A 72089-nucleotide genomic window follows, 5' to 3' on the forward strand; every position below is an offset into this window, starting at 1 on the left:
CCTGTAAGATTCTAACATCCTGTAAGATATTAACACCCTGTAAAATACTAACACCCTGTAAAATACTAACACCTTGTAAGGTACTAACACCCTGTACGATACTAACACCCTGTAAGATACTAACACCCTGTAAGATACTAACACCCTGTAAGATACTAACATCCTGTAACATACTAACACTCTGTAAGATATTAACACCCTGTAAAATACTAACACCCTGTAAAATACTAACACGCTGTAAAATACTAACACCCTGTAAAATACTAACACCCTGTAAGATATTAACACCATGTAAGATACCAACACACAGTAAGATACTAACAACTTCAAATATCACACGACCGACACGACATGGTCTGAAGTGTACGGATTTGTCATAAAATCTAATATCTAAATTCAACTATCACACACAAACACAATTGGTAAGATAAAAATTATGTGATGATATAGATGTCTATTTATTGTTATTTTCCTTTTGTTACTATTTCATTAAAAGCTAGCAAAAAGTTAACATCGATGTCCTACACATCTGCTGGCTCAGAGATCAACACAATATTAGTGTAGACATTACTCTACGATATACAAAAAAAGACAGTATATTATGTAACATATAATACATATACTTTCATAGAGAATGCATTGTTAAACATTGTAACATGATGTATAATACATCGCACAACAGAGGATAAATGTACACACACAACTCTAATTCTTAGCACAACAGATTCTCAATTCACTCAAAATCACAACGTAGATGGGAGATGTACACATCAGTAGACAGAGGAGCTACAAAATCACAACGTAGATGGGAGATGTACACATCAGTGGACAGTGGAGCTACAAAATCACAACGTAGATGGCAGATGTACACATCAGTGGACAGAGGAGCTACAAAATCACAACGTAGATGGTAGATGTACACATCAGTGGACAGTGGAGCTACAAAATCACAACGTAGATGGTAGATGTACACATCAGTGGACAGTGGAGCTACAAAATCACAACGTAGATGGCAGATGTACACATCAGTGGACAGAGGAGCTACAAAATCACAACGTAGATGGTAGATGTACACATCAATGGACAGTGGAGCTACAAAATCACAATGTAGATGGTAGATGTATACATCAATGGACAGTGGAGCTACAAAATCACAATGTAGATGGTAGATGTACACATCAATGGACAGTGGAGCTACAAAATCACATCGTAGATGGTAGATGTACACATCAATGGACAGAGGAGCTACAAAATCACAACGTAGATGGTAGATGTACACATCAGTAGACAGTGGAGCTACAAAATCACAACGTAGATGGTAGATGTACACATCAATGGACAGTGGAGCTACAAAATCACAACGTAGATGGTAGATGTACACATCAATGGACAGAGGAGCTACAAAATCACAACGTAGATGGTAGATGTACACATCAATGGACAGTGGAGCTACAAAATCACAACGTAGATGGCAGATGTACACATCAATGGACAGTGGAGCTACAAAATCACAACGTAGATGGTAGATGTACACATCAGTGGACAGTGGAGCTACAAAATCACAACGTAGATGGCAGATGTACACATCAATGGACAGTGGAGCTACAAAATCACAACGTAGATGGTAGATGTACACATCAGTAGACAGAGGAGCTACAAAATCACAACGTAGATGGTAGATGTACACATCAGTAGACAGTGGAGCTACAAAATCACAACATAGATGGTAGGTGTACACATCAGTAGACAGTGGAGCTACAAAATCACAACGTAGATGGTAGATGTACACATCAGTGGACAGAGGAGCTACAAAATCACACAACAATGAGTTTTTCTGCTTTTAGGATTACGTTTCTTCTCTTCCTCTTCGACAAAATGGCAGAAGGCGGCCAAGAACTGTCCCCATATTTGTACTCTCTCATCAACATTTGTAGTCTTCAGGGATACAGCGATAAAATCAACAAAACTAGTTTCCAATTTCTGGAATAGAACGAGATCAAAAGGAGAATAAAAAGTAAAAGTGAAGTTACCCCCCTTTCAGACCTTGTGATCTATAGGGCAGATGATGTAAAGGTCATCTGTTTCAGTGGCCCACGGTTAACGAGGGTGTCATCATGTGACCAGGACAACGATTAACCGCCCTTAATTTTCCCGAACTAACGTCAGATACCCATTAAAGCTGGGTGAGCTCAGAGGTGCCCAAAATATAAAATTCCTGAAATTAACAAGGTTACAAAGACAGTTTGTGTGAAACACAAACTCAAAATCGGCCCCCGAAGTGGTCCACCTAGAGTCTTCACCATATATTAATTTAGCGTACACTTATATTTAAAAAAATATTAACTTTATCCATAAATTCAAATTAATAACATGTTACATGTAATAAAGAGAAACTAAAAAAGATTTATCCTTCTAACAAAATTAGATAAATTGGCTACACGAAAAAAAATTCTTGACCTACTTTAAGCTACAATTGTGTACAACAAGACTTTCCCCTCGCAAATAAAAATTAATATCTCTATTGTCATTTGTCATACAAACTAGACATATATCTAGTTAGATCTAGACCTAATTTTGTAACTAAATCTAGATTCAAGACTTAAGTCTAGATCTAGAACTAGATCTAAGCCTAGATCTAGAAATAGATATCTGTCTCTAAGTCTAGATTTAGAGTTAGATCTAAGTCTATATCTAGATCTAAGTCTATATCTAAGTATAGATAAATAAATAAAAATAAAATAAATAAATAAAATAAAAATAAAATTTGAATCAGTATTCTATTCAATGAGTTAGTTAATAAATGGAAAATATATTTTATAATGATCCATTGACACTTTTACCATTGTGACCTTAGATGCAAATGTTTTGTACCAATGCGCGAATCTATGAATGAAGCTTGATTTATTAATGGAGACATCCATGACCTTTTAAAAATAAAATACCTCCCTGAAGTTTTTCATTAAAAAGTGGTGTAATTTTTTGAAAAAACTGCTTGCATATATAATTTTAAAAATTAGATGGTTCACTTTCGGAAAAGAAAAAAGTGTCAGTTGCATCAGAACTTTGAATGATCGAAAATATCATGATGTCCGATTTTCATTTTCTCTTATAGTTTCTGAGATCTAAACTGGACGGACGGACGGACAGACAGGCCACACAAAACTAATAGCGTCTTATCCCTTTTCGGGGGTCGCTAAAAATCACAGTTTTCACCGGGATTCAAGCCCAGGACCCCCGGTTCGGAAGCAAAGCTCTTTACCGCCCAGACACAGCACCTCCAATAAGGAGAATAAGGAATTGTTTTGGAGTACGATGATAAATGAAGCTTGCAGTATTTTAAGTGACTTTGCCGATCCAGCTATGACCTTCATATTGTGCCACATTGAACACATACAAAGTCGTTGTCTATCGCAGTCAATTTAACTTCTCTTTTCGCCATCAGCACCTGCCTTTATAAGGCTTCAGTATAAATACGTAGATGTAGATATTTATAGACCATTGATCTAATCGCTGTCTATATAGATACCTAGATCTAAGTATTTATAGACAATGAACCTTATCGTTGTGTGTATAGATACCTAGATCTAGGTATTTATAGTCTAGTAGCATTACACATACACATTATGACGTAAGGCGAATTAAAAATAAGTTGAATTAGCGAAAAAGAAAGAAAATATGATTTCAAAATGAGGAAGTCCAGTGGCGTAGCTAGGGGTTTGCAGGCCAGGGGGCTTGACGTCTTTAGGGGCCCCAGCATTTTGACATTCGACATAATGACATGAGATAATGGCATAATATTTAATGGAAAAAAAATTCAGAAACTCATTTGAGGAACCCACTTAAGTGGTGGCCCGGGAAATTTTCAAATCTGGACCCCCCACTCTAGCTACGCCATTGCGGACGTCTTATTTTTTGTGTATTCATATTTATGCTTTATGTATAAATGCGGCCTTTTGGAGAAATACCGAAAAAGAACAACAAAAGGTCAAAAGAAAGCTCGTGGGCAGTAGTTTGGGTATCCCTGTTTCAAGATTTATAAAACATTTAAGTTTGATTTTGGTAAGATCCTAAGAACCTATCAAATAGATATCAAATAATTCTACTTATGGAGGTTTAGTGAGATTAGTGCTCATTTAAAAAAAAAATCATGACAGGTATTTATCAAGACTTGCTGGCCTTGACCCTTACAGGAGTCTCATACGATCTTAAATACTCATTTAAAAGCCCATTTAGTTAGCTTGAGAATCGAACACACGAAAACCACTCTCGATGCACTCAGACAGAGCGCCGCAAAGACTCACACTGAAATACTCCATGCCGACGCTCGGGACAAGATTGACATGCATCTTGGCGATGGATCGCATTTTTTGTTCCAGTTTGACCGGGTCGTCAGATAACGAGACGAAGCTGTCCAGGGAATCAAACAGAGCCTTGGAGTGAAGGATAAACATCTCGTTGGCCAGTAACTCGGGAAACGGAAGGGTCTTGGGAACTTTGGCCGCCAGCCTCGTTCTCATGTTTGGGATATTTTCCAACAGCCTGAAAACGAAGCGCAACTCACATTTACATTTAACCCTTAAAGTGCTGAGCTGTTTTACAATGAGTGCATACAAAATGGAATTACAATTCTAATGTTTGGAGACTAAACTACTACACGTACCTTAAGGGTTAAAAGGCAATAAAGATCCGCCATTTTCATTATGAAAAGACAACAAGAACATAAACATACGTAAAAAAAAAAGCTTATAAGAAGTGTAATTGTATCAATTAGTTTGGACCAGTCATGCAAATAAATGTGAAATAGATATATAAATACCTACATCTTGTGATATGACCATTTGTATGTTGGACATTGTGATATTAAATAATTGCTTATTTGTTTTTATTCATTCTTGTTTTGTCAGGTATAAGAAATTTTAAAAAATTTCAACTTGATCCGAGATTGGTCGCAGGGGCGGCCTTAACAGAGCGCGGGGCTCTGGGCGAACGTCATGTGCGGGGCCCTTAGCCGAGTGCAAAAGAAACGAAGCTGCATCAGTCAAGAGAAAGAAGAAGAAAGCTGCCCTGTCAACTAGCCCTAAGTCAGATACATATACATGCACGAACTGTGGCAAACTCTGCTGCTCCAGAATCGGCTTGATCAGTCACCACGGGTTTAAAAAAAAAGATTTAAAAAAAAAGTTCTCCCGCGTTTTTTTTTGTTGTTTTTTTTTTAACATGATGACACGGGTTTTCCCAAGGCTGCACGATATCCATTGACATTATCCTATTGGAAAAAAACAACAGCTGAATAAGGCATTGCCAAACTTTCTGGAAGCTGATTGGCCGAAATAGCTATACAAGTAGGCCTACATCAACTGGTTCAATACAGGCTAGGTTACAGTACCAAATAAGGAATCCTTCTCATACACCCTCAACCCTTTTTTTTCCACTGCAGACTAAATTAACAGTATATTTAATGTTTCGATACCAATTCTTTTTATAATGTAATGCGACATAACAGTGCTGTATATGACACCTTTAAAAATGAGTGAACATTTCATGAGTTTTTTAAAAGGAACAGCATGTAAAAGTTATTAATGGAATGGGAAATGGTTATCTAGAGGTTTTAAGTGTTTGGGGATGTCACGTGATACTGTTCGGATCCGAAAATAGTCTATCCTAGGTATATGAGTCTAAATCTGACCATCGCGAGCGTCTTAGAACGTGTCATCAGCAAAAGTCAAGAAAACACTGGGTAGATTTGTTTATTAATTTTCATTAAAAAAAAAGCTGCACTGATGTTACTACAAACCTCGTAAAGGATTCTTTCATATACAGTTTTATTCATAATAGAAGAAGTAGTTCAAACTTTAGCACTATGCATTTTCCCAATAAAATCCGATTGAAGGTCGATGTTTACATGCGAAATATACGATTTGGATTGGTTGCTTTCACCTACGTGTTTTTATTGTGAACTGTTAACTCTTTCTCTCCGTATTTATTTACCACATTCTTGTGGAATCAACGTTGGTATCGTCATTTAGGAGAGAAAGAGTTAAACGATGATAGCCTCTTAGAATTGACAGGTCATTAGATGCTGTCTTTGCCGAAACTGAACGGTATTTTGAAATAAAAAAAAATGTAGGCGTATGTTAAGAACTTAAATGGTAATTGGTATCATAAAGATACTGAGTAGCAAGTCCTAGTTTATGAGAACTGACATGGTTTTTGAAGTTGGTGACAATAAGATCTCCGATCGCAGGGCCTCAGGCGCGGGGGCCTGGGCGGTTGCTTCACTTGCTACCCCCTAATGCCGCTACTGGATTGGGTGTGGGAGAAATAACGTTTACAAACTTTTAACTAGGCAGACAGAAGGACTTGATATAAGCTTCGTGATCATATCTATATTAAAAACATTACATTTAAAAATCATTTTAAAAAATATCTTAATTTAGTTACTATTTGATAAATACATTTTGTAACAATTAATATTATGAATATTATGAATAATTATGACGTGTTTTATTGAATTCTAGCAAGTAGTTTTGTAAAAATATTGTTTATTAAAAATATACAACAATGTGTAATTTAATTATGACTTTTTTGTCCCTTTAATTTTTTTATTTATTATATACTTAACCGTTTACTTTTCAACTTTCCAAAACATAAGATAGCTATGTTTCAAAAAAGCATTTTAACTATAATTCACACACCCCCACCCCACCTTTCCCTTACATTTTCACTGTACACCGTATTGATACTTCCTACCAATAGCTACAAAGAGCTAGCACAACTAAAGCGCTGTAAGTATATTTTTAATGTAGGACTCAAATATACGTGAACTTAATTCTTGTTTCACCCTACGACACAAGGTAAGTAATAACAGGTTTAAATTTTCGTGGGTTTTTTTTTTTCGTCCTCAGTCCACCGGAAGTGGGAGAATTAGTGATGAGTTTAATGTTCCAAATAGTTTATTTTGTAAGTGGTGCTGGACTAATAATGTTTGTTTGTAAAATGTTTTACATATTTTGGATGTTCCTTCAGAGTTGAAGATAGTTTACTTCCTAGTCCAAACCTCCAGCAGGACGACGGGGGATGGGAGTGGGCAGGCTTTGAACCCGGGACCATCGATAAATCCAAGCGACAGTCCAGCGCTCAAACCGCACGACCAGGCAGCCATAAGGAGAGATGTGTAACAAAATCTTAGGTCTCTACTCACCAGAGTAAGAGCCTGACGCTAGTAGTGGTCCTTAATTCTTTGTCGTGGAGTTGAATAAGTTCCCACGATTCCACGAGGAGTTCCCGCTCTCTGGTATAACAATATAAACAAAAGTAGCAACGTTGTTAGTTTTTTTTTTTCGATTAAAAGAACTAGGGTTAGGTTTTTTTTGTTGTTTTTTTTAAAATTAAAAAGAACTTTTTTTTTTAAATATGAGATAGGTTCCTTGTTAGACTTAGCAGTTGATTATGCAGATATTGTTAATTGCACCTGTTTCTAGGCCTATGGTTGGGTTTTATGTTTCCAGAATAGCAACCCTTACACTCTCTTGGCGAGGCCAGCACCTATTCGGAACTGAGTGAACTCTGGTGTTCTAATGCTTCTTACGAATACAAATAGACGAGCCCTTCACAAGGATTTGAGCTCATGACCTTTGGATCGACAATCAAGCGTATGATGGCGAGATTTCCGTCTCTAAATAGCCAAATGTTTTTATTTTCTTTTGTAAGTGTGTCTGGGTATGGGTGTCTGGGTATGTGTGTCTTACAGCATTAGAAAATACGCATTAGAGAAAGCCCCTGTTGGTCACTTAGAATCTTTAAGATCTTTCGTTCATAATAGTACCTGCTATCATCAACTTTAACCAAGATTGTTACATTGTTGATAATAGCTGTTATGATAAATCTAACCAAGATTGTTACATCCCTGACACTAGCTGTCATAATCAACTTTAACCAAGATTGTTACATCCCTGATTCTAGCTGTTGTGATCAACTTTAATCAAGATTGTTACATTCCTCATGCTAGCTGTTATGATCAGCTTTAATCAAGATTGTCACATCCCTGATACTAGCTGTTGTGATCAACTTTAATCAAGATTGTGACATTCCTCCTCTAGCTGTTATGATCAGCTTTAATCAAAATTTTTACATCCCTGATACTAGCTGTTATGATCAACTTTAATCAAGTTTGTTACATCCCTGACTCTAGCTGTTATGATCAACTTTAATCAAGTTTGTTACATCCCTGACTCTAGCTGTTATGATCAACTTTAATCAAGTTTGTTACATCCCTGACTCTAGCTGTTATGATCAACTTTAACCAAGATTGTTACATCCCTGACTCTAGCTGTTATGATCAACTTTAACCAAGATTGTTACATCCCTGACTCTAGCTGTTATGATCAACTTTAATCAAGTTTGTTACATCCCTAATGCTAGCTGTTATGATCAACTTTAATCAAGTTTGTTACATCCCTAATGCTAGCTGTTATGATCAACTTTAATCAAGTTTGTTACATCCCTAATGCTAGCTGTTATGATCAACTTTAACCAAGATTGTTACATCCCTGACTCTAGCTGTTATGATCAACTTTAATCAAGTTTGTTACATCCCTGACTCTAGCTGTTATGATCAACTTTAACCAAGATTGTTACATCCCTGACTCTAGCTGTTATGATCAACTTTAACCAAGATTGTTACATCCCTGACTCTAGCTGTTATGATCAACTTTAACCAAGATTGTTACATCCCTGACTCTAGCTGTTATGATCAACTTTAACCAAGATTGTTACATTCCTGACTCTAGATGTTATGATCAACTTTAATCAAGTTTGTTACATCCCTGACTCTAGCTGTTATGATCAACTTTAATCAAGTTTGTTACATCCCTGACTCTAGCTGTTATGATCAACTTTAATCAAGTTTGTTACATCCCTAATGCTAGCTGTTATGATCAACTTTAACCAAGATTGTTACATCCCTGACTCTAGCTGTTATGATCAACTTTAACCAAGATTGTTACATCCCTGACTCTAGCTGTCATGATCAACTTTAACCAAGATTGTTACATCCCTGACTCTAGCTGTTATGATCAACTTTAACCAAGATTGTTACATCCCTGACTCTAGCTGTCATGATGAAGCGAGAAAAGCGGGTAAATATTTCAAAAGTATTTAACGTAACACAAAGTTTCCTGGGAATGGGCAAATGTCCATAGAGCTCTAACCTTTTGGTCAAGTTGGAGACTGGACATCGAAGTAGATTATCCACAGAAACTGGAGAGGGAAAAAAAACGGAGCAATCCTATTACTAAACAAATTTAATGTCATAATTAAAGGTGTTTGACGATACGCACTATAAAGTAAAAAAAAAATAGGGAAGTTGCGTTTGTTTGTTACACAAACTCGTAGTCAGCCCTCATGGGTTAGTAGCACACGCATTAAAACTACAGCAGACACAAGAGACTACTTTTATTATGAAGAGAATTTGCAGCGGAAACATTAGACCCATTGTCGACCTTGTTTTAATCAGCGAAGCAAAAAAGTGAGAATGCCCTAGCAAGCTTTTTTGTTTTCTATAGTCAAAAGGTGAACTAACATATAGATATTCTAGTCATAGAGATAAGACTACGCGTAATACGATTTGCCTATTTCATAAATGGCTTAAATGTGTGTGTATGAAATCTGCATAATTTAATTTTTTTTTTTTAAATCGGTAGTAGGCTACACTTTCTGGGTATCAAAAGAAATCACTAAACCTATTTAAAGCCCCCCCCCCCTCAAAGGAAAATGAGAGGATAATTACATAAGCTCAGTTAAAACAATGTTAAACTATTTCTAAAACAATAAAAACAAACAAGCTTCTGAAATTTTATACACAGATTTAGAAGAATTCTTGAAATGGAATTCAAATTGGAGGATGTCTCTTCCACCAGAACATTGTCATTATTAAGAGTAATAAAAAAAAACATAAAATAAACAAATTCATAATATAACATACCATAATCTCAAAATGCTAGATTCTAGCATAATCTGGTATGATTTTATCTGGGCTTGTCCCCTACTCCAGCAGACCAATGGTCAACTATTCACACCGCCTTTTTATGGAAATATTTAAAGTTTAAACGTTTGAGAATTTTCCCACCTCATTTTAAAATTAAAGTAAAATAAAATCAGGGGCGTGATGGTCAAGTGGTAGGGCGCTTGGGTTCCGAACCGAGGTGTCATGAGGTCAAGACTGCACTGAATGCTTCTGCGTCCATCCAACACATACGTTGAGGAAGTTGGGGCAGTTGGTCATTTGACTGTCTACAGGATGCCCTAGTTAACCGTCGACCATAGAAAACACGTTTTTCATTATCTGCCTCTATAAATCGAAAATTCGGAGACGTGTTGTTTTTTTTAAACTTTTTTTTAAAAAAGTAAACAACAGGTGATCTACAGCGGTTGGTCAGATCGAGACCAACGTTATAGAACGCTTCTGCACTGTCCTGCGACGCCACGACATCTTACGTCACAGGTTAGTGTTCAGGCCTTCTATGACGATTGGTCTCGGTCAGATTGGCTCAATTCTCAGCAGGGGACAGTTACCTTCTTTTTCCTTAATCTCCATTTTACGCCAGTGGAACGTTAGCAGTGCTTGGTGTCGTCGTGGGAACAATCAGGGACAGCCTCATGTCTCAGATGGCGCATGGTTTTGACGAGACCCAGTTCTTCATTGTCAGGGACACCTCACAGTCTTGTACAGCACTTCATTTTTCAGACCAAATTTAATTTCTTTAGATTCCATAATAAAACAAAATAAAAAGAAAATCAGTCAACTAACAAATCTTACAAACAATGTTATAAAACAGCCGCTATGTTACCAGTCTATTTGAGATATCCGGCAATTGTGCCCGCCTCACGGATTTTTAAATATAGCCACCAATTAATGTTTTATTGTCCGTATGTTTGTCTTTGTTCTTGTATTTTTAAGGACAAATAGATGTATTCGAATCCACGTGCCTCAGCGTGCCAATAGTAAGAGAATAGATGTATTCGACTCCACATGCATGATCATGCTAATAACAACAAATAGATGGATTCGACCCTCACCCATCAACGACATGCACGTTAATCAGTGACTGCTAAGTTGTTAGTATTTCTGGCTGATTGAGTCACTAGGGAAGAAGAAGCTCTAGTCTAGATCTAGCAGGAATCCGTCCTAGCATATGGAAAAATAAATATGCCTTTATCTTTGTGTTTTTCTGAGTATTTTATCAGGCTTTGTTTTTATACATTTTAGAATATAGTAAAAGTTTTTTTTAATGTATTATTGGTATTTTACTTTTTAGTCTTCGGTTACGCTCTTGAACCGCTTTGTACCTACACACTAATAGATCTATAACTGCTTTGAACCGAACATAGATCTATAGCGTTATGAAAGTTATATTATTAGGCTATTATTAAAATTCAACTATTTTTATCAAATACACAATCAGCATTGAAACTATTCTTATCGTCCATTGCCATTACGCAAATTTGGCAAAATTAGCTTTTTTATGCTCTTAGTCTTAATATCACATGTCTATAGATCTAGATTTAGATCTCGATTAAAAGAAAACAATACAGAATACTTCAGGTCAGTAGTAGGCTATAGATCAGTTTAAAAAAACGTAAACAAATAAGGAATAGTTACTGCTAAAAGAAAGTTTAGTTTTTTTTTCGTAGTATACAATCATTTGCTTCTCCTGCACGTTCTAGAAATAATGCACCGGAAATAATACATTTTTTTAGCATTCGGAACTTTCCGTTTTAACATTTCGATTTTCATTTTTATTTAAAGTTTCGAACAAAATACAATGCAATGAAATGAAACAAGATAAACGCATGGGAATAAGCTGAAGTTGGAACTTGGAACGATGTCGCAAACACAATAGTTCCGCCCTCTCTATCCAGTCTATGTGTCCTAAAATACGGCGAACCGGTTTGTGGTGAGTAGCGTCGCAGGTTCTACTAGGATGTAACGCTGTTTGCTGCAAGCTGCCTAAAGGTCACTGGCTCTTGATTTTTCCTCAGAGTTGAATAACGAATCCTTTCCTATCTTTGGCTATAGCCGCAGCGCAGCGGAGCTTGGGATTGTTTTCTTTCTCCCAGGGAGGTAACCAGTCAAGCCATACGAGCATCTCCTGCCTGAAACATACTCGTTTACGGCAAGCTTAGGCATCAGTTACTTCCCTTCGCCTCTACTCCATTTAGTAAGTATAGTTCCACCGAGCTCAGTAGCTGAGCCACACTTGAAGACCAGGAGCTGGATTGGTTGTCAGAAGCTATGCCACACATGAAGGCCAGCACTTGGATTGGTTGTCAGAGGCTATGCCACACATGAAGGTCATCACTTGGACTGGTTGTCAGAGGCTATGCCACACATGAAGGTCATCACTTGGACTGGTTGTCAGAGGCTATGCCACACATGAAGGTCATCACTTGGACTGGTTGTCAGAGGCTATGCCACACATGAAGGTCATCACTTGGATTGGTTGTCAGAGGCTATGCCACACATGAAGGTCATCACTTGGACTGGTTGTCAGAGGCTATGCCACACATGAAGGTCATCACTTGGACTGGTTGTCAAAGGCTATGCCACACATGAAGGTCATCACTTGGACTGGTTGTCAGAGGCTATGCCACACATGAAGGCCAGGAGCTGGATTGGTTGTCAGAGGCTATGCCACACATGAAGGCCAGCACTTGGACTGGTTGTCAGAGGCTATGCCACACATGAAGGCCAGCACTTGGAGTGGTTGTCAGAGGCTATGCCACACATGAAGACCAGGAGCTGGATTGGTTGCCAGAGGCTATGCCACACATAAAGGCCAGCACTTGGACTGGTTGTCAGAGGCTATGCCACACATGAAGACCAGGAGCTGGATTGGTTGCCAGAGGCTATGCCACACATGAAGACCAGGAGCTGGATTGGTTGTCAGAGGCTATGCCACACATGAAGGCCAGCACTTGGATTGGTTGTCAGAGGCTATGCCACACATGAAGACCAGGAGTTGGACTGGTTGTCAGAGGCTATGCCACACATGAAGGCCAGCACTTGGATTGGTTGTCAGAGGCTATGCCACACATGAAGACCAGGAGCTGGATTGGTTGTCAGAGGCTATGCCACACATGAAGACCAGGAGCTGGATTGGTTGTCAGAGGCTATGCCACACATGAAGGCCAGCACTTGGATTGGTTGTCAGAGGCTATGCCACACATGAAGACCAGGATCTGGATTGGTTGTCAGAGGCTATGCCACACATGAAGACCAGGAGCTGAATTGGTTGTCAGAGGCTATGCCACACATGAAGACCAGGAGCTGGATTGGTTGTCAGAGGCTATGCCACACATGAAGACCAGGAGCTGGATTGGTTGTCAGAGGCTATGCCACACATGAAGGCCAGCACTTGGATTGGTTGTCAGAGGCTATGCCACACATGAAGACCAGGAGTTGGACTGGTTGTCAGAGGCTATGCCACACATGAAGGCCAGCACTTGGATTGGTTGTCAGAGGCTATGCCACACATGAAGACCAGGAGCTGGATTGGTTGTCAGAGGCTATGCCACACATGAAGACCAGGAGCTGGATTGGTTGTCAGAGGCTATGCCACACATGAAGGCCAGCACTTGGATTGGTTGTCAGAGGCTATGCCACACATGAAGACCAGGAGCTGGATTGGTTGTCAGAGGCTATGCCACACATGAAGGCCAGCACTTGGATTGGTTGTCAGAGGCTATGCCACACATGAAGGCCAGCACTTGGACTGGTTGTCAGAGGCTATGCCACACATGAAGACCAGTAGCTGGATTGGTTGTCAGAGGCTATGCCACACATGAAGACCAGGAGCTGGATTGGTTGTCAGAGGCTATGCCACACATGAAGACCAGGAGCTGAATTGGTTGTCAGAGGCTATGCCACACATGAAGACCAGGAGCTGGATTGGTTGTCAGAGGCTATGCCACACATGAAGGTCATCACTTGGACTGGTTGTCAGAGGCTATGCCACACATGAAGACCAGGAGCTGGATTGGTTGTCAGAGGCTATGCCACACGTGAAGGCCAGCACTTGGATTGGTTGTCAGAGGCTATGCCACACATGAAGGTCATCACTTGGACTGGTTGTCAGAGGCTATGCCACACATGAAGACCAGGAGCTGGATTGGTTGTCAGAGGCTATGCCACACATGAAGGCCAGCACTTGGATTGGTTGTCAGAGGCTATGCCACACATGAAGGCCAGCACTTGGACTGGTTGTCAGAGGCTATGCCACACATGAAGACCAGTAGCTGGATTGGTTGTCAGAGGCTATGCCACACATGAAGACCAGGAGCTGGATTGGTTGTCAGAGGCTATGCCACACATGAAGGCCAGCACTTGGACTCCACACATGAAGACCAGGAGCTGGATTGGTTGTCAGAGGCTATGCCACACATGAAGACCAGGAGCTGGATTGGTTGCCAGAGGCTATGCCACACATGAAGGCCAGCAGTTGGACTGGTTGTCAGAGGCTATGCCACACATGAAGGCCAGTAGTTGGACTGGTTGTCAGAGGCTATGCCACACATGAAGGCCAGCAGTTGGACTGGTTGTCAGAAGCTATGCCACACATGAAGGCCAGCACTTGGACTGGTTGTCAGAGGCTATGCCACACATGAAGGCCAGCAGTTGGACTGGTTGTCAGAGGCTATGCCACACATGAAGGCCAGCAGTTGGACTGGTTGTCAGAGGCTATGCCACACATGAAGGCCAGCACTTGGACTGGTTGTCAGAGGCTATGCCACACATGAAGGCCAGCAGTTGGACTGGTTGTCAGAAGCTATGCCACACATGAAGGCCAGCAGTTGGACTGGTTGTCAGAGGCTATGCCACACATGAAGGCCAGCACTTGGACTGGTTGTCAGAGGCTATGCCACACATGAAGGCCAGCAGTTGGACTGGTTGTCAGAGGCTATGCCACACATGAAGGCCAGCAGTTGGACTGGTTGTCAGAAGCTATGCCACACATGAAGGCCAGCAGTTGGACTGGTTGTCAGAAGCTATGCCACACATGAAGGCCAGCAGTTGGACTGGTTGTCAGAAGCTATGCCACACATGAAGGCCATCAGTTGGACTGGTTGTCAGAAGCTATGCCACACATGAAGGCCAGCAGTTGGACTGGTTGTCAGAAGCTATGCCACACATGAAGGCCATCACTTGGACTGGTTGTCAGAGGCTATGCCACACATGAAGGTCATCACTTGGACTGGTTGTCAGAAGCTATGTGAGATGCATGCCATTTCTAAACCTATTGCGTTAATATGTCGCTCATTGTTGGTGCATCGCCAACTTCTTTTTACTCTACAGTGATTAGATCTAGTCATGATCTTTCTGTATTTAATTTAGTTTCCGAAATTAAGTCTGTCAGCTTATTGATAATCTTCCCAACCCACGTAACAGACATATTTGGACACCGACATTTTGACCTATTAAATAGCAAAAGTTTTATTTAAAGCAGGGGCGGACTGGCTATATGGGCATTCGGGCAAATGCCCTGTGGGCCGGTACCCAAATGGGCCGGGAAGGCCACCGAAATGGCCGCATGGATGTCATTATGACACGTATTGAATTGTTAAAGGTTTTATAGTATTCTCTTATATCAGTGACCATCTGAGCGATATGTTGAAAATAAAATCAAAAGACTGTACAGTGTAATACTTATTTAATCAACACATTATGCGAATTAATGTAATAGCCCATATCCGTAATCAAGAGGCGCGGTGGCTGAGTGGAAAAGCTTGGCTTACGAACCGAGGGGTCTCTGGAGAAGATCCACCCAGCTATAATGGGTACCCTGACATTAGTTGGGGAAAAGTGAAGGTGGTTGGTTGTTGTGCTTGCCACAAGACACCCTTGCAAACCGTGAGCCACAAAAACAAATAACATCTACAGAAACAGATGATCTGTACAATTTCTGCCCCATAGATCGCAAGGTCTGAAACGGATAATTTATCAAACTTAACATTATGATTTTGAGGAGAAGTAGAATTGGATGATATACAAATTATGGTCCGAATGGTATAGAAATGCCCGGGCCGATTTTGACACCCAGTCCGCCCCTGTTGTAAAGTGATACCTGGCTCTTCTCAGAGGCAGACACAGAACGTTACAGTGAAAGATTTTGACCAGGGGCGGACTGGCTATATGGGCAAACGGGCAAATGCCCGGTGGGCCGGTACCAAATGGGCCGGTTTGGTCGCGAACAAAGAAAAAATCATTTTTTTTTCAATGCAGACAACTTTAAAAAAAATACAGCAGCGAGACACAGATGCCCGAACACGTTTCTTTTTTTTTTTAAATTTATTTATTACTCTTAATTTTGTTTGAAATTCAACAAGAATTTAAAAAAAATGTACACTATACACTGTAGCCTACGTATTATCATTTGCAAAACGTTAGACCGTACTTTTTGCTATGCACAAGCGGCATTAACTTCAACACTTCTTTGATGTCTTCGAGGTTGTGTTTGGCCTAATTATTTTGCTGGTCAGCATATACGTTTGATGACACTCCATTTTGTTTTTGCGCCTTCCCTCCTACGTCTTTTCATCGTTCCATTGACAGTCAACGAAAAAGAGGGATGAGAGAGGTTAAGTTAGAAAACATTGATACAACGCAGAAAAACAATTGGGGCGACAATTAGCTCTTTAACGGATAAAACAGATACCAACACATATAGAACTAGAAGGAAATGAGAAGGCTGACACACTCGCCAAGAGTGGGAGAACAAATTCACAATTAAATTGCACTCGATCCAGAAGAAATGAAGAAACTAATAGTAAATAAAATAAATGAGAAATGGACACGCTCTCATGCGAATCACAAGAAAGATGATGCCTATTATAAAGTCTAATCTTACGACTCAGGACCGGACACAACAGAATGAGACAACATGTCCTGCAAAACTGTTCTCTTTACCATGAGGACCGTACAATACACTGGCCCCAAAACACGCCAATAGAAAGAAAACTATATGGAGAGCTCCCTGATTTGGAAACCACCGCGCAGTTCATCTCATGTATTGGTCTAGTCATCTGAACACTCCAACATAACAATGAGAACGAGGAAAAAGAAGAAGCTCTTTAACACTAGGCCCCTACTTAATGGGAATCAACTTTAACACACACAGAGCCACGAAATTGCAAACCACTCAACTTATTCACAGCTCAATATGAGATTTGTACAGAAAAAGTAAGTTTCCTTTTTGTTTATTTTAATAACATCAATCTAAAAATACGACACTTAAAGCTTACAAAAAAAAATATTATTTAATTTTAAAAAGACAAATCTAGATCTAAATCATTTTTTAATATTATAATTAATGGCAATCTTATGCTTAGTATGAAGTCATTGATAATGTATAGGCTTACAGCGCTGTCCCATCCGATACTCAATGAAAGGATCCACATATTCACATATAGAAGTTAATTCGGTTCGGCTTCTCTACTCACTTAAAAAGTTTGACAACACTTTCTAATCTATCAATAGAGATTTATGCTTAATTTGAAAACTTACATACTGTATTGGTAGACTTTGTTATAATTGTAGGCTACTCATTAATGCAGCACAGAAAGTGACAGATGTATCACCAAAGATCTATCTAGGATGAACATAATGACTCTCTGTACGACAACTTATCCAACATTCATATTCCTGTAGAGAGTACTGTAGACACCAAGCGACTATGTACACGTGAACATTCACCGGTGAAAGTCGACAGTCTCCGATTTCGTTGTACTACGGTTACAGCCTCACGGACAAAAAAGTATTTTGCTTTTACAATAAGAATTTTAAAAACAAACAATAAACTTTTTTTTTTTTTATATCTGCCCTGGCCTATAGTGCGCACTAAATAAATAACAATAGGGTTGGGCAGAAAAAAAATTGAATGTTAATTTGAAGCATTTTTATTTCATGAACGTTTTCTCGGAGGTTCTCGTGAATCTATTTGAGTCCAAACATGAATGTAAAGTGTAGGGGGGGAGGGGGCCACACTGACACTCACCACCCATAGACTACAACGACATGCATCAATTTAGACGTAGCGGTCATAAGACAAAACAGAGTCCAGCTTCAGACAGGCCATACACATGCACGCAAAACATGGCCACAACTTAGGGTTCCACGCATGCGTCAATACCACATCCTAGACCCGTTATTTGAACAGACAGACAGGTAGAAGACAGACAGGAAGAAGACAGACAGGTAGAAGACAGACAGGTAGAAGACAGACAGGAAGAAGACAGACAGGTAGAAGACAGACAGGAAGAAGACAGACAGGTAGAAGACAGACAGGTAGAAGACAGACAGGAAGAAGACAGACAGGTAGAAGACAGACAGGAAGAAGACAGACAGGTAGAAGACAGACAGGAAGAAGACAGACAGGTAGAAGACAGACAGGAAGAAGACAGACAGGAAGAAGACAGACAGGTAGAAGACAGACAGGTAGAAGACAGACAGGTAGAAGACAGACAGGTAGCAGACAGACAGACAGGCAGAAGACAGATAGTTTTAGACACAGACAGACAGACAGGTAGAAGACAGACAGGTAGAAGACAGACAGGTAGAAGACAGATAGTAGAAGACACAGACAGACAGGTAGAAGACAGACAGACAGAAGACAGACAGACAGGTAGAAGACAAACAGAAAGGCAGAAGACAGATTGTTGAAGACACAGCCAGACAGACAGGTAGAAGACACACATGCAGTAGAAGACTCAGACAGATTGGTAGAGGACCAACAGAACGACAGACAGACAGGTAGAAGAAAGACAGTTGGAAAACAGACAGACAGGGGTAGAAGAAAGACGGACGGAACACTAGGCTCACAATCACTAGGTCACTAATACTGAACAATTCTAGCACGCACTCCAGGACACGAGAATACGCAACGGACGTGAATAACTTCTATTTTGAAGGACGGTCTGTGATTCATAAGATTTAGAAGACAGAAGACAAATTATTTAATTTAAAAAAGACAAATCTAGATCTAAATCATATCTTTTTTACTATTATAATTTATGCCAAACTTATGCTTAGTATGAAGTCATTAATGATGGAAATTCTTATAATAATTACAATAATTTATATAGCGCTGTCACATTCGATATTTAATGAAAGGAGATTTATATTTTCAATAAAGGGTCATGATATATTCATATACAATTCGCGTTTTTGAGAATGTACTTGTAAGTGCCTCTCTAACCGTTCTGCATTCTCTTCTTTTAATGGAATGGGTTGCCTGAGTCAGCCAGGAAAAACAATGACTTAGCATATTTTAAGTCACAGATCAACATGCAATGCGTAGGACGTAACTATCTTATTTTTTGAAGAAACGCCTGTAATCTATAAGTAATACCAAAACAGTTTCAAACTCATTAAGGCTGCTATTGTAGTGTTTATAGTTTTCAGACTACATACATGTAAAATAAAATAAAAAAATAAAATATAAAATACATTATTTAATCCTACGCAAGCATACAGTTTTCGATGAGTTATCAAACTATATATATTTTGAAGAGAATTAGGCTTACACCTATGGGCGTAGCCGGGAGGAGGCGGGGGGGGGTTCAAATCATCACTTGCCTCAGATCTCATAGTCTGAAAAGGAAACTTTACTTAATGCCCCAGTGCAGCCAACTTAAGTAAACTACAGTCACCGAATTTCCTAAGCGTAGCCAAAAGGACTTTTGTGGTTATCCCCCCCCTCCAATACAAAAACTAAAGCAAAACTATAGTTACCATTTTCTACCAGTCGCTGGACTCCATTTATTAAGTGCAGTGGATAGCAGATTTGGTTTATGAATTTTTTGCGGAAGAGTAGCAAACTAATTGCACTGTAGATAGGCTACATCAGAATATGCATTTTTTTAAAGCTTAAAATAACGGAAATAATGCTTGGATCTGGGCGAAGCCTCGGACCCAGCTGGGGGAGCGCTGACAGCCTAACTGTTCTTGGTGGTGTGTACTGTCTTTCCACTAATTAAAAGAAGAACCTACTCTAGGCTAAACAAAAACGCCCGAAAGAATGAAAAGTCGGAATGTAATGAAGATTAATTACATACATATACATTGCAGAGGGGGGTAGAAAAAATCCCCTCCACCGAAAAACGACCATGATATGACGCCATTCATGTGTGGGCCGGTTTATATGGTAATGCCCGGGCCGATTCTGATACCCAGTCCGCCCCTGATTTTGACCGCGTTTGGGATTAAATATTTATATTAAATGCAGAAAGAAAAAAGAAATTAGCGTTCTAACCTAATTAGTTTAATAATTTGATTCTTTCCCCTGATTGCTCTTGGAGCGAATGACGGCATGCAAGCAAAGCGATGAAGTATACATTTATAATTTCTTTAAACTGACGCAATAAGTGAATCTCAGTTCTAGAACAGCTTGTGTTGGAATTTCTGTTCAGTCGAATATACTTTCAGCAAGGCAAAGAGTAGCAGCTTAGAGGTTGTAAAAGAAAGAGAGAGAGGAGAGAAAGAGAAGATGCAGAGAGGAGAGATAAAAAAAAAGACTGGAAAGAGAGAAGTGAGAAAGAGAAAAGATTTAAAGAAGAAAAAGAAAGCGAAAAAATGCAGAAGAGAGATAAAAGAGAGTGAGTGAGAGAGAGAGAGAGAGAGAGAGAGAGAGAGAAAGAGAAGATGCAGAGAGGAGAGATAAAAAAAAAGACTGGAAAGAGAAAGAGAGAAGTAAGAAAGAGAAAAGATTTAAAGAAGAAAAAGAAAGCGAAAAAATGTAGAAGAGAGAGAAAAGAGAGTGAGAGAGAGAGAGAGAGAGAAAGAGAAGATGCAGAGAGGAGAGATAAAAAAAAAGACTGGAAAGAGAAAGAGAGAAGTGAGAAAGAGAAAAGATTGAAAGAAGAAAAAGAAAGCGAAAAAATGTAGAAGAGAGAGAAAAGAGAGTGTGAGAGAGAGAGAGAGAAGAGGGAGAAAATAAAAGAGGAGAGAGAGAGATCAAAAGTAAAAAATACCTTAGTTGAACGTTATGGCGTTGAAAGAAAAAAAAAAGATTTAAGATTGACATTATTTTAAACAAATACAACAATGAAAACTATATCATAATAAAGTCTTTGTTTTATTGAAACTCCACCTGGAGTAAAGGCGCACCATCCCGAGGGTCTAAACAACTGATGGAGATGGTGGCGTGATTATAGGGCGCCACGTTTACAAGACATGGCAACATCTTCCTTTCTTTTTCAAGAACTCCTGCTCCTCCATCTCTACCACCCGGCAGTAGACGCTGATCAGTTTCACATACAGCTGGACTCTCTCATCCTTATGGCTTTCCTCACCCAAAGAGAGACAGTTGGCAATGAAAATACCAAAGTTGGCTTCGACATGCTGGAATAATAATAATTATAATAATGTAATAAACCTGGTGGTGACTCAGATGGGAGTAGGGGTATGTGTGTAGTCAACCGACGCAAATCGCCCCAGGCCTGCGCTAGACGAGCGGTCCACCGTGACGAGCCAAGACGACAGTCTTTATATTAAAACTGCGATGACTGGCGAAGTTTGTAGAAAAATCTAGAGTGAATAGAGCTCAGGAGCGTCACGAGGGATGTGGTCATGTGATTAACTCTTTCTCTCCTAACTGACGATACCAACGTTGATTCCACCAGAATGTGGAAGCCAAGGAAGCCAAGCGCTTCACCGCTCAGCAACCGCGCCCTCTTCTGGATAGAAGACTAAAAAGTCAAGTAGCAATAATACATACAATACCATACACAGTAACAGATATAAAGGCTTAATCCTAGAAAGAAAATAAGATAGTCACATTTCCATATGTTAGGATGAAATCATGTAAGTGCACCTTCTTCCTTAGTGTCATTACAATATGGAAAGGGTTGCCTGAATCAGCCAGGAGAAACAAAGAGTTAAGTCTATAATTAACATACACAAGTATAGCTTATATCTCTTATTAACAGGCACGACTAAATTAGCATTTAAATACGCGAAGAACATAATTATCTTCTTTGAAGGAACTTGTATAATTTATAAGATAAGATAAGAAGATAGGTGAGTAGCTTTAAGTCACGAGACCTAGAAGCCATCTTGATTTAATTACAGTTACATGTTTACAGTTTTTCCTTTTCCAAAATCCTGCAGAGGGTTTGAGCTTGAGTCGTAATGCTCTTTTTTTTTCTGGTGGGAAGTCCAAAGATCATAACCAAGAACAAACACAGACAGACAGAAAGACGGACAAGAGAACTAGAGAACTAGAAAGACACGTATAGAGAAAGAATAATGTACACCAAACAAGAAAATAAAAAAAATATATTTGAAAAAAAAAAAAAATAAAAATAAAGCTTCTATTAAACTTAGTTGTATTAATTAGTTTGGATCAGTCATGTGATTAAATTTGCAATAAAAGATATGTGCGATTAAAAATGTTTTTACCACTCTTTTTTTTGTTTGCTTAGCGCGCGCAATTTCATGCTTTTAGCTTTCTCCATGCGCTATGATCCTATCACTTGTCTGGACCAGTTGAGAAAATGGAGGGGGGGGGGGGGGAGGAGAGAAAAAAAGGTATATTTGGGTGGATTTTACCGTAATTAGTTTTTAAAAGTATTTACAAAAAAAAAGAAAAAAAAAAAGGAAACGACTTGAATTCGAACTGGTGGTTAATGTCTCCTCAGGCCGACGTGCTAAACATTATGCTAGTGAGGTATTTATGACTAGGGAAGATTGTATAGTTATATATTGTTAGTTTCAATTTAGAGCGGAGTCCTAAAAAGGGGACTAATTCAGCTTATGCCACCACTTCAGTCAAGAACAATTTCTTTCCCTTGTTTGAGATACCAAACGAAACAATAATTTACCAATAGTTAATTAGCTAATTGGTTTTATTATTTTTATTTTATTTATTTTTAGCGGCCCCCGAAAGGGGAAAAGACGCTATTAGTTTTGTGCGAAATGTCTATCCGTCTGTCCGTCCGTCCCGTTTAGATCTCGTAAACTAGAAAAGATATTGAAAATCCGACTTCACAATATTTTAGACCATTCAAAGTTCTGATGCAACGGCTACTTTTTTTTTCCTGAAAGTGAAAATTCTAATTTTTAAAATCAATTATGCAAGCAGTTTTTTAAAGAGAAAAAGCTAATTAGTATGCATTATATGTTAGACCTAATTAAAAACGAATAGCAATCTTATAAACTTCATTTCCGTAATTTTTTTTTTTAATTTGCAAAAGTCATTCCTACATACTTTTTTTTTTGAGGATTCGAATATGAGATTGAGCCTTTTCAAAACAATTAACTTACTTATTTCGAACCGAGGGTCCCGGGTTCGAATCCTGGTGAAGACTGGGATTTTCAACTTCTGAGTCTACCCAGCTCTAATGGGTACCTGACATTATTTGGGGAAAAGTAATGGCGGTTGGTCGTTGTGCTGGCTACATGCCACCCTCGTTAACCGTAGGCCACAAAAACAGATGAACTTTACATCATCTGCCCTATAGACCACAAACTAGTTAGGCCAGTAACTTTACATTCACTTTCACCTATCTTTAGATCTGCGGGACGGTTGGGGCACTACACAAGATCTGTTAACCTTCTTTCTCCATTCTTATCTCTCATTTGTCTTTGATATAATTTCATTCGGATGTTCTTTCTGAAAATATTGAAGCCTACCTGGGTGGACCACTGGTCGTGCGGTTTGCGCGCTGGACTGTCGTTCGGATTTATCGACGGTCGAAGGTTCAAACCCTGCCTGCTCCCATCCCCCGTCGTCCTGCTGGAGGTTTGGACTAGGAAGTAAACTATCTTCAACTCTGAAGGATTATCCGAATTATGTAAAACATTTTACTTCGGGGGCCGATTTTGAGTTTGTGTTTCCACACAAACTGTCTTTTGTAACCTTGTTTATTTTTGTGTTGTCAGGTAAAAGAAATAATTGTGCAAAATTTCAGCTTGATCCGAGATTGAGTGTCGGAAAAAAAAACAGCGTATTGAGGAAGGAACTGTGGCACTGTCCCCCCTCCCCCCCCCCTCTTTACAGACTCACTTTCCTGCCTGCAAGCTCTGGAGAGTTGCTAAAACAATGGCGTGTGTGGAGCGCCTCGAAAGGTACATATGGTACATATTTGACACTGTGGAATCGGGGAAACGAGAGGGCCGACAGTTTGGCGAATTTAGGAACGCTTCTAGACCCACAAGAGGAGCCGCTAACATACGAGAATGCAAAAGCGAGGATTTGTAAATGGATCAAGTCTAAATGGTACAAAAGCTTGAACCTTTGTAGCTCGGGACGGGAAGTCTGGAAGGTTCGAGGACGAGTGGTGGCAGAAAGGATCAGATAATTTTGGCACGATTCCGAATTGGACACTCTGCTATAGGAGCCTACTTCGCTAGGATCCAAGAGAATCACGATCTCAGATGTCGATACTGTCCGATAGGAGCCTACTTCGCTAGGATCCGAGAGAATCACGATCTCAGATGTCGACACTGTCCGATAGGAGCCTACTTCGCTAGGATCCAAGAGAATCACGATCTCAGATGTCGACACTGTCCGATAGGAGCCTACTTCGCTAGGATCCGAGAGAATCACGATCTCAGATGTCGACACTGTCCGATAGGAGCCTACTTCTCTAGGATCCGAGAGAATCACGATCTCAGATGTCGACACTGTCCGATAGGAGCCTACTTCTCTAGGATCCGAGAGAATCACGATCTCAGATGTCGACACTGTCCGATAGGAGCCTACTTCTCTAGGATCCGAGAGAATCACGATCTCAGATGTCGACACTGTCCGATAGGAGCCTACTTCTCTAGGATCCGAGAGAATCACGATTTCAGATGTCGACACTGTCACGCAGAAGACGCAACAGTTACATACATCCTCTATGACTGCAGGGTGCTCAGAAACACTATCAAAGATACGACTAGTCTAGAAACTAGAACTGGTGCATTCGGTGTGTGTGTGTGTGTGGGGTGTTAGTTCACTCTCGCTCTTTACGGAGACAAGAGGACCCTACAGAGCACTGCCAGATACCTGGGAATAAGTGAATAATTCCAGTAAGGAGCCCTATTGCATGGAGGCTTACAAATGGAGAATAAACGTGTACAAACTTTTTACCAGACAGAGTGAGTTGATGTCAGTTTTGTAAAAAAAAAAAAAAAAGTAAAAAAAAATTAGCCAAAATAGCCAAGATAGAAGTAGACAAGCACAAGGAGTCTCAAATGTTAAGCTTACTTTAAGGAACTCGGTCCCAACACTCGGGGTAGCGAGGATATGTTCCTTCGCTACGTATCTCATTTTCATTTCTAACTCGACTGGAAAATTGAGCAGTTGCACAAATTTCTCGAGGGTCGAAAATACATTCGTTGAATGTGTTTTCATGTAGTCATCCACTAAATTTTTATGAAATGGGTGTGTTTTTGGGTATTTCTCTTCCATTCTTGCCCTGAAATTCGGCACGTGCCCCACAAACCTGCAAAATGTAATAAATAAACAAATTGGCGAATCCTGTTCGTCATTATTTAACATTGAAGAAGGTAATAGCTACCAATGAAAACCTATCCTACACCAACACATTAACTATATGATAATAGTGTGTGCGTATGTTTAGCAGTAGCCACAAAATCTCAAAGTGCTTCCGAATCTTCTTTCAAATTCATACATATTCTTTTAAGATTTCATATAATACCTTAACATTTATCTATATTACATATATATTTATCATCTTACATTTAGACTATCATCTTACAGTTAGTCTATCGCCTTATGGTTAGGCTATCACCTTACATTTAGGCTATCATCTTACACCACTAGCGGATCCAGAATTTTGGAGTGGGGGGAGGGCGATTTTTTTCCAAACCCAACCCAAACGAATTTTTTAAAAAGCAGTGTTTCTCAACCTTTGTAAAAAAAAAAAAAAAACAAACAGCCACGGTGAGGCCTTTGTCTTGACAGCTAAGGGGTCTATGGGAGCGCTGTAAGCTTCCCCAGTGGAGGTCGGGGCGAAGCCAAAACCGTTTTCTTGAACTCCTCACAGCAGAAACGCTTTCTCCTGACCTAAAGCTCATTATTCATTTTATTCAAAAAGGACCTTTTGAAAATGTTTTACTTGAAAAATATTCTAATATGAATTTACAGGCCCTTACTACATTGCAAATACAACCGATTTGTTCCTTGAAAAGATAAGATACCCTACATATTTAGATTAGGGCTTTGAGGATTGCCGCCGAAAAAAAATATTTGAAAAACATTTTTTTTAAAAAAAAGCTCATTTGTAGGTGCAGTGGCGTAGCTAGGGTATTTGATGTGCGGCAGTTTTTCATGATGCCCCCCCTCCAAACGTTTTAAGACAGCGAAAAGTTTCTAATTTCGAAATAAAGTGTATTCATTATTTAAGCATTACTATTTCGCAAAAAAATCGATTTTTACAAAAAGATAATACAAGTGAATCTCTAGTTTTGGAAGTTCGGAGACTTCTGGAGAAATTGCGACAATTACCTGAAGCCCCCAGACAAAATTCGTTTTTGTCTATGTCTATGCCGCTGGGAGAACCATCGAGATTGATTTCCATCTGAGAATTCAATAAAAACGACTAAAATTCATATGTATCATTAAGTTGTTCTGATGGGGTTATTATTTCATAAACACTACGATCCAAGGAAAGTTTTTCCATCAATAGCTCTTTCTTGTGTGGTGATAGAAAAACTTTCTTCTCCTTTTTTTTTGGCCTGGCAATTTTTTCTTTGTGCCCAATACGTCTGTGAGGCTCTGCACGGCCGGGTACGCTGTTCTGCCTCAACGTGGCACTCGGGTGGAAACGACCATTAGAGGAAGTTGTTAGGCTAAGTGAATAGCAAAACAAAACTCGAGTGGGAGTGTTCAAGGGAACACGACAGTGGTCCCATTGCACGGAGCGGAGTTGTAAGAGAGCTCCTACGGCCCTGTCGATGCGCAGTTCCTTGAGGGACCGTTATATTAATGGCGAGTTCTTTCACGGTTAGCTTGGTACAACATAGGAAAATGGTTGAGGTTCCCGGTGTACTCGGCCTTCGGCCATGCATTCTAGTCCATGCGCCCGGAGTGCCAGATAAATCGGAAATAGCAATGCTTTACATAGGCATTGACTTGGATCTCTTTCAGACAGAACGGTTGTTCAAACAGGTGTGTTTTTTTTCCTGTTCAATCAGGTTTTATTTTTTTCAAACCTAGAGCTCGAAGAGCCTTCGGCTCAGCTCTTAGACAATCAAACGGTTCTGCACGACAATGTACTAGAAGGTGGGTGGGTCGGCCGAGTGGGGGGGGGGGTATCGCCCCTACCAGCCCACCCCCGGATACGCCAGTGTCTTACACTGAAGCTATCATTTTACATTTTGACTATCTTTAAGTTACATTTATCAACTTGCATTTAAGCTATCATTTTATACTTACATTACATCTTACATTTAGACTATCATCTTACGTTTAGGCTTAGAATATCATCTTACATGTAGGATACTCTCTTACATTTAGGATAGCATCTTAGATTTAAGATATCCTCTTACATTAAGTCTATCAGACTCTTTTCTCAAATCCACTCCAGCCTAAATGTTTTTTTTTTTTTTTTTGCTTAGACCTTTACATCTGTATGTGAACATTTCTGATGATGTATTTCTGACACTATGTACCTATCCAAGCATCATCAACTGAACGTCTGCTAACGTTCCTAAAGCGAGCGCAGCTCACCAAGATAGAATGCTACACTTGTCGTCATGTAAGAGCGCACGATGTTTGATCAAGGCCCAACTCCCCTTCAGAATCTTGATTTCCCTGTGAAAATATCAAGTGTAAGTTATGTCTTCAAGTCTTTGACAAGAAAATATTTTTAAAATACTGAAATAAAAAAACAAACCACCAGAGAGATTATGTTCAGCGTACTTTCATCCATTGGTTTGGATCAGTCTTGTAATTAAATTTGTAACAGGTATGGACTAACATTAAAAAAAGCATTTATACAAATAAAAAAAAAACATTAAAAAAAGGGGAACGACCTAAAGTCTAAGTCATGGCTTAAGCCTTTTCGGGCTTCTCAAGCTAACTCGGTAACCAATCTGCTAGTAGAGAACTTGGGAACGACTGTAAAGTTATCTATTGTTTCTATATCAGGGGTTCTCAACCTGTGTGTCGCGACCCCCTTGGGGGTCGATTGACGATTTGCCAGGGGTCGCCTAAGACCATCGTAAAAATGGATTGTGTTTGTCTATTCTTCTATTGCTGTATGTGTGTGCGTGGGGAGGGGGGTCGCGGTAGAGTGGGGGGTTATAAAAAGGGGTCGCCAAGCTAAAAAGGTTGAGAACCGCTGTTCTATAGTCTCGACCTATTTTTCAGGTTTGTGTTCACTATTAAGGGGACTAATTCTGCTTATACCAACACTTTAGTCTATTACAATTTCTTTCCCATGTTCAAGATACCAAACAAAATAATTTATTACCAATAGTTAATTGACTAAATTTTCAGGGCCGGACATACGAATTGCGAGGCCCATTTTAATGGATGCTTTCTATGCCTTGCATCTATTTTTTTTTACTATAACAACTATTACTATTAATTAGATCATTATATATCATCATTTACATCATTTATTAAACAACATGCTAAGGAACAAACTTAAATGCAATAAGCGCCAATGGGTTAAATAAAATTAGATCAATCGTATGATACACTAAATATGTAAATGTGAACCCCTAAGTCCTAGATTCTCAAAAGCCTGTAACTAGAGCCATGATTAATAGTGATATGCTAAATGTAAATTGCGGGGGACCCTGCCAAGCGCGGGGCCCAATTTGGAGCAATCGGTCAAATCAGGCTAAGACCGGCCCTGTTTCTTTTAGTATCTTATAGTCTTCTAGGTATTTTGCGTTTTTAGTTTGTATTCATTACGAAGCATGAATAAGAGAAGTGGAATTAATTTGTTTTAGTTTGTTTCTTACTCTCAATAACTGTTTAATTATCTTACCAACGTTGGTGGAGCTAACTGTATGTAAAATATATTTGGGTTGTCCTAATCTGTGGCGTAGCTAGGGTGGGGGAGGAGGGGGGGGGGGAATTTGAAAATTTTACAATAAATATTAAATATTACGCAAAATGCAGGGGCCAAAAAAGTTCAAGCCCCCACCCGGTCAGCAAAGTGATGGCAAATTCCTAGCTACGCCCCTGGTCCTAATGGACTATTGAACAGTGTCTTTATCTTCAATAGTTAAGAATTCTTATATATTTCTATTTGTGGCAGCGTGAGGACAATATTAGCGGCCTCTCTGCGGGTCTTTGAGAATAGGACCTCTAGGCCGTCGTGTCGAATCGAAAGTGAAGAATTAAAATGATTGATAACTTTCAAAAAAAAAAAAAGGACAAAAAATCTATGCAGAAAAAGTGACCCTAATGGTCATTTAGTTAGAGAGTGTAAACAATTTTGAAAGGTGACGTGCCCAACATAATTTGTTCCATTTCAGTTTCCTGCACTACTGAGGGGTCTTCATATAGCTGGTATATTTCTTGGTTGGTGTCACTACTGAGGGGTCTTCATATAGCTGGTATATTTCTTGGTTGGTGTCACTACTGAGGGGTCTTCATATAGCTGGTATATTTCTTGGTTGGTGTCACTACTGAGGGGTCTTCATATAGCTGGTATATTTCTTGGTTGGTGTCACTACTGAGGGGTCTTCATATAGCTGGTATATTTCTTGGTTGGTGTCACTACTGAGGGGTCTTCATATAACTGGTATATTTCTTGGTTGGTGCTTTATTCTTCGTCGTTCTAGTTATTTCTAATGATTCATTCACTACGTAGGCTACTTAGTTATTCCTGAGGCCATTACGAAAACAGAATCTGTCCCAGTTTTGACAGCCTAAGGATTGGTTGATTACAATGTTTCCTACATAGATCACGCTCAATGGCAAGAATTGATTACAATGTCTACAAAAGCTACGCAGTTATGGGGTGCTAGTGAAGGTTACACACAAAAAGGAACATCTGCATGAAGGCGTGTATGTCTGTGTGTGTCTGTGTGTGTCTGTAGAAATTGTCAAGACTGTAGTTAAGGACAATGTGTAGCACAATTTTAGAACGACTAGATCTAGATCTACATGTAGGCTTCTCTTCTAAATCTAATCTTAATCTTCCGAAAAATTGTCGCAAAAAATATAAGGACCTATTAAAACTGTGAGTGTGTGTGTGTGTGTGTGTGTGTGTGTTTTGGAGGCTGTGTGTGTATAATATGGTTTGTGGAGTTTTCCTTCTAAGACTAGGTGGTTAGCCAGCAATGGCTACTGAGACCCTCTTGCCCGAAGCTAACTGGTAAGGCGCCAGTGACTCGCCTTCGCCAATTTTTCTGTTAGTGAAAACAGTTCCGCCGGACTCAATATCTGAGCTACGCCTGAAGAGTGAAGGCCATAAGTTGGACTGGTTAACAGGGGCTATTTGAAACTCATGCCATTGGGAGCATTTTATAGATGGTGGAGCGCTTACATCCAATACCACATCCGGCAATGACAACCTTGCGAAACCACAAATGATTACCACTGTAATTATATTCGTGTAATGTTATAATCGTGTCGAAGATTTAAAGGGGGAATAATGAAAGTCTTCCAAGCGAACTATTATGAATTTACTGTGGTCTGCTCTTGTCAGGGACAATAATTGGTGCATGTCTCATAGACCACTATTACCAAAAGTTACCTTTTAGTCAAACCGGTATAAGGACATGGCTCGCCATCTTCCTCACCAAGTTTTGGCTCTGTGTAGAGAGAGTTAAAGATAAACTTGTTCAACATGGCAACTTCTATCAGTGCATCTGTCATTATAGTCTACTATTGGACTCGCTGCTTATGGCGGCTTTGGCAGGAGCTGCCTGGAAGTTCCATTATGTTTCCCCAATCCAATCTTGTGTTATTAATGGAACTCACGCACCAATCGTAAATAAACACCATTTAGTCACTTGCTTCTCTATCTATTCTATACAACTTACGACTTAATTAGGAATTTTAATTTTTAATTTTAATTAGGAATTTTTAAAAAAAGTAAAGTTCCCTTTTCTGTGGCCTATAGTTAACGAGGATGTTATGTGGCCAGCACAAAGATCAACCGCCTTTACTTTTCCCCAACTAATGTCAGGTACCCATTACAGTTAGGTGGACTCAGAGGCGCCCAAAAATCACAGTCTTCATCAGGATTCGAACCCGCAACCACCGGATCGGAAGCCAAGCGCTTTACCGCTCAGCCACCGCGCCTCCTTATCCAGACTTTTAAAAAGGTATATTTCTAGGTGGTTGCTGTAGTCGTGTCGGAAGAATCAGGAAGATATACAAACACAAGGAGAATGCTGATGAGTTGATAGATGCATGATTACAGAGGGATTGTTCTTCCAGATTCTGTGCATATAGGTTATTAGAATTTTATAGATATACAGGATAAATTACAGGATGAGACTCGAATACATGGTGTGGGCTTTGCTGTCAAGAACAGTCTTCTTCCCATGATAGTCCCTCCAGTTGGTGGCTCGGAACGGCTACTAAGCATAAGTATGATGACAGCATCTGGAAAAGTCACTCTAATTAGTGCCTATGCCCCCACACTAAGCTCGCTTCAGGAGGACAAAGACAAGTTCTATGAAGACCTCAAAGAAGCCATTGCAAACATTCCTCAAAAAGAACATATGATCCTTCTAGGTGACTTCAATGCCAGAGTAGGATCAGATCACACTACCTGGCCAGACTGTCTTGGGCTTTTTGGAATCGGAAAGATGAATGGGAACGGACAAAGACTGCTTGAATTCTGCACATAACATAAGCTCTGCATCACCAACACATACTTCAGAACAAAACCACAGCACTGTGTCTCATGGAGGCACCCTAGATCTGGGCACTGGCACCAGCTGGATATGATACTGACACGAAAAAAGGACATTGGAAATATACTGCTGACACGTAGCTACCAAAGCGCGGATTGTGATACTGATCATACTTTAGTGTCCTGCCGGACAAGACTGCTGCCAACTAAGATCCACACATCACAGGGAAAAAGAAAATCACGCCTGAATACTACTAGCACAAAAAATCCTGATCTTTGCACCGAATTTGAGAACAAATTAGAGGAAGCTTTTAAAAACTTCTCTGTGACTGAGGTAGAAAAAAGCTGGACGTTTATGCGTGATACAATCTACCAAACATCATCACTGGTCTTTGGAAACAAAACCAAGAAAAGCGAAGACTGGTTTGAAGCTAGTCTACCAGAAATTGAAACTGCCACTACGAACAAGAGAGCAGCCATGCTAATCTACAAGAAGGATCCCACCCCAAGCAACTTAAAAAGGCTCAGAGCTGCACGTAACAATGCCCAAAGAGTAGCGAGACAATGTGCTAACAAATACTGGCAGGAGCTATGCGAAGATATTCAATCTTGTGCCGACTGTGGTAACATAAGAGGACTATATGAGGGCATGAGAAAAGCCTTTGGACCTCACACCAGCAAGTGTGCTCCGCTCAAGTCAAAAGATGGCTCAATCATCAGCGATCGTGCGCTGCAAATGGAACGATGGGTTGAACACTATGCAGAACTCTACCAGATTGAAAACGCCATCTCACCAAATGCTGTTTCCAACTTCCCATCACTTCCAGTTTTGACGGAATTAGACGAAACGCCCTAAGTAAAGGAGCTGAGCATTGCCATTGACATGCTTGCACATGGGAAAACACCCGGAGGAGATGGCATTCCTGCTGAAGTAATTCAGGCTGGAAAACATGCCCTAATCAAACCACTCCATGAACTGCTAAGCTTGTGCTGGGAACAAGGAATGGTCCCCCAGGAATTGAAAGACTCCAACATTGTTACAATTTATAAAAATAAAGGCGACCGCTCTGATTGTAACAATTACAGAGGCATCTCACTGCTTAGCATAGTCGGAAAGGCTTTTGCTAGAGTATTACTAAAGCGATTACAGATCCTGGCAGATCGTGTTTATCCAGAGTCGCAGTGTGGCTTTAGGGCAGGTAGATCTACAACAGATATGATTTTCTCTCTTCGGCAGCTACAGGAGAAGAGCAGAGAACAAAAGCAGCCCCTCTTCATAGCATTTATTGATTTGACCAAGGCCTTTGACCTTGTTAGCAAAAGCGGTCTGTTTGCTGTACTAGAGAGAATCGGCTGCCCAAATAAGTTAAGAAAACTAGTGTCAGCTTTTCACGAAAATATGCAGGGAACCGTTCAGTTTGAAAGTTCTTCCTCCAGGCCATTCTCCATTAACAGCGGTGTCAAACAAGGATGTGTACTGGCCCCTACACTATTTGGCATCTTCTTCTCATTCGTACTATCCAGTGCTTTTAAATCCCTGGAAAACGGAATATACATCCATAGCAGATCCGATGGAAGGCTCTTTAACCTGGCACGTCTTAAAGCCAAAACGAAAAGGCGTCGTATCTTGATAAGGGAGCTGCTGTTTGCCGATGACGCGGCACTCGTATCTCACTCACAAGGAGGTCTACAGAAGCTAGTGAACGCCTTAGCAGCTGCTTGTCAAGAGTTTAGCCTTACTATAAGTCTCTCCAAGACCGAAATCCTGGCACAAGACGTCGCAGAAATACCTATAATACAAATTGGGAACCACACCCTTTCAGTGGTGCAGGAATTTACCTACTTGGGTTCAACAATTGTCAGTAACCTAGACTTAGACATCGAGCTGACAAAAAGGATAGGAAAAGCTACCACAGCATTGGCAAAACTCTCCAAGCGCGTCTGGGAAAATGGTAAATTGACCACAGCGACCAAAATCCTAGTCTACAACGCCTGTGTTGTGAGCACTCTCCTTTATGGCAGTGAGAGCTGGTCAACATACATGTACCAAGAGCACAGATTGAATAGTTTCCACTTGCGCTGCCTGAGACGCATAATGGGCATCTCTTGGAGTGACCATGTCTCCAATCAGGAAGTTTTAAGATTGGCCAATATGAACAGCATGTATGCTCTCCTGACACAAAGAAGATTACGCTGGCTCGGACATGTCACCCGCATGCCAGATGGCAGAATCCCGAAAGATATCTTATATGCTGAGCTTGTGGAAGGAGTCAGACCCAAGGGCCGCCCAAGACTAACATATAGAGATGTCTGCAAGCGAGACATGAGAGCCTCAGGCATCAGCGAAAGTATGTGGGAAAACATAGCCAAAGACCGGAGTGCATGGAGACAGACTGTGCGTGCTGGGACAACCCTTGCTGAGAACAAATGAATTGAAGCGGCTTTAATCAAGAGGGATAAAAAGAAAGCTGCCCTGTCTGCTAGCCCTAAATCAGAGGCATACACATGTACGAATTGTGGCAAAGTCTGCCGTTCTAGAATTGGCTTGATTAGCCACACCAGATTCTGCCCCGTCTCAAGATTAAGCCAAAACCAGTGACTCATTTGGGCGCATCCATTGCCTTTCGAGACAAAAGGAGCCATATATATATAGATATACAGGATAAATTCCATTCAAAGACAGTTATATTAGCTGTAAAGTTCCTAGATAGACTTAAGTGCGTGACAAACGTTTCAGAAGGCAAAAGTAGAATAAATCTAGATCTAGATTTAATAAACAAGCAAAATATAAACAAACTAGTCGACCGGTGGCGTAGCATACACCGCTATTTTGTAGGGCCGGCCTTAGGCCACTGCAAACCTATGCGACCGCAGTGGGCCCCACACTTTTATAGGACACGCACTTTCATAGGACCCGCGCTAATTTAAGGTGAATAGTTTATTAAATTAAACCATTTTATAACTTAAAACAGATTTCCCACGCCCTCCTGTCCATTTACCAGGAGCTCCTGAAAATCTCCCGAAATTGCAAAAGATACGAAAAAGTCCTTAAAATATATGGAATATATAGAAAAAAATTGTCATTTTGGGGTGTCATTCAATATGGAAAACGCCAATCCTACGCGCAATAAATAAAAAAACGGCATTATGCATTAGCCGTAATTGTGTAATCTGGTGAAAGAAGCTTCTCGCGCCTCCAACTAATGAAGAAATACATGATGTCAACAATTCTCAAAGATAGATTAAAACCTTTGGTAATTTTTGCCATTGAGCATGATCTATGTAGGAAACAGAATTATTATGATATACTGTATGACTTCGCTAAACGCAAGGCTCGTAAAGTAGTTCTGTACGTAGTAAAGAATGAATAAAATGCAAAGAAGAATTTATTTTTTAATACAAACTCTTAAATTTTACTTATTATCCGCTTCCCTACCCAAACTTGGTCCCGCAAAATCCGTTACGCATAGGACCCCACAATAGTTAAGTCCGGCCCTGCTATTTAGTGACGAGCGAATATACATAGTAGATTACTAGTTCTCTTTTCATGACTTCTAGGTCACAATGGTTAAGTCCGGCGTTGCTATTTAGTGTTTGTAAAATGTTTGTTTGTAAAATGTTTTACATGTTTCGGATGTTCATTCAGAGTTGAAGGACGAAGGGGGATGGGAGCGGGCAGGGTTTTAATAAATCAAAACGACAGTCCAGCGCGCAAACCGCACGACCAGGCAGCCATCCGTAGTGGCCGGTGAATACTTGTTCTCCTCCCTCTTGTTTTTTCGTGGGATGACTATCCGCAGAAATAAGAGAGTGATCTTTCCTTTACTTCTTCTTCTCGTCCAAACTCTTGAGCGAGGAAAAGAATTATGTAAATAGATACTTTAAAACACAAAAAAGCTAATTGGAAGAACTGTACATTTAATGCCACATATATCAATACAGTAATATTTATTTCCCATAATCAAATTAATTAATTAATTTTAAATTATTCATGTTTTGCTAGGGACAATGAATAATAAGTTTCAACTTAATCCAGGAATGGATGGTGGGAGAAATAACGTGTACAAAGATTGTACCAAATAGATAGAGTGAGCTGATGTAAGCTTTGCAAAAAGACTCTTGCTGTGAGCCATGTGCCAGATCGTCTAACTCAGGGATTCTCAACCTGTGGGTCGCGACCCCCTTGGGGGTCGATTGACGATTGGCCAGGGGTCGCCTAAGACCACCGAAAATGTGGTTGTCTATTCTTCTATTGCTGTATGTGTGTGTTGGGGGGGGGGTCGCGGCAGAGTGGTGGATTGTAAAAAGGGGTCGCCGAATTTAAAAGGTTGAGAACCGCTGGTCTAACTAGAGCCTGAAGGGGAAGGGTCACCTGTAAATATGAATGGTTGTTGAGAACTTACGTTCTTTGGGGTCCGACTCGATGTGCGGTTTGCAGGCTGTCTCACTCTCTTCACACATGTGTCCTGTGCTGTTTAAAAGAGGGTTCTAGTTTAGTGTAAAGAGTGGTACTGGCCTGCGCAAGCCAATTATTACTTTCAAAATTCTGAGCTACGGAGGAACTGCACTCCTGCAACGTCAAGTACTGCACTCCTCCTTAATCTTTGGAATCGAACTCAAGCCTTATTAAAAGAAGGCTCAACCTCAACCACATCGGCACAGTCGGGGGGGGGGGGGAGAGGGGTCCATTTGTTGTATCTTGTTGACGAATGTTATAAATAATAATCAAAAATATCAAGAATTTAATTCATATTGCGCTGTAATCACTGTGGGATTCAACGTGGGGCGATCGCCCCCCCCCCTCCTGACCGAAACGGCACCTCAAATTGATGTTATGGTGAGGAGCGTGTTCTCAAGTACGAATCTGACTTGCTATAAAGATCTAGTTCACTTAATTTAGCGCAATACGTATTTTCAACTCGTACTTTCATGGAACCTTTTGGGGAAAAAACTCGAAAACGGTTCTAAAGATTTTCCATTTGTTAAAATCTAACATTCGTTAGTTATTAAAAGAAAAGTAATAGCTCAATAAGTAGTATAAAGGAGACATTGTATTTTTTAGAAAAGTTTTTACTTTTTTTTTTCTTGTTTGTTAAATATTCAAAACTTTAAAAAAAATAAAGTTTACTTTTTCGCTAATTTTAAATGTATTCCTTTGCGTATAGAAAAAATATGTTTATAACACAATTTTTGTGTTTTCTAAAACATCGACAGAAGTCCTAGCACCAGAACGGCCATCGTAAAAACGGCAGTCGCCCAAATGGCCATCGTCAAAGCGGCAGTCGCCCAAATGGCCATCGGCAAAGCGGCAGTCGCCCAAATGGCCATCGTCAAAGCGGGGGCGCCAAAACAAGGGTACCGAATTGGCAGATTGTTCTTAGTCTTTCACTCGCTGCCCTTACGGCCACCTACGCTTACAAGACGTGGAAGTCATCCATTAAGATTGAAAAGACGCTTAACGTGGCTCAGCAGCGATGTTTGATGAAGGATCCTAGAAATAAGATACCAAGACCATGTCATCAATAGAGAAATCCTTTCCCGCACGGGCACTCGCCCACCAAGTCGCGGGACATATCCTTAGACAAGACGATACACGTTTACCGAAGTCAGTCATAACACGAAGGCCGAAAAAACATGGCGTCGAATCTTCTTAGAAGACTTGAAATCAGCTGGGAAGAGCCTGTGAAAGTTGCCTATGACCGATCTATGGAGAACGACGCCGGAGAGCCTAGGACGCCTACGTCTTAAATCCCTCACTGTTAATCGCAGAACGCTAAGACCTAAGCTTAACTTATTCATTAATACTCCCATTGCTCAATGTAAAGTCTACACCAACTCTCATGATTCGTAGATTGGGCGTAACACATATTCACTTATGTTTACAGAATCTGAATGCATTATTGAATAGTTTCTAAATTCTAAATGATCGACGCAATCACAAAGGCGCTCGTAAAACTAACAATCAGCTACTTCAGAATTGCAAAGGCTACTTACAAATGTCAAGGTTCAGTTCGAATTTTATGTCAATGTTCAGTCATTGTAGGAAATGTAGCACAGAAATAAATCCATGAGAGTATTCAGGTAGCTATCAAATCTTTCGTTGATTCATAGAGTCTAGTGATATTTCGATCATTTTCAAACAATGGTAATCTCTAAATATTTTCCGGAAGTCCTTCAAAAAAAAAAAACGATTATTTCCTTGAGCACTCTTCTATATTGAAGTTTTCCTTGAGCACTCTTCTATATTGAAGTTTTCCTTGAGCACTCTTCTATATTGAAGTTTTCCTTGAGCACTCTTCTATATTGAAGTTTTCCTTGAGCACTCTTCTATATTGAAGTTATGTTACGTCCTTTTTCTTTTATCAGAATCTTTAATATGCATAAGTCTTAATAATATCAGAAAAAATAGGTTTTCATAAATAAATAATTTATATATATATATATTCATTTTTACGTTCTTGAAAACAATCACGATCTCTTGTTAAACGCAACTGTCCCCACCCTCCCCCACCTCAATCTCATTGAGTTTCAATTCGTTTTCCTTCGTGCTGCCTTGCTGCTGTGATGCATAACGCGTAGGAGGTAATCATCTTCTTTTTGAAGTAACGTCTGTATTTTATAAGATTCTCCTTCTTCTTCTTGTAGCCAGCTGTATTGCTGCTGAGCTGTGAGCTCTTTTGCAGACTGTGCCAAGAAAAAAAGTGTGCTGTTTTCTTCAGTTGTTCAGCACTGCCGTACAGGGTGTTGGTTATGTTGGGCTGTAGTGGAAGTAGGGTCTGCCTAAGGTGGAATTAGGAAGGGGCATTCAAAGAGGAATATTATAAGATAAGACAAGGTGTTTTACTTTGGTCACTTCACTAGCCTTATCTTATCTTATAAATTACAGACATTCATTTGGAAAGAGAAGACTATTACGTCCTGTATGTATCCAAGTGTTGATCTAGTGATGTATGTTAATTAGGTAGGTCACAGCTGGGACTGCGTAGCCACGGGGAATACTGCATTCCTCATTAATCTTTTGACTCAAAGACAAGGCCTTAGTATGGTAATTAGTGGCTTAATCTCTTATAAACTCATTGGTTTTTATGGCTGATTCAGGCAACCCGTTCCATGCTTTAATGGCAATAGGGAAGAAGGAGCACTTGAATGAATTCGTCCTGGCACATGTAATAAGAGTTTTGGCCATATCTTTGCGTCTCTATGAGAACTTTATTAGATTATGATTTTAAATCTCAGAAGTATGCACACTCTTTTTTTCACTAACAATCCAAATATTTTAGACTCAAAAAGCCAGAAAATAACCAAACTAGACTTCAGCGAGGTAAAGAGTCAAATATAAATCTTATAAGCATATCATCATAAGTGATCACTATTACTCGAGGTCCCACAAAAATTACACAAGCTGCAGATACAAATGTGTCTTTTTATTCTTCTCCCAACCATTGAGTTAGTTATCAACTGTTTTAATACATTTTTGTACGCTACTGTGTTTGCTCGACATATTCATTCAAACCTATTAACAAAAACTGGGACAAGGCATCATTGTTTTAGAGAGACAGGCGCTTCCTTCCGCCCAAGTGACAAGAAAAAAAGAACAGCGAATTCTGCTCTTCTGACACAAGAGAACGGCCTTCGTCCTGTCTGGTTACTGTGATAGGAGTCTATTGCTGTGGTTATGGAGAAAATGTGTCAATAGTGATGTACGGAGTGGATGCTCAAATCGCAGACTGACGGGAAGAATTGGTGAACCCAGAAGTGTAACGGCAAAGACCATGCATATAAGTTTACTCTATCATATGTAGGGCTTGCAAAGACAGTCCTGAAGGGAGCTGAACCTTGGGAAAGAACGAAGAGGCAGACAGAGAACGCGATGTGGAGACATCCAAGAATGGACTGGCCTGTCATTGAAGGAGATTTTAGTCAAGCAAAAAAAAAACAGAGAAGAATGGAAAATGATCATGAATGGTGCCCTAACGGTTCAACAGACTAAAGGTTAGGAGAAGAGAAAGGTGAAGGTGAGGATGAAGGTGAAAGTGATCAGGTGTGTGGTAGAGGTAAAGCCCAGACTCTGCAATCCTGATGCAAACTTAGACATGAAACGGCTGTTTGTCTATGTCAATAAACATCCTTCATCTTACTGAACTCCTTTCGTTGATTTCTCTCGTTTGTATTTACATCTATGTGTACGTGACGTTAGCAAATCTCTTGGTGAAACTACGATCTATCCTCATAATGTCACATTTCCTCAGTTACCTTACACATGAAGTCACCGGGAGCAATTTAAAAGTTGAGCTTATCTTAGTTTATTGTCAACTCTTATTTGAGTCTATTGAAAGTGTGAAACATGATTGTTTAGGATTACGTTATGCTAATTTTTATCGCATACACCTAGCAGCCTACTTATAAAAAAAAAAGCTTTAAAAATTGTAAACTCTTATATCCACTTCAGACCTACATTTTTAATTTATTATCTCAAATTTGAAATCAAGCAAATATTTAAAAAAAATACTTGAAAAAAATTAAAAAAAAAAAAAGCTTTTATAAGGGAAAGAATCAGTCTGTCACTGTCATATTTCTCAATACTGCAAGGTTATCTCTCCTTTTTGTTTGTACAACAATTATTTAATTACCGCTAATTGATTAACAAATTATTTATTTTTTTGTATTGTCTTTGTATTATCTTCGACAATGAATATTTGTGCGAAAGTTCGACTTCATCCGAGAATGGGGCGAAAAAAAAAACGTGTAAAAGAATTCACCGAGACAGACAGACAGACAGACAGTGTGAGTTGATATAAGCTTTGTATAAAAGTATGTATTTGAAGAATGCTACGCTCTACTATTACAAGGCGCAACTTGTTAGAGTTTAGGGATGACATGAACATTTCCTACACAAATGTCAAGGCTGTGTCACAGGAAACAAAAATTATTCAACCGAAGCCTCTGCGGCTTCACTATGCATTGTGGACAGAGGCTTCAACGAGCACCGAGTCACGGACATGATGTGGTCATCTTGGGCAGTAGGTTATACCATTAGGCTTCACTGCTATATATTGCAACTAATGCAGCTTTACAATTACTGTAATACATAATTAAAATCACTGAAATCATCAAACCCTGAACTATTTCGTATTCAAATGTGGTCAAACATTCGAGGACATTTTTCTTTGAGAGGAAAATCAGAACAAGTAATTTCGTTAATTGATGTCCCTTAAGCTCCTAGTCTATATTTGTAACGATAAATTCATAATTCAGGAACCTCAGCGGGTATATACAACGTAATTGACCATTAAATTAATATATTTAAAAAATCAATTTAAAAAATAAACCAATGGTAATTAATTATTTTGTTTGGTATCTCTAACAGGGGAAAGAAATTGTGCTTTATAGGTCAACGCTTGATAGTAAATTTGAAACAAACAATACACAACTATACCATCTTCTATAGTCTTAATCCCCTCTCTAGCAAAGTGGTCATTATGTTGTACATGTTTAATATTTAGAATGATTATAGTTGAAGGGTGGCTCCCTGGTTACGATTTTTGAACCCACCATGGCAGCCAGCAGTTATGCCCCGCTGTTTTGGAGGAGACTTGGGCTAGCAACAGAAAATTCTAATTTCTGGAGGAACTTCTAAACTTTACAAGTTCGTGCCCAAAATATTTCTTTTGTAATAAATTTTTAAGCAAGTTTCTTTTTTTTTTAATCCTAACAACTTGTTAAATTTAGAATTCACAACACTGAGGCTCGATTGATTGACTTTACGAAAGGATACGATGATTGGTACGAGTAGGTTTGCGTGTACGGATTGGCTGCATAGAGTCTGATGTAATCACGAGTAAAACCATTAAGTTATAAATAGGCGAGAAAGGCCAACGATTTTTGGTTGAAGATTGAAGTATGAGACTGAGAGACGTGTGTTTATTTAATTTTGAGGGGAATTGTATTTTGTTTAAATTGCTAGGCATCTTGTGTTTTCGCATGCTTCTACATTGAAGTTGAAAGTTATAGGCGTTGTTATGTTCATTTTTGTTTAAAATAGTTTAATTCAACTTCTGCCTTACTTAAATAACACTTCTACAACAGTTTAGTTTGGACCAGCTGTTTGCAGCCACATGGTGACCATCTTGTTACCATAGTGATAAAGCATCCGTAACATACCAGCACATGTACTTTACAATTCATATTATAATCAACAAGAAAATTATTATTTCGATTTTTTTATTAGAATTTTTTAGTTATAAAGCCTATAAGAGACAGAAAATGACATGGATCAATGACATATAGTAATGACACAAAAAAGGACAAATCTAGGAAACATTTTCTTGCTAAGTAACAAAAGCTACGGTCTAAGAAACCAAGTATGTTTACAAAAACACATAGTGTACTTAACAAAGAGAGACAATTACATCGATTTCTATTTCTACCATTAGTCTCCCCTTATCTCTCGCAGCTAAATAAAGAATGGAAGCAGACGTCGTAAAGATGGCGTACATTTAAAAAAAAAAGCCAATCCTATTTTTGAAATTGTTGCTATTCATTTTTTATTTGCGCCGCTCAAGATAAAGAGGAAGATAACGTAGAACTTAAAAAAAAAAAGAGTTATACATTGTCCGTGTTTTAAATGTATTTTTGTTGGCATTTTATTAGAATGTTAATTAGTCAGATATCACATTTTAACCCTTAAAGTGCTGAGCTTTTTTACAATATGGAATTACAATTCTAATGTTTAGAGGCTAATTTACCACACGCGTTTAAAGGGTTAAATAAAACATCTGAATGCTTCTAAATATGTAACCAAATAGAATGTTATATCATTTCTCTTTAATGTTTTCGCAGATCTTCTGAATTGGAAGCAAATATTTGCATTGATTGCATGAATTCCAATAAATACAACAATAATACACTTATCAATAAGCATACAGTAGTCAACATTGAATGAAGGCACATTACATTTTCACAAAAATCTTAGGCTAAAAACAATCATGGATTTTTTGTTTTAGTAAATGTATATATTTATTTAAAATATAAATGTAATATAAATTAATTCAATTTTTTTTTGTTTTGTTTTCCAAATTTTGATTGGTAGAACTATATGGAAGTATTGAAAGCAGTAATCAACAGAAGATTAAAATCAACATTTTTTTTTTGGTCTAATTCTTGGTTCACCGTATTGCAAAATATCATTTTGGAGTTGGGACAGGATCCTTGGGCGAATAATGACTTTTATGGTATTTCCTGCTTAAAGAGTTCAATTATTAGATAGGTCATGTCTATGCCTTCTTGAGGGTCTCGTTGAAGGCAGCGATCAAGTTTCCCCAGGCTTTGGGTTCGTCACTTCCGGCACCGACTCCAAGAGCACTTTCAATGAAGCTGTGGATGTTCTGTTGCAGAGGCTGAAACAACAATAACGGCACTTTTTAGGGAGAGAGAGAGAGAGAGAGAGAGATCACTCAATTGAAAGAGGCTTCAAGATAGAAGTCTTTAAAAAGTAAGGCAGTGTGAGACGGCAGCCGAGTGACTTGAACGTTTTGTGGGTTCAATTAAACGCGGTATGACTTTTTGGTTTTCCGTAAATGAAAAAGTAAATAAAATCAAGTTCCCTTTTCAGAGTTAGCGATCTATGGAGCAGATGATGTAAAGGTCACATATTACCCACAAGGTGCCATGTAGCCAGCACAACGACCAACCGATTTTACTTTCCCCCATGTGACAAGTCAAAAACTCGCTGTCAGAGTCACTCTAAATTATCACAGCATTAATTATTATTTTTCCTTATTTATTTATTTTATTTTAATTATTTCTCCATCCTACCCCTAAATCATTCACCCGCCACACCTTTTCCTCTCTACCAGGCTAGACTTAGTCCACCACCTTGGAGAAAGTTAGGCCAGTCCTTTCATTTATCTTCCCTTGACCGGGGCAAAGATACGCTCAGACCTTGATCTTATCGACAGGATGTCTGACAGCCGCGGTTGACGCCACCTTGGTTTGAATACAAGCTAATCCTTCCCCCCCCCCTTCTCTCACGTCTCTCTTTGATCTAAGAGATTACCCTGGTCAACATACCGCGTGATACACCAAGGTGCGGCTCAAGTCTACTTCACCCACGTGTAAGATAATTCTTAGCCTAGGACATTTCCGGTGTCCGCCCACACTTTTCAGGCATATATATATAGTAAACCAACTCAAATCACCCTCTCTTTCATTCTCATACGAGCTATCGAGTCTGGACTATATCACTTATTCTTTCTCCTAGAGGAATACCTGGTGCCTCCCTCAGGTGTCTGCCTATTTAGATGCTTAGTGCTATTCAGCACTGTAGTGGCTATCAAGAATCACCTATTGCCTAGTTATTGGATCAACGATCTATTTACCTGCAGTTGTGCTTAGTGCTATTCAGCGCTGCACTTGCCTATTTATGTGCTGAGTGCTATCCAGCACTGCACTGTCCTACTGAGACCTGCCTATTTATTTGCTGTTGCGGTTCAGTGTCTACACGACACTACTCAACTCTACTACTTGGCGCTATCGGCATTGCCCGCCTATTCGACAGCCCACCTGTCAAGCTATTAGGCGCGACGTCCCTATAGAGTCAGATCTGTGCGAGACGTCATAGCTACGCCAACCCTCGGCAACTCACTGGACATATCCTGTCAACTACGCTGCCCACGGCAGATCAGCTCTGCCCGCAGTAACCTTGTGCCCACGGTAGCCGGCCACCCGCCCTACTGTGCCCACTACAGATATTAGATTTTGGGGATTGAGACTCCACAAGAACTATATCGCCGGCGTCCCTCTATCCGCTAGAGCGCCACCTCCAGCTGCAGAACCTCAAGCCAGGACACAGCCAGCTGCGACATCAACAGGAATACCAGCTAAGTCAGAGGACAAAGTGACATACTCTCTTATTATGTGCAAGAGTGATGATTAAACATAGGATATACTAGAGATAGGTGCAAACCCTCCCCCTTTTATTATTATATGTATATTTATGTAAATAAATATCCTTTATTTTAACTTTTGTATCTATCTTTCATTGCTTTGTCTCGTTGCGTGTCTGCTCCCGATTCATATGCTGATAAGTGGGGTGTGATAGCATTAAAAATAATCATCCCCTAGACATAAAACGTGCCAAACACACGTCACATTTCCCCACCTGTCACATTTTGGCGAGCCCGTCCGGCATTTAACCCATTAGTACAGCAGGCACGAACAGGCAGCAATAACTAAAATTCCTATCAATATTTTTTTTCTTTAAATATTTATAAGTATCATCACTTCGCATTATCAAGAGTGTCACTTCTGTCATATTTTATTTATACTATTATTGCATTTTATTTGTAATATTTCATTGCAGGAACTTGTGATTAACATAGGCAGACACCACATTCCTTTTGCACTCTTTCCTATAACCAGCGACTCACTTTCGCTAACCCACTTTCTTTAATTCTAGCTCAATCCTATTATCCTTTCTATCTGCCCCTCCATCATCCTAGTACCTCTCATCTCCCACCCCTCATCATTATGGCCAGCGGCACACGCTCGAAAGCGGACTCTGACATGAAGCAGAAAATGGCTGAATTGAAGGATTTTGCGGCCACCTTATTTGACGATGAGGCAGAACGGAAAGAATTTGTGAGAGCACGATTTGAGGCGTTTGAAAGAGAAGAAGAAAAAAGAAAGGAAGACGAAAAGGAAGAAAGAAGATTAGCAAGGGAGCATGAGCTAGCAATGAAGGAAAAGGATAATGAAATTGCCAGAGAAAGAGAAAGAAAGGAAGCTGAAATAGCTATTGCTATTGCTAAAGAAAGAGAAGTCACCGAGCGAGAAAGAGAGCAACAAATAACGGCGAGAGAAAAGATAGCCGCGGACAAAGAGAACGAGGCCGCCCGCCAGGCTTCTTCCGAGTCCCGCCCGGCTAGCCCAGCATCCTTTCAAAGTTCTTTGAACGGTCTACCCCACATGCCAATGGAGCACTTCGACGACAAGACAGAGAACATCGAAGTTTATCTTGTCCGTTTTGAGGAAGTAGCACGCTTTTACGGTCTGCCAGAGGAGAAATGGTGCTTCCGGCTATCCCAATGCCTCCGAGGTAAAGCCTACGAGGTTTACTCCAAACTTCCCTCCGGCCAGCGAGAGGACTACACAGCCCTCAAACAGGCGCTACTCGTCCAGTTTGAGCTGACCGCCGAGGCCTACCACAAAAAGTTCAGAAGTTCCCGCCTCGAACGCAGAGAGACCTACGGCAACCTCTGCGAAAGGCTGGACAAGTACCTTGTCAGGTGGCACGCCCTCAGCCAGTTGCCGGAGACTTTTGATGGCCTAGCATGCCTCATCCTCTCTGAGCAACTGTTGGAGTGCATGTCCCCAGAGGTCAGAGTTTATGTCAAGGAGCAACAAGCAACTGCACCTGCTGACATAGCTTCCGCCGCTGACCGGTACTTGAACGCCCGAAAGGACTTAAAAGGCAAGGCAACCGCGACAGACCAGCAAACAGACCAACCAACTTCTCCTGCTCAATCCAACCTTCCTCCTAAAACTCCGCAGCCCAACCAGGCACCAGGCCGGCAATCAGCCCCTCATAACTACAATAACCGCCCCAACCATCAGTCTCGCTATAACCAGCCCAACTACTCTCAGCGTGACTTACGTCATTGCGCGCGTGACAGTAGACCCACTCCACAACGGCAGCAGCAGGCCCCACGGACCCTATCTACGGTGACGCCAGTCTCTCAACCCTCCGTGATCGATCCTTCTGACCAACCGGAGGAGGACACATACTTCGTCTCCACGATGGCCGTGGTTCCTCAACCCAGTGCCATTGATCTCGGCCAACCAGAACTCCCACCAGTGCTACCTCACCCCATCTCTTCTCCTCCGGGAGTAGAGAACATTCTGGCTAACGGTGTCGAAGTTTTGGGCCTATACGACTCAGGCTGTTCGTTCGGCGCGGTTATCAATAAGAAGCTGATTGACCCATCGGATCTCACTGGTGGAACAGTGACAATCCAGTCCATAGACCGTGGCACTCCTCCGCAGGTTCTACCTGTCGCGAGGGTACACGTGGAGTGCAGATACGTACATGGCACCATTGACGCCGCCGTCATGGACACGCCAGTATATGACTTCATTCTAGGCTCCAAATATGTCCCTCTTGGAGAAGTCAACAAGCCATACTTTTCTCTGCCCGTCGGTAGATCGACGAAGCAGAAACGTGGCAGCAACCAGCAGGTTGGAAGCCCTGGTCGCCACACTAATACGCCTAGTCCCGACTCATCAGCAAAGCTCAGACCACTCCACCCTGGCATTGACGTTGCTAGGAAGTCACGAGTTAAGTCGTTTACCCGCGCTCGTGAGGGTCTACTTGACACAGGCTACTCAGCCAAAATCATGCAACATTCCTCTGACATTGACAGTGTCAGAATGCCCCGAGGTAAGATTAACCCTTGCTCTCGTGGACTCACTCCTCTCCATGGCTCATCAGCCACTACTCCGAATCAACCTCTCCCTGGCATTGATAGTGTCAGGAAGTCACGAGGTAAGCCGACCCCTCGCGCTCGTGAAAACACTTCTCGCTATGGCTCCTCAGCCACCATTCCAAGTCAACCTTCCCCTGGCATTGATAGTGTCATGAAGTCACGAGGTAAGCCGAACCCTCGCGCTTGTGAAAACACTTCTCACCATGGCTCCTCAGCCACCATTCAATATCGACCTTCCCCTGGCATTGACCATGTCAGGAAGCCACGATGTAAGCCACATTATTGCACTCGTGGGGACGTTCTCAGGCAGAACTCCACATTTTTTATCAGGCCACTCTTCCCTGACATTGATCGTGTCAGACGATACCGAGGTAAGCTGACTACTTACTCTCGTGAAGAAGCGCCTCACGGCGGCTTCGGAGGTAAGCCCCAACGAGCACACGCGCCTTGGGCACCCCGACTAAGCCCCAATCACACTCCCCAATCCGCCCCAGGAAGGAATGATTACTCACCCAATCGCCCAATCTACTCTCCCAAGCAACCCCATATGTTTCACTCAGGTGACTACATACACAGGGACGTGAAGTAGACCACGGACAGACTTGGACAGACCCTCCTCCTGGCATGGCTACCCCTTTATTTTTCCAGATTTTTTTTTCTAATGCTGTGATAACAACTGATCTTAAAGTTAGAGTGACATCAGTCTGCTCGCACTTTATGGATCTTTCTGCGATAGATCCATCTTGGCGGCGGCGTATGTGACAAGTCAAAAACTCGCTGTCAGAGTCACTCTAAATTATCACAGCATTAATTATTATTTTTCCTTATTTATTTATTTTATTTTAATTATTTCTCCATCCTACCCCTAAATCATTCACCCGCCACACCTTTTCCTCTCTACCAGGCTAGACTTAGTCCACCACCTTGGAGAAAGTTAGGCCAGTCCTTTCATTTATCTTCCCTTGACCGGGGCAAAGATACGCTCAGACCTTGATCTTATCGACAGGATGTCTGACAGCCGCGGTTGACGCCACCTTGGTTTGAATACAAGCTAATCCTTCCCCCCCCCCTTCTCTCACGTCTCTCTTTGATCTAAGAGATTACCCTGGTCAACATACCGCGTGATACACCAAGGTGCGGCTCAAGTCTACTTCACCCACGTGTAAGATAATTCTTAGCCTAGGACATTTCCGGTGTCCGCCCACACTTTTCAGGCATATATATATAGTAAACCAACTCAAATCACCCTCTCTTTCATTCTCATACGAGCTATCGAGTCTGGACTATATCACTTATTCTTTCTCCTAGAGGAATACCTGGTGCCTCCCTCAGGTGTCTGCCTATTTAGATGCTTAGTGCTATTCAGCACTGTAGTGGCTATCAAGAATCACCTATTGCCTAGTTATTGGATCAACGATCTATTTACCTGCAGTTGTGCTTAGTGCTATTCAGCGCTGCACTTGCCTATTTATGTGCTGAGTGCTATCCAGCACTGCACTGTCCTACTGAGACCTGCCTATTTATTTGCTGTTGCGGTTCAGTGTCTACACGACACTACTCAACTCTACTACTTGGCGCTATCGGCATTGCCCGCCTATTCGACAGCCCACCTGTCAAGCTATTAGGCGCGACGTCCCTATAGAGTCAGATCTGTGCGAGACGTCATAGCTACGCCAACCCTCGGCAACTCACTGGACATATCCTGTCAACTACGCTGCCCACGGCAGATCAGCTCTGCCCGCAGTAACCTTGTGCCCACGGTAGCCGGCCACCCGCCCTACTGTGCCCACTACAGATATTAGATTTTGGGGATTGAGACTCCACAAGAACTATATCGCCGGCGTCCCTCTATCCGCTAGAGCGCCACCTCCAGCTGCAGAACCTCAAGCCAGGACACAGCCAGCTGCGACATCAACAGGAATACCAGCTAAGTCAGAGGACAAAGTGACATACTCTCTTATTATGTGCAAGAGTGATGATTAAACATAGGATATACTAGAGATAGGTGCAAACCCTCCCCCTTTTATTATTATATGTATATTTATGTAAATAAATATCCTTTATTTTAACTTTTGTATCTATCTTTCATTGCTTTGTCTCGTTGCGTGTCTGCTCCCGATTCATATGCTGATAAGTGGGGTGTGATAGCATTAAAAATAATCATCCCCTAGACATAAAACGTGCCAAACACACGTCACATTTCCCCACCTGTCACACCCCAACTAATGTCAAGTACCCAAAAAGTTGGGTGGACTCAGGTACGCTTTAAAAAATCTCAAAATGAAAAATCCCAATCTTCAACGTGATTCAAACCCTCGATCACTCAGTTCAGGAAGCCAATCGCTTTACCAGTCAGCCACCACACACCCGTAAATGACCCTAAAGCTTAATATCTAATTTTAAAAGTCTGTCAGTTCTGCTCTGTTAAACGAAACTTAGTGGTCAAACTCAGGTCTTCATGTATACTTACTCCGAAGAACTCGAGTCCGATTTTCAGGTTGACGTGAGACTTGGCGAGCTTGTCCAAGTTGGCCTGGAGCTGGCCTGGGTTGTTGACGGATTGCAAGAGGCCGTCAAGGGCGGCAACGATGACGTTGACCTGCTTGATGAATTCAGCGTCTCCCTTCAGGGCGTCGTCGGACTGGTTGGCGTTGAATTTGGAGAACTGAGCGCGCATGTTGGGAACATTGGCGAACATCCTTTTGAAGATATTATACAGTCATTGTAATAGTTAGTACTCAAATGTAGATTTCTTTGTTGATATAAAAAAGTAAATACATAATTAATATGACTTCATTAAGTGTATATATCTGACAAAGTGATAATAGTGAAAAGATTTTCAGAATATTTAAGCCCTTTGTTTCGACAAAAAGCCTTTTTACATACAAAAATACACTATAAGTCCACTAAAGGGGGATTATGCAATGTATACAGTACACTAAAATAAATAATACTTGTTTCCCTTTTTTAATGTAATGACATTTTTTGCAATATATGTATCTTTTCTTTTTGCAATTTTTTTTAAAACAAACAATTTCTCTTATCAGTTTGCAAATTCTTCATCGGAAACCTGGAACCTGGTTTGGGCTAGAAGTCTAGACAATCTCTATCCTGAACACTCATACGCCACTGAGCATTCCCGCATTCATCAAAGAGTTAAACAAGCGAATATATATTTCTCACCGTCTTGAGGTCTACATTGGTGTGAACTTTTAGGCCTATCCTTAGAATTGTATCTACTCTAAGTAGATTTATCTTATACATTCGTTTTAACCAGGAATTTTTTGTTTTCGAAAAAGAAGAGTGGGAGGGGGGGGGAATCGGGGCCGGATAAAAAAAAGTTTGCCATTTTCTTAAATCTACCATTAATTAGTTATCAAGAGCTAGGTAATCTCTCTTAAAAGAGTGATCAGCTTTTTAAAGGAGGATTTGTCTTGAAAAAAAAATAACTTCTTTTGTTACTTGTTTCAAATTTAAAGATATTTTCTAATATATTCACATCTTATCCTTTCATTATGTTGGATATTTATTTATGGTTGGATTTTCATCAGTCTAACTGGATGTTTGAACAAGAACAATGTAACTGACTCCTGTTACTATCCCACCCGGCCCTTGAGCGTTGTCACCCTTCACTAGTGACAAGTTCTTCATACATTTACATAACGATATCCCCCGCCTGTGAGTTTTGAACCAAGCCACGTACTCACCACAGAACCAGGTTGATTCCAGCGTTCTTTTTGCCATCAGCACCGGCTGTCAGTTTCTTCCATGAGGCATCAAGAGCTTTCTTGTCACTGTTACAGAAGATGAATGACTTGATAATTGATTGATATTTTTGCTTAATATAGAGTGGCTATAGTAACTATAGTAGATTACTATTTTTGATTATTATCGTCAATATCAATGAAAGTAATTTTAAATATTATTTTGTTCCATATGCGTCATTAGCAACGAAAACGAATACTGAAATGACGCTTGAAGTTTTCTTATTCCATAATTACGTTTTTATCTTATCTTATCTTATCTGATCTTATCTCATCTTATCTTATCTTATGGATTACAGACGTTACTTCAAAAAAGAACATAATTACGTCCTACGCATTTCATGTGTCAATCTAGCCATGCATGTTAATCAATGACCTGAACTCTGCTAAAGCGTTGGCTTTCTTGGCTGATTCAGGCCACCCATTCTATTCTCTAATGTCACTATGAGATAATAACTTAGTTATGTCTGTATGATGAAGCAAAATCAATATTACGCTTTGAAAGAACGTATCTCTACTTGGCAATAGATCGTATACTTTAGATCAGTGTTTCCCAAACTGTTTTACCCGGAACCCTAGTATTCTGCGAGGCCAGAATAGGTGTTTAACGAACTATGGAATAATTAATTAGTAGGCTACCATGTGAAATAATCTCTCTAAGAAATAGTGTTCCACTTAATACTCGGAAATTGCGAAGTGTCCCGTTACGGAAAAAGTGTGGGAAACACTGCTTTAAATACCTCGAAACTTCCCCAGCGAACTCGGTAGATATATTTTATAAAAGGTATTTTCAACCAAGGACGTTAACACTCGCTGTGTCTTTAATAAAGATTTTAAAATGCGGAATGCCGTCCCTTTGAAAGCATATCTTTCTATTGTAGTGTTTTAACAAAATGTGTTTGTTTTACATGTTTCGGATGTCCCTTCAGAGTAGGAAATAATATACTTCCTAGTCCAAATCTCCCGCAGGACGACGGGGGATGGGAGCGGGCAGGTTTGAACCCGGCACCATCGATAAATCCAAACGACAGTCCAGCGCGCAAACCGCACGACCAGGCAGCCATCCAAGGCCTATTTTCTAAGGTAAAACATTACTGATGACTTAAAAGTCAGTCTGGAAGTAAAAATATATTTAAAAAAAAAATAGACTTACGCATCAGAGAGAGACATTTTCAGTTGGGCTGGTTGTGTGACTGTAGATGAAAACAAGAAAAGAGAAACTATTTAGACAAGTCTTGACATTAATGTATTCACACGATTCCACATGACTACATCTTTTATTTTGTAGCAGCGGTCTCAGCAGTGGTCTCAGAAATGTAAGGCTTACCTCACATGCTCTAATCTGAATCAGATCTAAGGCTGCGATTAGGATCCCCCCACTGGGTATCCTCTCCCCCCCCCCCACACACTTTATTTTAAAAGGCATGTATTTAAATATAGACTACATTTCTATGACCATCTTTGTCCCTCCTAAACATGTGTGCGTGTTTTATAGATTAAACTGGCGGGTGGTACTGGTTCCTGGTCGTTTTTGTCTGTCCCTGTGGGCTGGGGGTGGTACTGAAACTTTATTTTAGATGTTCATTCCTGAATAAAATGAACATTTGACGTTCAGAAGAGGCTTTTTTTTTAAAAAATAAATCTTTAATGAACTGACTAATACGTCAAAAAAGAAAAGATTAACTACAAAATCAAACTATTTTCAAGTTAAGTTTTTTTTTTTTTTTATAATGGAGCCATTGCAGTGAAGCGACAAGAAGACACAGGAAGTAATATATTTTTAAATGTGTAACATACAATTAAGGGAAGAGATTAGCTTCGATAAGTAACTTGCAACAAAGGAAAACTTTTCATAAGTAACTCGCAAATGGGGGAAATAAATTGTAACTAAGGGAAATAATAACTTTCAATGCATTAATTGTAACTAAGGGAAATAATAACTTTCAATGCATAAATTGTAACTAAGGGAAATAATAACTTTCAATGCATAAATTGTAAAGGGAAAAACTAACTTTCAATGCATAAATTGTAACTAAGGGAAATAATAACTTTCAATGCATAAATAGTAACTAAGGGAAGTAATCACTTTGAATGTAGAAAATTGTATTTAAGGAAAGTAATAAGTTAAGATAAGAAATTTGCAACTAATGAAAATAATAAATCCTTATTAGTACTTTGCAGCTAAATGAAGTAGTAATTTTTTGTTATTAACGTGCAGCTAAGGGAAGTAATACATTTTGACTAGGAAGTTTCAACGAAGGGAAGTAACAAGTCTTTATGTTCCTAGCAACCCATAATGCTTAGTTCAGGAAGGGATGGGAAGTTTGAAATTCGAGAACGGAAAGAGGAAAAAAAAAGCCGAGTAAAACGCCCTACTTTCTGTTGAACACCATTATTCCTTTAACCTTTCACAGACAAACTTTAAAATAAAGATGCAGACCGGAAGTTGCGCAGTTTAAGCCTTAGACCGAATTGTGCAAATATTGCACGACCGGCCAACTATGTCCCTATGTTTACACAACGATGCCGCCCTTTTTCATCTCTCCTTTTAAACGTCTGGGTCTGTCTCTCTTCCCCCCCCCTCTCCCACTACGATTCTCTCCCTTTATTTATTTTTTTTCCTTTCTAAAAATATCCTCATCTGCCCAAACAGAGACTCAGACATTAACATAAGTCAAGTACATAGGCATGGCCTCAATTTGAATTGGCTTCACTCTTGTTCTTAGAACAAACAAACAAACAAACAAAAACACATTTTTGTTTTGTTTTTTAGCTGATTGTTTTTCAAGTGAGATCTTCAAAAAAATATATTTCATTACTTAGAAAAAGTAGATTCCACCACCTTCCAATTTTTTGGTTTACCAGGGGTTAGGGTTAAGGTTAAAGCAACAAGTTCTATATATTCTTAAAACAATAATCTTTACTCAAAGTCTAATTGAAATACTAAAAGTCAAGAGTCACATTCAAGGAAAAGGTTACAATACTACAAGTTGAGAGAGAAGATATTTAGAATCTACATTCAAACCAATTGTAAAAACCTTTTGAAATATAAATATAATATAAATCTTATTATATAAAAATAAAAATGGCGTCAATCAGATAAACATTAAACAACGGCAAATGAATAGACCTTCATGCAGTGACGTAACGAAGAGTAGGGCGAACCGGGCAACCGCCACGGCCACCAGAAGGTCAAAATGAGGTCGAAACAATATATTTCCAGAGTTTACATTAGATTTAAGTTTTCTATCGCTTGCTGGTGACTGTTCTAATGCAAATTTGAACATTACGTACACAATAAGGAGACGGTTCTGCTCAGGGCCCCTGCACCTTCGGTATGTCACTTCCAACATGTAGATTTAGTTCAACAAAGTGATTTTATAAAATGCTTATTTATTTTTACTTAAGATGATATATTTCTTTATCCATAACGAATGGTTACTAATATAAATAACCAAGTCTGATTGTCTGAGTTTTAGTCTAATAGAGTTTCCAGTGGAGAGAAACCACGGGGGTAATATTGTGAGGTCAATACAGATGTTAACTATGCTTAGTCTTCGAAGCCTGAAAAACAACACAAGTCTTCTACTAAAAAATGTTTTATCCTGGAATAAAAACAATACTGAAATTTTCTTCCAGACCGCAGGGGCAGTGACTGAATATGTGGCCCAAGGGAGAGAAACTATTAATTATATCAAAAACTAGGACTCAGCGATATAAGGTTATAATTTTATGTATAATATATAATATGAACAAGAAAAAAAAACATCAAATATATTTTAACAAAGTTTTATAGAAATACAAATACTATTAGTGACCGAAAGCATGAACCAGGTCACGTTATTTGAACCTTAAACTATTTTTGTTTATCTGCAACAACCTGGCGTGTTTTTTAATTGTAGGTTATCACGAGCAGACATTGTTAGTGAATACGTACCTACATCTAGATCTAGATAGAGCACATTTTTTTTTAAAATCGCCTCTAGTCACAGTTTTATTTCGTTTTAATATAAATGTGCAGAATTAAGTCGTCATGTTAATTCACGTCTGCTTCTCCCAAGCAAGGTCAAGGATTAGATCTATCTATCACATAGTGTTAACCTTCATGTCACTGTGACACCTGGAGTTGAACTCTAGACTAGTGACATCAACCATGACAGGGAAAAGATTACCTGTTTGGCATGGATCTAATGTGGCCTGCTTAGCCAGGTGGATTATTACATCATCAGGTCAGATAATCTTATTCCTTAAGGCTTAAACCACATTTGAGTAGCATTCTGTTTTAATAATTGCTTTTCTGTTAATTTAGCTGTAGTCACACGGCACCAAATACTATCCCTTTACATATTCACGAAGTTTATTTCTTTCTCGATGTTTCATCTGTTAATTATTTTTATTTTTTTAAAAACTAATACCCGTTTTCGATTTAATTATTTTGTAGTTTTGGTTGCATATTGTTTTTTATGTTGTTAGGACCAGATTTTTCTGCAGTTTAAAAAAAAAAATTGCCTTACCCTAAAAGCGGTGAAAGGCGGAGTGGGCGCCACTTTTAAAATATGCAGACTTTATATGAAATGCGATTAAATATCAAAGCACTCTTGTATGTCATTATTCTAGCATTAATTAAATCAAGGTCATTAAAGTCTTTAATTAGGTAAAGGGGCATCCACAAAAGTAACAGCCTCTTGTTGAAGGGTGACATTGGAAAATAAAAATAACGTTAAATAATTGACTAATGTATGTTATGAAGTGAACGGTTCAAAGCTCTTTACATTTGCAGTTGATTAATGCGAGTCTCTGAGAGATAGTTTATTGAATTGAGTAATTGGTAACATACACAAAATTTGACTTCTCTAACTTGTTTTAAACACTCTTTTTATCAAAATACACATAACATATTTTTGTTGTTGTTATAAAAGCTCAATTTTATTTCGTTTTAATTGTAACCTATTGGGTTGTTTTCAAATGTCCTCATTGGGTGAGATAAGTGATAGGCTTGTCATTTATCGAGTTTCAACATTCAGTCGTCTATGCTTCTACTTTTCAATCAACTTGGGTCACCGGATTGTTTAGTTGAAATCAAATCTGTGTTTCTTGCGTAAATAGTTTACCAAGTAAATTGTTATTGAATTATTCAAGATCTAGATTTTTATTAAAACAGAATAGGTAAAACTAAATTGTTTCTTTATCTGAACAGCGGATTGACCTCTAAATGCCCGCTGTCAGCGGAGCAGCTAAAAGTCATTGATTGAACGTGAGAATAATTTGCACGCATAAGGAATCACGCAATTATCGAGAAGTACAGCTTAAATTATCATAATATATGCTATCAAATTAGGCCTACATGTATTGCAGTGTAGGCAATCCGAATTGGCAAACGATCAACTCTTCAAAGCGTAATATTCTTCTGTATTAAGAAAATCTAAATAGATCTAGATCTCAATTTTTTTTTTTGTATGTGCTGTTAGTTTGTTACAGTTTTGTTTCTTATCAATACTTAAATTTTATTCACATTTAGTGACACAGGTTCAAATATAGTCTGTATTGTTAATAAATGAAATATCATGTTAATAAATACAAAATTTTGATTATGACGCAATTTTGTTAGCATCATCTAGCTGTTGCCTTTCTTTTGACACAGAAATAAAATTTTTTTTCGAAAAAAAAACAAAAAAAAACTTAATACACATTTGAATAAACTAAATAAATGAACCGAATCATCATCCGTAAGAAATAAACTTTGATCACAGAAGATCATTGGTTGCGATATTCATCACGTGATCAATATGAAGTCACAAAATAAGAAAAAAAATAGTTACCAGTAAAAGAATCTCCGAAGAACTGGTTGGTGAGAGTTTGCTCCCCAGCGTTCGGTTGCTGGCCTTTATATAGCTTCCCGGAGGCTTAGTCTTGGGATACGACCTAGGACCTTTCGCCGGAGTGGCATCGTCCTTCGTCACGTACACCTTTTCAATATGGCTGACACGTGGTTCACCTACACGGAGAGAGAGAGAGAGAGAGAGAGAGAGAAAAAAGGAAGAGAGGGGAAAATGTTAGAGCCAAAAAAAAAATAAAAATATTCTCACACCTGACAACCAATTTTTGGACTCAGTTTTGGGAAAAGGGGGAAAGGTTACAGGGGATAGGGGCCTGGAGCCATTTTGGTAGAGAGAGGGAAGAGAGATAAATGGAAAAGGGGGGGGGGGGAGTTTGTACATGTGCGTGTATGCGCGTAAGAGCATGTTAGAAAAACGGGGGAGGGAGAGAGAGAGGGAGAAACTCAAAATGAATGGGAGACAATTGGCAAATTTATTTTTTTTTAAGGTCAAATGTATATTTACTTTTTCAACCATTATGTCGTAAATATCTAGATCTATGAAATAAAAAAAAAGTTGAGTGGTTAGTGAGACACTTATAATACATTCTTCAATTAAGCAAGACGAGAGACAATGTGTTTTAATGTAGGCAGAACAAGACAGAACAGAACGACTGTCTCTAAACATAAAGCTAACTAAATTTTCAAGTAGGTCAAGTGAATTCCCGTGTAGGGATCTCTTTATAAATAGAATCATTTTAATAGCATTCCCATTGGTCAGTTTAGCCAGTGTGATCCAGTCAAGTTTTAAGTAAGAGCCCAAAAAATATGTTTAGTTCGTTATATTTCAATTCATTTCATAATACATTGATGGATAGTTGTTGTTTTTTGTTAACGAAATATTGAATCAAACCGTTGAAAATCTTATCTTATCATATATAATACAGACGTTACTTCAAAAAAGAAGATGATTACGTCCTACTCGTCATGCATTCAGTCATGCATATTAACCAATGACTTTAATTCTGCCAAGTCACTGGTTTTCCTGGCTAGTTCAGGCAACCCATTCCATGCTCTAATAGCACTAGGGAAGAAGGAGTATTTGTACAAATTTGTCCTAGCATATGGGATGAGAAATGTGCCTTTATCTTTGTGTCTTTCTAAGTATTTTATTAGATGTTGTTTTTGTATTTGAAAATTATGGTTCAGTGTTTTATGTATAATTGCTACTTTACTTTTGAGTCTTCTGTCCTGAAGGCTTTCTAAATTTAGTGATTTTACTAAAGGTGTTACTCTAGTCAAATTGTTATGAATCTCACTGCTCTATTTTGAGTCTATTCCAGTTTCTTAATGTTTTCTTGAGTTGGGGGGTCGCAAACAGAGGATGCATATTCTATTATTGGCCTAACCAAGGTTAAATAACATTTTAGTTTTATGTTCTTATTTGATTTATAGAAATTTCTTTTAATAAACCCTAATGCTTTGTTTGATTTTTTGATAGTTTCATCAATATGGGAATTCCATGACAGTTTTTCATGATATTTTGCGTTTTTAGTCTGTGTTACTGGTTTGCCATGAATAAGATAAGTGGAATTTATTTGTAAGCCATATCTCTGGTGAAGTTTAATATGGCTAGTTTTTATTTTTGTTTATATTGAAAGCAATTGTTTCTTTCGTTTTTTCCCCACACTTATGGGCGTCGTTTTAAATGTTCCTTTATTTATAATAGACACACGTAACTAGAGCTCTTCACGATACACTGATTACTAAAGAATGCCATGGACGCTCAATGGAAATTCTATTTTGCCAACTCAATAAAACCTACAAACGAGTAAAGAAAAATGTACTGTTTCAGTGCTAAAGAATGCACACAAAGAATCATAGCTGAAAAACACCTAGCTTAGCAACACTTCCTTTATTCTGTACACCGGATACACCAAAAAGTTTGCGATTAATGGATTTCTCCAATAGTTAAGCCTACTTCCGCTTACATCTCACTGAGAGCCTTTAATTGAGTAGCTACATTAAAGTCCACCTTGATTTGTACATAAATTTCATTAGCTCACTCTGTCTGTCTGTCTGTCTGGTACAAATCTTGGACACGGCATCTCTCCCACTTTCCATTCTCGGATCAAGTTGAAATTTTTCACAATTATTCATTGCCGATGACAATATAAATCAATAGAAAACAAAAAAAAAATTATTAAATCAATTTTTGGTAATTAATTAGTTTTGTTTTATTTAGAAAAAAAAGAGTTAATCTTGCAGTATTGAGAGATGGCAGTGATTGTGCGGTTCATTCCCTTACATCAGCCCTTTTTTTTTTAAAGTATTTTTTTATATTTGCTTTTTTTTTTTTTTCTGAAGCCATTTGGGAATGGTTGTTTCATGTAGCAGGACAGCCAACAGACGAGGTTTTTTTTTTTTTGTTTTTTTTTTTTGCAAATCTTATATCAGATGCTCTGTCTGTCTAGTGAAAGTGTGTACTCGCTACTTCTCCCACACCTATACTCGAATCAGGTTGAAACTTCTAACAATTTTTCATTTACATAGACAAGACATGAATAAATAAATGAAAATATTAATGGCAGGAGATGTAGAGTCAAATCCAGGGCCTAGATCTAAAGATAGATGCAACATCTGCAAAAAAATATGCACCCTGAAACAGAAAGCCATTCAATGTGACACCTGCGATGAATGGTACCATGCATCATGTCTCCATATGAATACACCTGTGTATTATGCCTTAGGCAACAAAGACGCATCATGGCACTGTGTACCGTGTGGGTTACCTCAGTTTACATCAGGACTGTTTGATTCCTTTGATGCGGACACTTCTAACCCATACAACATCCTAAACACCATCCCGAACCAAACTCACCAACCACTAGCCAGATCCACTCCTGTTAAACCTAAATCTACTAAAATTAATACAACAGCCTCACTAAACAAACCTACTAAAGAAGTAATACCAAAATACCTTAAAACCTTAGTTATAAATTTTCAAAGCATTAGGAACAAAACAGCAGACTTAGAAATTTTATTAGAATGTGAGAAACCAGACATAATTGCAGGAACAGAAACTTGGCTGCATCCTGAAATTTATAATGCAGAAATTTTCAATAGTAATTATGAAATTTTTAGAAAAGATAGGGCTGATAATCATGGAGGAGTTCTTTTAGCAATAAAAAACACTCTTATAGCAGAAGAAATTACCTTACCTAACTCAAAAAATGTAGAATCAACATTTTGTAAAATTAATACCACCTCAACATCCCTAATAATAGGCAGCATTTACAGACCACCAAATTCTAGTTTAGAATACATGCAGGAACTATGTAATCAGATTACTACACTTAAAGAGACAAATAAAAATGCAGTTTTTTGGATTATGGGTGATTTCAACCTACCTGATATAAATTGGAAAACACTAACCATAGATAAACACCAAAACCTTAAGGACATAAATGAGCTTTTCATAGAAACTTTACACAACCTAAGTTTAGATCAAATCATTAAAAAGCCAACTAGATTAAACAACACATTAGATCTCTTCTTAACCAACAGACCTGGATTAGTAGTTGATTATGAATATATCCCTGGTCTATCAGACCATGAGATCATAAAAATACACAGTCAGATAAAAGCAGTAGCCAATACAAAACCCAAAAGAAAAATCTTACTCTGGAATAAATGTAACCTAACACAACTACACCAAGCTGCACTAAACTTCCAACAAACATTCTTATTAGAAAAAGACATTAACCAACCAGTCGATGACCTCTGGAATTTCATTAAAAACCATCTTAAAAGCATAATAGAAAATCATATACCAACTAAATACACATCAAACAAAATAAATAAATGCTGGTTTAATAATAGACTAAAGAAGCTTTGTAAACAGAAGGAAAACCTCTATAGAAAATTTAAAGAAACTAATGCAGAAAGAGTTTACAAAAAGTATATAAAAATTAAACACTTAACCCAAAAAGTAAGCAGACAGCTGCAGAGTGAATACATAAACAATGTAATATCTAAAGATAACAACAAAAACCTATGGTCATACATTAAGTCTAAGAAAATGGAAACAACAGGCGTAGCGCCATTAAAAGATGAACATAACATAATACATAATGATAATGAAACTAAAGCAAACATTCTAAACAAATACTTTGCATCAGCATTCTCAGCCCCAGGAGACAAAGACATATTACTGAATTTGAACCAAGTAGACAACATAGAAGATATAGTAGTACAAGAAAATGGAATTCAAAAACTATTAGCCAACACCAAACCAAATAAAGCTTCTGGACCTGATGGTATTCCAGCTAGATTACTCAAAGAACTAAGTAATGAGCTAGCCCCAGTGTTCAAAATACTCTTTCAGGCTTCACTTAACCAGGGCAGAGTACCAAAGGACTGGAAAGAAGCTAATGTCACCCCCCTATTTAAAAAAGGAGAAAAATCTGACCCAGGGAACTACAGACCAGTATCACTTACCAGCATCACATGTAAAATCCTAGAACACATAATATGTAGCAACATCATAAACCACTTAGACAAACATAATGTCCTCACACCATACCAACATGGCTTTAGGAAATATAGATCATGTGAAACACAACTAATAGGACTAATTGATGATTTTTCAAAAGGTTTAGATAATAGTGAACAAATAGATGCTATCTTACTAGATTTTTCTAAGGCTTTTGACAAAGTTCACCACCATAGTTTGCTTAAAAAATTAAAATATTTCGGCATTAATGGTCCACTGCATCAGTGGATTAAAGACTTTCTGATAGGGAGAGAACAAACTGTAATAATAAATGGCCCTAAATCAACACCGATAACAGTAAACTCAGGTGTACCTCAAGGTACAGTCTTGGGTCCACTACTATTCTTAATTTACATAAATGATTTACCAAATTGCATTAGTTCAGGAACAAAAGTCAGATTATTTGCAGACGATTGCATAATATATAGAACAATAAAAACAACACAAGACACAGATATTTTACAAAGAGAATTAGATGAATTACAGAAATGGGAATCAAATTGGAGCATGTCTTTCCACCCAGAAAAATGTCAGTTGTTAAGAGTAACAAAAAAACTAAAACAAATTAATTCCACTTATCTTATTCATGGCAAACCAGTATCACAGACTAAAAACGCAAAATACCTAGGTGTTATAATAAATGAAAAACTATCATGGAATCCACATATTGATGAAACTACAAAAAAATCAAACAAAGCATTAGGATTTATTAAAAGAAATTTCTATAAATCAAATAAGAACATAAAACTAAAATGTTACTTAACCTTGGTTAGGCCAATAATAGAATATGCATCCTCCGTTTGGGACCCCTCAACTCAAGAAAACATTAAGAAACTGGAACAGACACAAAATAGAGCAGTGAGATTCATAACAAACGAATATTCACATTTGACTAGAGTAACACCTTTAGTAAAATCACTAAATTTAGAAAGCCTTCAGGACAGAAGGCTCAAAAGTAAAGTAGCAATCATACATAAAACACTGAACCATAATCTTCAAATACAAAAACAAAATTTAATAAAATACTCTGAAAGACACAAAGATAAAGGCACATTCCTCGTCCCATATGCTAGGACAAATTTGTACAAATACTCCTTCTTCCCTAGTGCTATTAGAGCATGGAATGGGTTGCCTGAGCTAGCCAGGAAAACCAGTGACTTGGCAGAATTTAAGTCATTGGTTAATATGCATGACTAAATGCATGACGCGTAGGACGTAATCATCTTCTTTTTTGAAGTAACGTCTGTATTATATAAGATAAGATAAGAAATACCAAAAAGAAACCACAACTAGCCAATAAGACAATAAATTACTGGTAATTAATTATTTTGTTAAATAGCAACAAGGGATAATACACAGATATGGTTAATTTGTTGGGTTTAGTCCCTTAAACAATTGTTAGCTACATTTCTCTCTCACGCATTCTCCGATCAGGTTGATACTTATACAACAGTTATTTATTGTACCTAACTAAACATGAATCAATAAACAAAAATATTCAATTAGTTAATGCATTATTGGTAATTAATTATTTTGTTGGATATCGAATAAGGGAAATAACATGTACATTATTGGTGCATATAATTTTATGGACGGAGTTCTCCCCCTTTAAATAAGCTTTTTTTTTTAAAAGGTATTTTTAATTATTTTTTTGTCATGCTCCTGCAGATAAAGAAAGAATGTTGCATGAAAGGAAATCTCTACCATAAAGGTGGACACAATGACCTTTTTTTGTGTGGGGAGGGGGTTAACAATGTTGTACGGGCGAGTTTCGGAGGCGTCTCAGCTGTTCTACACTTTATGTCTATTTTAAGACTAAACTGTAAACTGTGAGTCTGCTAGCAGCTGTTACCTCTAACACATGTCGTCCTGGACTCTAGTCACGTAATCAAAGATTAAAATAAACAAAAAAAAAACAAGTAATATACATTTTATTTTTAATCAGCGCCTTCTTTATGTTGAAATAATAAAATAATTTAAAATTCTGATTCTATTTTTCTTGCAACACATTAAGTAGCAAACTACAAAACGTACCAGCAGGACTCTAACTGACTGACCTAACCGGTACGCCTTTCAGAACTTCAGATCTATGGGAACAGATGATGAATGTCTCGAGTTCGGACCCAGGTGAAGACTGGGATTTGAACCCTTGGATTTTCAGGATGTCCCTGGGTGCCTCACAGTTTGGGAAATGGAAATGTAGTTATCCGTGGTGCTAATTACATGACATCCTCTTAACCGTCACAGATGACTGAAATTTCAAAGCTTATAAATTAATGTTTTAAATTATAATCAAATTCCGTTTATCTGTGAATATTCAGGCAAGTAAAAACTATTCTGTAATCAAATTACACTATTATATCTAAGTCAATGCAACCGAGCTTTTGGCTGCTGTATAAGTTACATAATTATCTGATTTATTTCTAAAAAAAAAAAAAAAGTTTTCTAACTAATGTAGGGCCCGAATAAAGCATGGGACTGATATTTGTTTCAATGAATAACAAATATTTAATGAATACACGAAGTAAAGAAAAAAAGATACTACATTTTTTACCATGCTCATGTTAATTAAAGACAGAACTTCTAATTAATTCGTTGTCTTACACGAGTCTGGCAGCCCGTTCAATACTCGATAAAAAGAGTATTGATTTGAATTGGTCCTAGCATATGGGATAAGAAAACTGCCTTTATATTTTAAAAATTAAGCCAATTATTTGTTATGGCGATTTATAGTTTGAGTTTCATGCATCATTGCTCTTTGACCTTTTAGTCTTCTCTTCTAAAATTTCCTTACATTTAAGGATTTTACCGGCGGTGCTACATAGGAGAATTTATTTGCGGTAAACCTCACATGTCTAGTGTGGAGCTCTTTATTTTTTTTTTTATTCTTTTGAGCTGAGTTTCTTTCTTTCCTTAAAAATATTAGGTTTTTAGTTGTTGTTTTTTTTTATATTCCTCGGACAATCTTATCTCCTTGAGGCGCTGTGGCTGAGCGGTGAAGCGCATGGCTTCCAAGCCGGGGACCGGGGTTCGAATCCTGGTGAAGACTGGGATTTTTAATTTCGGGAACTTCGGGCGTCCACCCAGCTCTAATGGGTACCTGACATTAGTTGGGGAAAGTAAATGCGGTTGGTCGTTGTGATGGCTACATGACACCCTCGTTAACCGTAGGCCACAGAAACAGATGCCCTATAGACCACAAGGTCTGAAAGTGAAACTTTACTTTACTCCACAATTTCAAAAAATATTTTTATGAGTTTCACGTTTAGGGTTAGAAAATATTTTATTATTTCGACTTTTAAAACAACAACATCAAACTTTCAAGCTGTGCTATAACAGTATGGGAGGAGTGGTGGTTAAGTGGTAAAGCGCTTGGCTTCCAAACCTGAGTGCCTCTGAGACCATCCAGCTCTAATGGAAAGGTAAAGACAGTTGCTCGTTGAGCTGGCCACATGACACCCTCGTAAACTGACCGTTGGCCAATGAAACAGATGAACTTTACAATATCTGCACTAAGACCAACACTAGGACTGCTTTATTGATCCTTAAGGAAATTTGCTGTGATTGCAAAGACTCTTTTCTCAAATAAAAACAACACAACCTAAACATTCACATAAGTTGAACAGGTACAACACAAAGAGTTCATACAGCGACTACAGATATCATGTTTTTAAGAAGGGAACTACTTTTATTACAATATGACATATATCAATGCAGTCTAGATTCGTTTGTTAAACACTTTTAGTTCTGTAGGCCCTAGATCTATTCATTTTTTGTTACTAAATTTAAGAGAGTTTCATTTTTTTAAGTTTCGTTTCTTAGGTCAAAACTAGAAAGGGCCGGAAGTGCATTTTTCTTATATATCGTTTGTATTTTTCAGTTCTCTTTTTCAATTTAACTGACATTATTAGGCTGTGAATTTAAGTGTAACTGATAGAGAAAAAAGCTCTGCACAAAAATACGGGGGTTGGGATCAAACCCGATATAGGCCATAAAAAGAAAAGACCCGAAATAAGCGTGTGAATCTACACATTTACAGCACTTCCTTCGACAAGTCTTTTACCCAAGATTTGCGTATTTTTTTAGGGCTCGCTTATTTCAAGTACCCGTTGTTATCGAATAGCGTTATACAAGAAAAGAACCTGTTTTTCTAAATTCTGATACTTAGTGTGTAATAGTAAAATAGCACCTACCTAAAAATATAGAAATAAAAAGCCTATATTTATTGTAGCAAATATAGGTCTGTGGTTTTATATTATATAACTTTCGTAACTTCTTTTATTGAGAAATAACTTTAGTATTTTTTTTTACAAAAAATTTGGGCTAGACTCGTCTGACACATATAATTTTTACTTGCAGCAACATAGCCCATTGAGAACGAGCTGTATTTTATAAGTTCGTAGTTCTTCTACTTTATAAAGACAACATACACAAATATGACAAGTTTAAATTTTTTCCATTTATCTGACAAAGAGCAAGACAAAGGCCAGGGCTAGATACGCCTCGACTGTTTTTAAGAATACAATAGCTTTCCAATAGTCCACACTATTTTATGAACAAGTTTATTGTCGGCGATATTGTCTTGAAATAAGTCACACGCGACTGATAATTATTCCCTTTTTAGTAACTGATAAAGGAACATTGAAATTTGATGCTATGGCCCGCCCCTATATTACAAGTAATTCCCTCAGACCAGTGGTGCTCAGACTGTTTATGCATGAAGGCCTTAGAAAAGTTTGACTCATATTCCCCCAGACCAGTAGGGTCCAAACTGTTTATGCATGAAGGCCTTAGAAATGTTTAATTCTTATATTCCCTCAGAGCAGTTGGGTCCAAACTGTTTATGCATGAAGGCCTTAGAAATGTTTAATTCTTATATTCCCTCAGAGCAGTTGGGTCCAAACTGTTTATGCATGAAGGCCTTAGAAATGTTAAACTCTTATATTCCCTCAGACCAGTAGGGCCCAAACAGCTTATGCATGGAGGCCTTAGAAATGTTTAACTCTTATATTCCCTCAGACCAGTAGGGCCCAAACTGTTTATGCATGAAGGCCTTAGAAATGTTTAACTCTTATATTCCCTCAGACCAGTAGGGCCCAAACTGTTTATGCATGAAGGCCTTAGAAATGTTTAACTCTTATATTCCCTCAGACAAGTAGGGCCCAAACTGTTTATGCATGGAGGCCTTAGAAACGTTTAACACTTGTGTCACAGAACGCAACACAGTTCAGCTCAATGGATCCTATCATCTGGGAATGCCTCACTGTCTGTGCTTAAGTTTCCAGGGTCAGAATAGCGTTACAGGCCGAATATGGCCCACTGGCAGTAGTTAAAGTATCGCTGCCTTAGACCATAGATACTTCTTTAATGCCCCATTAAGCCCAACGCTATGCTGTTTCTTATACCATTAGATATAGGGGAGGTAATTCTGCAAGGAAGTCAATGAGAACCAAGGGCAAGAGTTCTCTCGTGACAAACACTAAGGGACTATGTGCTATACCGAAGGTTCACCTTCCTACCCCATCCCCAGTATACACAAACTATAAAAAGGGTTATATATCTTTAACCTTTAATCTTACCTAGAAGCTATAAAACCAAAAGAGAAAAAAAAAGTCAATAGTATTCCTGTCAGCAGTATTGCATTTCAATCTTCCCATGGACAAAAGGGCTACGTGGCCATTTTTTTCAGCCTGTTTAGTTTTTTTTTTTTTAGTTTTTCTATTAAAAAAAAAAAAAAAGCAATCGATTTCAAAGAAATAATGAAAATTTGTTGTTTTTTTTTTTACTCGAGAACTAATTTTCCCCTTTAAAAAAATTTGCCTTACGCAGTGCACTAAATTGCGCCAAGAATTTACGATTGTTACAAAACAATTTCACGTCTGCTGCGCCGGAAGTGATCATCACCCTTTTTGACGCTGTCGCTGGTAAAAGTGATGTGAAATAACCTCCGTGGAAAGAGCGACAGGCGTAATTATAATTTACTATCTTGGTACAGTTAGACTTCCAGCGACATTTGGACAGCTGAAAAAAAAAAGGTTATGGTGGAGGGGGGGGGGAATGTTAAGTAGACACAATGTGTGTGTAAACTAAAAGGCAAAGGTTTCCCAGAAGTCAAACTGTATGTCTCTCTCACTCTCTCTCTGACTATCTCTCTCAATCTTTCCGTTTCTGTTCTCTCTATCAGTCGCAACTGGGTTTGCGTAGTCATGTGAAACAATGCACTCATCCTTAATCTTCGGATTAAAGGACTTTGCCATATATATATATAGGTTAGGGTTATGTCTGAGCATCACCTCCTCTTCCCCTTTCTGCCTCTTTTTGTTCGGTCTTGTAGTCTGTCTCTATTGCTTTCTAGCTCTCTCTTTCTCTGTCTTTGACTCTCCATTTATTTCGCTTTATATCTCTATCTAAGTCTCTCTTTCTCTGTCTTTGACTCTCCATTTATTTCGCTTTATATCTCTATCTAAGTCTCTCTTTCTCTGTCTTTGACTCTCCATTAATTTCGCTTTATATCTCTATCTAACTCTCTCTTTCTCTGTCTTTGACTCTCCATTAATTTCGCTTTATATCTCTATCTAACTCTCTCTTTCTCTGTCTTTGACTCTCCATTTATTTCGCTTTATCTCTCTATCTAACTCTGTCTTTCTTTGTCTTTGACTATTCATTTATTTCGCTTTATCTCTCTATCTAACTCTGTCTTTCTTTGTCTTTGACTATTCATTTATTTCGCTTTATCTCTCTATCTAACTCTCTCTTTCTCTGTCTTTGACTCTCCATTTATTTCGCTTTATCTCTCTATCTAACTCTGTCTTTCTCTGTCTTTGACTCCCCATTTATTTCGCTTTATCTCTCTATCTAACTCTGTCTTTCTTTGTCTTTGACTATTCATTTATTTCGCTTTATCTCTCTATCTAACTCTCTCTCTCTCTCTCTCTCTCTCTCTGTCATTGACTCTCAATTTATTTCGCTTTATCTCTCTATCTAACTCTGTCTTTCTTTGTCTTTGACTCTCCATTTATTTCACTTTATCTCTCTATCTAACTCTGTCTTTCTTTGTCTTTGACTATCCATTTATTTCGCTTAATATCTCTATCTAACTCTCTCTTTCTCTGTCTTTGACTCTCCATTTATTTCGCTTTATCTCTCTATCTAACTCTGTCTTTCTTTGTCTTTGACTATTCATTTATTTCGCTTTATCTCTCTATCTAACTCTCTCTTTCTCTGTCTTTGACTCTCCATTTATTTCGCTTTATCTCTCTATCTAACTCTGTCTTTCTTTGTCTTTGACTCTCCATTTATTTCGCTTTATCCCTCTATCTAACTCTGTCTTTCTTTGTCTTTGACTCCCCATTTATTTCGCTTTATCTCTCTATCTAACTCTGTCTTTCTTTGTCTTTGACTATTCATTTATTTCGCTTTATCTCTCTATCTAACTCTCTCTTTCTCTCTTTGACTCTCCATTTATTTCGCTTTATCTCTCTATCTAACTCTCTCTCTCTCTCTCTCTCTCTCTGTCATTGACTCTCCATTTATTTCGCTTTATCTCTCTATCTAACTCTCTCTGTCATTGTCTTTGACTATCCATTTATTTCGCTTTATCTCTCTATCTAACTCTCTCTTTCTTTGTCTTTGACTCTCCATTTATGTCGCTTTATCTCTCTATCTAACTCTGTCTTTCTTTGTCTTTGACTATCCATTTATTTCGCTTTATCTCTATCTAACTCTCTCTCTGTCTTTGACTCTATATTTATTTTGCTTTATCTCTCATGTCTCTTTCTCTCGTTCCATCCATATATCAAGCTCTCTCTCTCTCTCTCTCTCTGTCTGTCCATCCATGTCTATTTTAATCTGTCTATCCATCAATATATTTATGTCTATCTATTCAATCCATTATATGCCTACATTGCTCTCATTCTTTCTATACATTCATACGTGTATCTTCTCTCTCTTTTTCTCTCTCTCTGTCTCTATTTGACTCTCTTTATTTTGTCTCTCTCTTCATCTATATCTGTCTTTATCTCTCTTGTTCCTACACACACGCTGACTCTACTGCACAAACACGTGTACACGAGTTATTCAAACGCACACACACTCACACATTTCTGTTGGAGTCATTAAAATATTTGTTTAAAAAAAAATACAGATTAAAAAAAAATTCATAGAATTGTTTTCGTTAGCACAAATGTTTACTTCCGTCCGGAATTGACATCACAAGATGAAACTGTATAGGCCCCGCCCACCCTTCTCACCGCCTCGCCGCCGCAATCAAGATCTACATCCGCAACGAAATGTTGACCTTGCAGAAACTGTTAGCGGTCAGCACTCATTTGTGCATGGAAACAATCTTTTTTGGAGCCGAATGTCGACCTTTGAACTTCATCTTCATAAGACGTCACCGGGTGACCTCCACCTTTAACAGGAAGAGACTATTTCCCCTTTAATCGTATTCCCTCCCTCCCTCCCTCCCTTATGCCATTAAATACCTCCCTATGTACCGTGTTTCTCACAATATAAGGTAGAGATTGATGAAGCTTATTAGAGATGGGGTGGGGGGGGGAGTATTAAAGGGTGGGGTACGAGAGGAGGGGGGGAAGGGGTGTGGTGAAAGAATGGGAGGCAAGGTGCACTCACTAAGCATATAAGCACGTCTTCTGAACTCACGAAGGTCACCTTGTAGGGTGAGTACCGAGGAGAGCGCCTGACGAGGCACACGTGCATTCCGCATGCCCTTGTGAGCAGGATCAATCAGATGGCAATCGCATTACAGATTAAGGATTTTTCTATCTCCCCCCCCCCCCCTTGTGTAGGTTTTTAATTAAAGAAGAAAAAAAAAAGATGTTTTAAAGCCTTCTAGATAAGAAAACGATTTGTCTACCAACTTGCACTAACAAAGACCCCCCCCCCCGGGGTCACGTACTGCCTACCTACCCACAACTAAGACCCTCCCCTAACTTTCCCCCACCCTCTCAAGAAGGCCTCAGAGCACGTTCATGTTCAGTTTTTCTGTAAACATCCCGGACACTGAAACCAACCAGCACGCTTGATGTCACGCTGGTGCGAAACTTTCTGAAGTTTACTGAATTCAAAACTTCTGATTTGAGTAACATAGAAGCCAGATACACTTATAGTAGTGGATCTACCATCGGGACATAACTAACAGAAAGTTACTAACAGTGACTGCCGACGACCCTCCTTCCCCCCCCCCTGGTCCGCATCATCCCCAGTCCGCATCACAGGTTCCTCCCCCCCCCCCCCGTGTAATCCCACCTTCTTCTCCCAAGAAATCAAACCATCCAAGGAGACGCCCCTAAACAAACCTTTTTTTTTTTCTTCAGGTAAGCGGTTGCTGAACTTTAACCTTTATTTGGGCCGGGTTAAGGGCTTGAACTTTCAGAAACAAGGAAAGAATAAGGCTGAATACAACTAAAAATCAATCATTTAAAAAAAAAAGATTATTTCAATGCAATTATTTTGAGCGAAAAGGGGAAAAAACGAAATAAGTTTTGTTCAGCCTGTTTGTCTGTTTGTCTGTCACGTTCAGATCTCGAAAAACTAGAAGAACTGTTGAAAACAAAACTACATCATATTCTGTAGCTAGCTAGGGCTACAATGGCTACTTTTGATCATCGAACCCTCTTGTTTTTTGTTTTATTTTTAGTTTTGGAGATTTCCATACACAGAGGCCAACCCGTAAAAAAAAAATAGATTTTTTTGTATACGGCGAAGAGAAGATTTTTTTTTTTAAATTATGATTATTTTTTCTGCACTTTTAAGCATATTTATATATATTTATAATTATATGTTACGCAGTCACCTCACCTATCCCTTAATCTTTTGGGTCACAAGATCTTTTGACCGTCTTCTCCGTTCCTTTCTTTCTGTCTTTTGCCTTTGATAGAATCCATTTCAATGGCAAACCCTTCCATTTGTTTATGTTGTCTTTCCATCGCTGTCTCTGTCTGCCTCTTCTTCTTTCTCCTGGTACTGTTCCCTGGAGAAAAGTTGTTGTTTTTTTTGCGTGCCCTGAAGACCTTGTGATATCACCATCATACACAGAGGAAGGTTTTCTCAAGTCTAATGCGGGATAAAATTGTTCTTGTTGGAAATTGTAGTTAACAGGATCACAAAAACAGATCCCAAAATCTTGTAGTATGTTGTTGTTGTTGTGCAGAAGTTGTTGGCTTTCCCCGTCTTCCTCTTGATTGAACATGAAGTCATGAAAAAACAAGGTTACAAAGACAGTTTGTGTGGAAACACAGACTCAAAATCGCCTCCCGAAGTGGTCCACCCAGGCAGGTAAAACGGCAGGTTTCAATATTTTCAGAAAGAACATCAGAATGAAATTCTATCAAAGAGAAATGACAGAATGAATCATGCATGTGCTCACATGCCAAACGAAGGCCTTGAAATTGGGATTCTTTCGAAAGTAACTTTAAGTCTTTAGTTTCTATGGACGCCCAAAAATTCCGAGAAACATAATGCTAAATGTTTTTGTTGATGTGTTTACTAGCTGACAGATTAGCTGCATTAGCATGAATTCTATTATAATTGTGTTTTTTTTATGTCCAGCTATGTATAATTAAAACTGAGCAAATCAAAGCAATGTTCCTGGACATCACTGTCTTGGACTAAATTAACTA

At 38.9% G+C, this 72089-nt stretch overlaps 3 protein-coding genes across 3 annotated transcripts; all 3 read right to left on the reverse strand.

Annotated features, from left to right (window-relative positions):
• Nucleotides 1–422: 422 nt before the first annotated feature.
• Nucleotides 423–11731, reverse strand: LOC106063706 (globin-like). Its single transcript, XM_056028162.1, has 6 exons — nucleotides 11660–11731; nucleotides 10573–10758; nucleotides 9210–9258; nucleotides 7202–7291; nucleotides 4302–4539; nucleotides 423–1980 (listed from the first exon to the last, which is right to left on the reverse strand). The coding sequence occupies exons 2-6, from the start codon at nucleotides 10592–10594 to the stop codon at nucleotides 1807–1809; spliced, it is 573 nt and encodes a 190-aa protein (XP_055884137.1). The 5' UTR covers nucleotides 10595–10758; nucleotides 11660–11731; the 3' UTR covers nucleotides 423–1806.
• Nucleotides 11732–21107: 9376 nt separating this feature from the next.
• Nucleotides 21108–38026, reverse strand: LOC129925637 (uncharacterized). Its single transcript, XM_056025318.1, has 6 exons — nucleotides 37828–38026; nucleotides 36237–36304; nucleotides 30724–30781; nucleotides 27735–27818; nucleotides 25248–25485; nucleotides 21108–21394 (listed from the first exon to the last, which is right to left on the reverse strand). The coding sequence occupies exons 2-6, from the start codon at nucleotides 36292–36294 to the stop codon at nucleotides 21218–21220; spliced, it is 615 nt and encodes a 204-aa protein (XP_055881293.1). The 5' UTR covers nucleotides 36295–36304; nucleotides 37828–38026; the 3' UTR covers nucleotides 21108–21217.
• Nucleotides 38027–42037: 4011 nt separating this feature from the next.
• On the reverse strand, nucleotides 42038–57018 carry LOC106074788 (globin-like). Its single transcript, XM_056025782.1, has 5 exons — nucleotides 56899–57018; nucleotides 52233–52272; nucleotides 51023–51109; nucleotides 49786–50014; nucleotides 42038–43229 (listed from the first exon to the last, which is right to left on the reverse strand). The coding sequence occupies exons 2-5, from the start codon at nucleotides 52247–52249 to the stop codon at nucleotides 43107–43109; spliced, it is 456 nt and encodes a 151-aa protein (XP_055881757.1). The 5' UTR covers nucleotides 52250–52272; nucleotides 56899–57018; the 3' UTR covers nucleotides 42038–43106.
• Between the last annotated feature and the right edge of the window lie 15071 nt (nucleotides 57019–72089).

This window comes from Biomphalaria glabrata, chromosome 4 (assembly GCF_947242115.1).
Source record: "Biomphalaria glabrata chromosome 4, xgBioGlab47.1, whole genome shotgun sequence".
Lineage (NCBI taxonomy): Eukaryota > Metazoa > Mollusca > Gastropoda > Planorbidae > Biomphalaria > Biomphalaria glabrata.

Excerpts from the sequence above, each read along its gene's own strand:
- LOC106063706 (XM_056028162.1), bottom strand. The coding sequence starts at position 10,594 with ATGGAGATTAAGGAAAAAGAAG. Across the intron at positions 9,259-10,572 it reads GGAGATTAAGGAAAAAGAAG|TTTCTGTGGATAATCTACTT; the intron begins GTAACTGTCCCC and ends TTCCCTCTCCAG. Across the intron at positions 7,292-9,209 it reads GTCTCCAACTTGACCAAAAG|AGAGCGGGAACTCCTCGTGG; the intron begins GTTAGAGCTCTA and ends TTGTTATACCAG.
- LOC129925637 (XM_056025318.1), bottom strand. The coding sequence starts at position 36,294 with ATGTGTGAAGAGAGTGAGACAGCCTGCAAACCGCACATCGAGTCGGAC. Across the intron at positions 27,819-30,723 it reads TATACCGGTTTGACTAAAAG|GGAAATCAAGATTCTGAAGG; the intron begins GTAACTTTTGGT and ends ATATTTTCACAG. Across the intron at positions 21,395-25,247 it reads TTGGGACCGAGTTCCTTAAA|CATGTCGAAGCCAACTTTGG; the intron begins GTAAGCTTAACA and ends TTATTATTCCAG.
- LOC106074788 (XM_056025782.1), bottom strand. Across the intron at positions 50,015-51,022 it reads GGAATCAACCTGGTTCTGTG|GATGTTCGCCAATGTTCCCA; the intron begins GTGAGTACGTGG and ends TATCTTCAAAAG. Across the intron at positions 43,230-49,785 it reads TCGGACTCGAGTTCTTCGGA|CCTCTGCAACAGAACATCCA; the intron begins GTAAGTATACAT and ends TTGTTGTTTCAG.